The sequence below is a fragment of the Sprattus sprattus genome, assembly GCF_963457725.1.
Source record: "Sprattus sprattus genome assembly, chromosome: 1".
In the NCBI taxonomy this organism is placed as follows: Eukaryota; Metazoa; Chordata; class Actinopteri; order Clupeiformes; family Clupeidae; genus Sprattus; species Sprattus sprattus.
Genome location: NC_137920.1, coordinates 64435597 through 64507328, shown reverse-complemented (window position 1 = coordinate 64507328; position 71732 = coordinate 64435597). Strand labels below are relative to the sequence as shown.

General features: G+C 43.0%; 5 protein-coding genes across 5 annotated transcripts in view; 3 read left to right on the top strand and 2 right to left on the bottom strand.

Moving 5' to 3' along the window:
- Positions 1-19713: 19713 nt before the first annotated feature.
- Positions 19714-21279, bottom strand: fdx1b (ferredoxin 1b; the record flags this gene model as incomplete). Its single annotated transcript, XM_080857080.1, has 4 exons — positions 19714-19822; positions 19942-20071; positions 20497-20624; positions 21113-21279. The coding sequence occupies 4 exons, from the start codon at positions 21277-21279 to the stop codon at positions 19714-19716; spliced, it is 534 nt and encodes a 177-aa protein (XP_080713206.1).
- A 3540-nt stretch (positions 21280-24819) lies between these two features.
- Positions 24820-44168, bottom strand: msna (moesin a). The gene is made up of 14 exons (XM_080860371.1): positions 43927-44168; positions 36517-36600; positions 35429-35524; positions 34881-35003; positions 34204-34355; positions 33849-33932; positions 31241-31387; positions 30146-30242; positions 29863-30026; positions 29253-29383; positions 28926-29086; positions 27775-27867; positions 26632-26865; positions 24820-26294 (listed from the first exon to the last, which is right to left on the bottom strand). Exons 1-14 carry the CDS (start codon positions 43936-43938, stop codon positions 26130-26132), a joined length of 1743 nt encoding a protein of 580 aa, XP_080716497.1. The 5' UTR covers positions 43939-44168; the 3' UTR covers positions 24820-26129.
- Positions 44169-45259: 1091 nt separating this feature from the next.
- ddx46 (DEAD (Asp-Glu-Ala-Asp) box polypeptide 46) lies at positions 45260-62583 on the top strand. Its single transcript, XM_080854144.1, has 23 exons — positions 45260-45392; positions 46647-46829; positions 46964-47092; positions 47406-47487; positions 47583-47751; positions 48019-48272; positions 48396-48509; positions 55207-55372; positions 55623-55743; positions 55953-56128; positions 56482-56603; positions 56760-56838; positions 57658-57740; positions 57863-58027; positions 58305-58467; positions 59964-60157; positions 60312-60449; positions 60542-60691; positions 60815-61042; positions 61152-61370; positions 61537-61681; positions 61774-61847; positions 62129-62583. The coding sequence occupies exons 1-23, from the start codon at positions 45370-45372 to the stop codon at positions 62174-62176; spliced, it is 3225 nt and encodes a 1074-aa protein (XP_080710270.1). The 5' UTR covers positions 45260-45369; the 3' UTR covers positions 62177-62583.
- A 2090-nt stretch (positions 62584-64673) lies between these two features.
- Positions 64674-65288, top strand: LOC308379677 (UPF0461 protein C5orf24 homolog; the record flags this gene model as incomplete). The annotated part of the gene is made up of 1 exon (XM_080856917.1): positions 64674-65288. The coding sequence occupies one exon, from the start codon at positions 64674-64676 to the stop codon at positions 65286-65288; it is 615 nt and encodes a 204-aa protein (XP_080713043.1).
- A 4257-nt stretch (positions 65289-69545) lies between these two features.
- Positions 69546-71732, top strand: part of txndc15 (thioredoxin domain containing 15) — a 2469-nt gene continuing 282 nt past the window's right edge. Inside the window, exons 1-5 of the mRNA XM_080849896.1 lie at positions 69546-69749; positions 69931-70364; positions 70457-70620; positions 71306-71436; positions 71612-71732. The exon at positions 71612-71732 is cut by the window's right edge and continues 282 nt beyond it. Coding sequence (XP_080706022.1) covers positions 69668-69749; positions 69931-70364; positions 70457-70620; positions 71306-71436; positions 71612-71732 — 932 coding nt within the window. The 5' untranslated portion in view covers positions 69546-69667. The remainder of the gene's footprint in view (positions 69750-69930; positions 70365-70456; positions 70621-71305; positions 71437-71611) is intronic.

Sequence of the window (71732 nt, the reverse complement as noted above, 5' to 3'; positions counted from 1 at the left end):
AATGGTTTATTTCGCCATTGTTTCTCCGCAACAAAAAATATCTCCATTGTCAACGTGTTGGTTTGGAATTATAAGAATTTTGAATTAACGGTTATCATCAATGCGCTATAAAATATTTCATCGCGGAGTGATTTATTATTAGCTGTGAAAAGTCCCCGTTGGGTTGTTCTTGGATAATCTATGGCATGGAACGTCTCTCGTCCAATCAGAAACAGCTAAATAACGCAATAGAACCCAATTGTTTTATAAATAGAAATAATGCCTATCTCTGCTTACTTGTGTGTGCAGCAATGTTTGTGCTTCCTCTGAATGTATACTCACTCCGTCGTCCGCAGGGCCACACATACTTCAATCCGCATTGGGTTGTCAGTGAATAAGAACAATGTGTGTCTCTGTTAAAGTAACAGTATGCAACAATTATACTTCAGGATTAGGTTTAGGATAAGCAGTTTTACCTTAAAATAACAGCTTGAAAAAAATGGGGGCGCTACAATGACTTTAAATATGGAGAATCGCCTCCGTGCCATTGCCATACCAGCGTCCATAGGCTTATAACTGCTAAATGTAAGATTGCCTGACGCCGCCCGGCTTTCTACTGTCTGCCGGACTAGTTAGTAGCTTATTTCCCGTCTTGCTTTGTTTTGTGTTGCACTTGCTTGATGTTTGACTGTGTAAGGACAGTTGTTGAGTAACTAGTTTGTCATAATGTCAAAGTCAGCACATTTCAAGAGATTTCATTAGTTTAAGCCGCTAGCATATTGTTAGCGAATAGCAATTGATCCGGATTGATTCTTTAAGCTATTGCATGGCCTTCTTTCAGTTTTATGAATTGTTACGGTTGGTTCTTTTTCTTTCAATAATGTTACAGAAACCAGCCCCTTATTTGAAAGACCAGAAGCCTAATAAGTTTAAATGTGTGCTGTTGGTGTAGATTTATCTCAGAAGCAGAGGCGAAAGAGATCTCTCATAGACTGGGCACTGCGAAGAGGGGCCAGCAGCCAATCAAGTTGCCTGCAAGACTTCCCCTGCAGTGCTCTGTTTGGCCAGCCGCTGTCCTCTATCTGTCCCCATGGAGGTCCACCTCAGCCTGTCATGGTAGGATGGCCACTGGCTCTGGCATCCATTGGTTTTCCTCTTTGTATGATTTACAGTAAATGAAGTGTGTCATTATATCTGCTTTGTGAGCATACCTGTCTTTGTGTGTGTGTCTATCTGTGTGTGTGTGTGGGTGCGTGTGTGTGAGAGAGTGTTTGTGTGTGTGTGTGTGTGTGTGTGTGTGTGTGTGGGTTTATGCGTGTGCATGTTTATGTTTGGGTGCATGTGTGTGTATGTGTGTGTTTGTGTGTGTGTGTGTGTATGCCTGTGTGTGTGTGTGTGTGCGTGCACGTGTGTGTCTGTGTGTATGTTTGTGTGTGTGTGTGTGTATGCCTGTGTGTGTGTGTGTGTGTGTGTGTGTGTATGTGTGTGTTTGTGTGTATGCCTGTGTGTGTGTGTGTGTGTGTGTGTGTGTGTGTGTGTTTGTGTGTGTATGTGTGTGTATGTGTATGCCTGTGTGTGTGTGTGCGTGCACGTGTGTGTGTGTGTGTGTGTGTGTGTGTGTATGTATGTGTGTGTGTATGCCTGTGTGTGTGTGTGTGGGTGTATGCCTATGTGTGTGTGTGTGTGTGTGTGTGTGTGTGTGTGTGTGTGTGTGTGTGTGTGTGTGTGTGTGTGTGTGTGTGTGTATGTTTGTATGTGTGTGTGTGCAGGACATGCTCCATGTGCTGTACCAGGAGGGCCCAGCCACTCAGGGTATTTTCCGCCGCTCGGCCAACGCTAAGAGCTGCAGGGAGCTCAAAGAGAAGCTGAACGCTGGCATGGGATACTTGCCGGAGGGAGAGTCCCTGTTTGTCGTCGCAGCCGTCTTCACTGTAAGACCAACCGCAAACACGTACCGATTAACGTCCACCAATTACAGTGTTATTGTTCTTTTTAATGAGTCCATGAGTATTTTGTCTTAATTGGCAGGCTTGTTTTGGGGATTCTCGTCAGACAATTGGTAAGTGTGCTTGATTTGTTTGTGATAAGTACGTTGTGCACTGTAGGACTTCCTGCGGAGCTTACCAGGCAGCATTCTGGGCTCTCACCTCTACGAGCGGTGGATGGAGATGACAGATGCGGGGGAAGAGGAGGAGAGGAACGCAATCATTGCAAGGTGAAAGGGCTCATTATGCATTCAGTGAGGAGATGACAAACACACCATTAGACAGACAGTGCCATCTGTGTGCATCACTTTATGTACATCATGTACATTCTTTACGTGCACACTTTACCTTAAGCCTCATAGAAGCTAATTGTCGACTCTCTCTCACTGTCACACACACACCCACACACTCTCTATCTATCTATCTATCTATCTCTCCCTCTTTTCTCTCACTCTCATGTCCACCCACATGTGTCAATTGGCAGCTTGGTGGCTGAACTCCCTGAAGAGAACAGCACTCTGCTACGTTACCTATTCTGGGTGTTGTATCGAATCCACCAACACTCGGAGGAAAACCAGATGACTGCCTCCAACCTGGCTCTCTGTATTGCCCCCAACATGCTGACGCTGCCCTTACCTTCTAGCGCTGAAGAGGAGACGAAAGCCATGAAAAAGGTCCTTGCACACATTCATTACAGATGAAAGGTTATAACATAAATGATACTTAGATGCTTCTGTGACGTATACAGCTGTCACTTGGAAGTGGATGGGTTATTCCAGCATTCAGTTATTGTGCTATTGGGATGCTCATGCACAGAATATTAAAACATTCATCTCTGTGTTATGTTTATCAGTAAGGTCGGTGTCAGCCGTAATGTTCATCTTATTGTTCATATCAAAATGACTCAGTGGTCAAACTTTTCATTAAGTTCTACACACAATAGCAATGATTCACTTCTCTTGGTAAAATGACTGAAGTCACACAAAGCAGTTATTTTTGAAGAAACACATGTTTGATACAGAGGTGCAATTTGGCTCCACCTGTCTATTGCTCACAGCTCAGTTTTCGCTGGGATTACAGTCCGGAAACCTCGTTGCAAGATGGGTTGCTAGGCATCTCTGAGTGGCCTCTAATCATTGACCAGAGGGGGTGGCTTAGTGTGATGACGTTAAAGTGAAGCTTTTGAAATGCAGTTACAACAATGGCGTCAGTCTTAGAGCTAGACGGAGTGATACAAACAGTTGTAGCAACGCTAGAAAACATTGTAGAATTGAAGCTGAAGCAAGAAGAATATGTAACTGTATATGTCAAGGGCAAAGACATTGGAATGTACCGCCAACAGGGTTTGGGAATAGGCTAATACATCTTCTTGCACCGTTAGTGGTGTATAGCAGGAGGTGGAGGTATAGCATTCCCATGGTGGTCAATGCTGATTGGTTAAAGGCTGGTCCAGTGGTTTCTATACCCATTATGATTCAAAGACTGTAAACAATCTCCAGTAAAGCGTGACTTTTTTTTTTATTCACAAGGTGAATTTGGGTGTGGTTATACCAGGTTACCTGCTGCCTACATGTATTGGGAGCGATGGGGCTACACACTCACGCCCTCTCCACTCTGCCACGCAACAGACACTAAATATAATTAAAGTTATAGGAATATAGTAATCATACACTAAATTGAAGTGATAGCCTTCATGCAGACACTCGGTTGATTTTTCATTCAGTTGTATTAAGCTTCATATTTTATTTTTGAATCTTAAAAAAGGCTTGGGTTTCACAGCTGGTCACAGCCATGGCCACAGTGTCCAATCCGAGGGCTCTATTTCTTCCTGTTCCTCGCCAACTCTAGGCTAAGCTCTCAATCAATTGAAAGCAGGATCATCTCAAAAAAGCATCAACTTAAAAAATAGTTGTCAGCCTTGGTGGTACTCTTTTGTTTCTGCCTTTACAAAAAAGGGGAGACGCGATCCTGGGGATGACAAAAAGTCTTGAATGCTCTGCTGTGTTAGAAGACTGGCCACTGGTCGGGAGGGGGGGGGGGGGGGGGGGGGGGTACTGGCGGGTGCAGGAGCTCGAATGGATAGCGGGGGAGAAAAGTTTCCAATGCCGTTGGCAACTGCAGTGCACCATGTACACAAACAGGGCCGGTTGTCAACAACACTTAGAAACAGAAGAAACAATTCATCAACATGCCATGTGTACCTGCGTAGCCAAAGTTGTTAGTTACTTAGTTGTTATAACATCTCAGGGTTTTCAATAAGGGGGATTTATGTGTTGTTTAATTCACAGGGAGACAATGCATTGTTTGCTTAGCTTGAGTGCAAACACTGTATTTGCTGTCCAATTTCTCTTGCTCATCTGCCAGTCCCCCTCTCTCTTTCTCTCTCACTCTCTCCTCCACTCATCCATCAGGTTGCTGAGCTCATTCAGCTGCTCATTGAGAACACTCCCTCCATTTTTGGTGAGGATGAAGGAGGACTTCTGAGTCAGTTGAGGAATGGGAGAGATGAGAACGTGGCCTATGGTGAGAAGATCCACTAGTTTCTTAATGGTTCTGAACACAGTGTGCTCCTCTGTGAGTGAGAGAAACAAAAACACAACAAAATCTCTACACTCGCATTTTAGTTGCATGGTGCATGAGTCAAGGGTGGTCTATGACGTTGAGCTTGTGGGTGTGCGTGTGTTTACTGTGTAAGTGTCTGTGTGTGTGTAGGTGTGTTTGCGCTTGTGTGTACAGGTGTGTTTTGGGATGCTAATAATGACCTCCCATTGCTTCTCAGCAGACGAGGCAGAAAGGGTATCCATCCCCACCTCTCTACTGCCCCCTGACCTGTGCCACCTGCCTCTGGCCATGCTCACCCTCCGAGAGGATGGCGGGTTTGTTACTCAGTCTGGCTCCAGTGTTTCTGTCTGCTCCCTCCCCACTCGGCTAAGCCATCTGTACTCATCCCGGGACCGCTGTGCCTCCGAGCCCACCGTCTGCCCCGTGCCACCCCACAGTCCTGTTGCCCGCCAATCAAGCTGCGACGCCGCCGTGATTGACAGCTCTTCTGACCAATCGCAGAGCCCCGGTATGCAGGCATGTCGCCTCCAGGGCAAACACAAATCGCGGTGGGGGGACTGTAAGGCGGGGACAGGGAAGGGGCGCTATGCCCTGTGGAGGTCCCCTCAGATCGCCCCACGCTTCCGGCACACAGCCGGCCAACTGCCCAGCCTCTCTAGCCTGTCCTCCACGGCGACCTCTTCCCTCAGCTCACTGGACAGTGCCCTGTCACTCACAACGTCTGAGCCACTGTCCAGCCCCAATGACACCGTGACCCGCCCTTTCCTCTTCGGTGCCACCGCCAGGCTTAGGCCTCTAACGCCAGATGTGCCCAGAAAGTTCCCGCCAGACTGGAGCATGACCTTCCCTCACGAGGAAGAGGATGGTGAGGGTGAGGAAGAGGAACAGGAGGAGGAAGACGAGGAGGCAGAGGAAGCCAAGGGATTGAGCGAGCAAGGGAGAGGGAATGGAGCCGCAGATGAAGAAGAGGTGGAGGCCTCGGCCGAGAGGAGCAGCTCCCATTGGACAGGCCTGTCTGATGTGAGAATGACTGTCTGCACTGCGAGCCATCCAGAGGGGGACAGAGAGCAGGTGCAGTGGAAGAGTGACAGGTCCAGGGGTCCACGTGAGGTCACACACATCAAGCTGAGCAGCTCTGTTTCCATGGCGCCACCTGCGTGCTCCAACGTGCTCGAGGTGGAAAATGTGCAGAGGACTAAAATTACAATCTATGCCTCCTCCGGAACTGTGACTGTAAAAGAAGCTGTGGACCACCTGGCAACAGATCCGATCACAGTGTCATCCGCCAATCCCCAGAGCCACACAGTGCAAGTGCATATTCCGCAGTCCGTGTTTTACGGCCAGAGTGCTCCACTGGTGCTCCGCTCAGTCTCCACACGAGCGGTGAACACCCCCAGCACTGCTGACGGCATTGGCTCGGCACACGCCGGTCCCACGCACACCAGAATCACACTGTCGGGGGGCATCAACCTATCAAACGCCCGGCACGGACCTACGACTGCCAACTGTGCCCAGGGTACAATGACATCATCGAATGGTGCCAGCCAGGATGTAACTGAGAGTGGGAGTGTCAGTGCCTTTCCCGTGCACACAGACCCTCCGAACTCCGTCTCTCAGAGCTCGCCCAAGCCAAAAACTAGAGCCGCGGCAGGCATCCGCCACACCATCCGCATCAAGCTGCCCAATGTTGTGCGGAACACTGTCCGAGAGTACTTTAGCCACGGAGACAGAGGCAGTCCCAACACTAATGCCCAGTCTGCGGCTGTAGAGAAGGAGCTTGTTATTAACAGATTGCAATGGCAGAGTAGGGACACCCATTGCTCCCCATCTAAGGGCTGTCCAGGCTCTTCAGATAGAGAGGAATCTTTCATCTAGCCACTGTCACGTTACAGAATTGGAACATGCAATTATGACTGTTTTGGATGTATTTAGAAGGTCATAGATGACATACATTTTGTGGTTTTATTTTTTACAGTTTGTCCAATAAAATGCGATGAAAATTCCCTAACAACAGGAGAACCTTTACAATACGAGTGACCTTTTAAATGAGGGGTATGCCGTTGAATTCCTACACACTAAACAGCGGACTCTCCGTTATTTACATTTTATTACATAATCGCCTGCTCTCTCAAGCACACGAATATTGATGTACGAATATCAGGTTTTGCCTCAACCATTTTACAATGTGTTCTCATCTACTCCTACATCAGTTACTTGTCAGTAGGCATGGGCTCAAACAAACCTTTTAGCCTCTAGCATCCCCTGAGAGATAGTGGTATGGGGGGGATAAGATTCCTGCTGTTGATTTTTTGCCGGTAGAATTGAATGCAATCGGTTACTTTTTGATTCAATGTATTAATATGATTATCCTTGACAGTTTTGCACAATAAGGATGGTAGTGGTCCAGTTTGGTCCATGGTGTTTTCTCTATATTTTTGCTCTGATCTAGGTTCTGTGGTGTCCTTGTAGGGCTTTGTGTTACATTGCCATTTAATCAAGGACAGCTGGAGAGGCGTTAGCCTGCTACATTGCAGACCATGCAGGGAAATACAGTGCCCAGGGATACACTGTCCTTGGGCGCTATTGTTACGCTGTTAGCAGACTTTTTATGTAGAACCAATGAGAAACATAGGGTAGGTCAGAAAAAAGCCTGCAGGATTATCCGTTGTCTCTGACAATGGCTCCTACTTAAGCGGCATACGGTCACATCTGTTTATGTCCACAAGCTGAGATCACTTCTTTTAGAGTCTCATTGGTCACTCACAGTTTTTTATCCATTTCATTTTAACTACTCCAAATGCTACCAGGAGGACTTAAAGTAGGAATGAATATGAAAGAACTGGGCCTAACTGAACAAGCAATACACAATGAACAATTAAATGGAATTTTGAAATAAGAGCTGATAAGTAATTGGGTGAAGCTGTGGTTGATAGGGTGATGAACTGAATGAGAAACTGACTAAAGGGTGACCATAACATATGTGGCCATCTGACTATAAGAATAAACTTTTATTAGAAGAACAGGGACTTGCAGCCATTTCCTCCACATTGCTTCAATAGATTGGAAAAAATGTTATTACAGAATGTCACAAAGATGAATTCCCTAGGTTGCTGTTCATGTGTAGGTATCTCTAGGTATCTCTGCTGTACATAGGTATTGCATTAATAAAATGCCACAAATGACCGGCCCTTTGTAGTTCAATTGGTTTGGTATTGTGGGTATTAATAACTTTAAGACTATTGAAATAACCTGGAGACTTTAGAACAGTTTGAGGCACTTTGTCATATGAGGTGACAAATACTCCATACAAATAATACATTTACTAAACAAAAATGAATCGCAACTTACTTTTTAGCTTGTGGTCTCTCCCTTGTTCGTCGCTTTGGACAAAAGCGTCTACTTAATAACTAAATGTAAATGTAAATGTAAAATGGTAGGAATCTCCACTGTTTAGAAACAATGATAGCAGATAAGATTGTCGTAGGAGTTTTTCATTCTTTCGGATGATTATGTTTTGAATGATGATTTGTGTTAAAATGACTTCCAATACAATACAAGGCTATGTACATTTTAATAGAAAGCCTGCACTTTCAGCAATTAGCCAGGATTTGCCAGGAGTGTCTGCAAACAGCTTATATTTCTTAGTGGGTTACTGTTTGCTAAAGTAGTACAAAGCTCTTCCACCAATCTACCTTTCTTTGCCACACACTCTCCTGAGAAGAAGATGTTTTTATTTATGAACGTTGTGAATAAAATGTTTAAAAAAGTATAACATACAAATGGGTGAAAGTGTTCTGAACATTTTATATGTAGTTTTTTTTGCCCCACCGTTTGTTCCAGTCACAATAAATGTTTTTTTCTTCACTGGTTAAGCAGTTATGTTTTAAATGTTTTTCCTTTTTTTCCATCTTCAGCAAAACCATAGGTTGGGAGAGGGTTCTTTTAAAATATCAGTCAGAGCACTTGTTGATGGTCAGCCCATTAATTTTTTTGTCAGAAGAAATCAATACAACAGTCGGCGTAATTGCCGACAATTGATCAATGACAGCAGTTTTTTCTTCTTCTTATAATCAGCCCCAGTGGTTGCTCGGAGTGCCTGGTTCAATTTTTTCCCCCCCTGAGTAGCTAAGCTAATCATCATTGTGCGACACTCAGATATACATTGTTGCTCTAAAGAGCACTGGGCACAGTTCAACAGTGTCCCTGAGGTTTTAAATATTCTCTTTCAGTTTCCCATTACAAGCTAAGCAAGAAAGAGCTGAATGTACATTGTATGCATTTAGCATCTATGATTACAGTTCACAGAAGCCATCAAAAGCTCTCGTTTGGACGTGGACGGCTCATGACAGGTCCTTCATTACGTTTGAATGTGCTAAGAGGCTGTCATGGACATCCACCCAGATTGCAATGGCTCGGTTCTCCATAGATTGTCGCTCAGTCTGAATGAAATGTATGTTTGGAGAAATGCTATAGAATATATGTTATTTACTCTCTTTGAATGCCTGATCATGTTGAACAATGAGTAAAGCTTTTCTCCTCTATAATTCATAGCATTGACATCATATGTCCAGCCATTCTGAGTATCCCTTTTGTCTCGCCATTAAAGCTGCTGTCACTGAATTATAATAGTAATTTTCTCAGGTTTGAACATTTTCTTCACTGTCTTTAAATAAAATATTTAAGTGTACTCGTACCTCGACGACATGGTTTCTATTTTCACTGCTATGCTGACAACACCCAACTCTCTACCTCTCCTTCAAGACCATCACCTCAGTCACCCACTCCACTATCACCACCTGCCTCACTGTAATACAATCAAGGATGCAACAGAACTTCCTCAAACTCAAGTGCAATAAATCAGAAATACTCATCATCGGCCCAAACTCCCCCACTCGCTCAGCCCAGAACTTCTTTCTCACCATTGATGGCTCCATCCCCGCTCACCCCCTCCACCCAGGTCCGCACCCTCGAAATCATCCTCGCCCCGCCCTCGCAGTTTCTTTTTCTTAATAACTTTAAGTGGGTCTCTGTGATGAGTGTGTCCCTGAGTCGAATGGTTCCGGAAGATTATAAAGACAGCCGCAGAGGCCGAGTAAAACCGGTTTGGAACCAAAAGCAGACAAAGGCAACAAAGTCTCTTCAAAAGGGTATTTTAATAAACCTTTCAGCAGAATGAATATCTATAAACAAAAACAGAGGCAGTGGTAGGAGATCAAACCGAAAAAACAGCAAAGCTCAGAAGATACAGACACATGGGGATCTCAATGAGGCAAGGCAGGCAGCAAAAGACAGAAACAGAAAAACAGGCAAGCAGGTAGGCAGGCAGGCAGGCAGACAGGCAAGCTGATCCGGAGCAGATCGTGACAGATATCTACATTCAGTCAGACTGTAACAATCATTAAAAGGTTATGGGATCAACCAAGCCATCCCACTTCTGACACCATTTGTAGCAAAGGGAGAGAGCAGTCACCCCACCCCGCCTTCAACCCAGGTCTACAGGATACCAAACCTGCAATCTGGGCATAACACGAAACAGCCAGGCTTGATGGTATTGCAGTCAGAGCACATACTCATGTGTAGTCTCTTGCTTGTGTATTCTCTCTTTTTACCTTCCTCGCTTCCTCTGACAACATCTTCCTCGGTTTCTTCATTGCCTCTGCTATGATGTCCATACAGAGATTACTGCGCTAGCTTACTCTTATACCCAGCAGATGGGTGTAGTTATTTTTGCGTGAGGTGGAGGTTCCCCCAGTCGGGCAGCGTGCTCCCTCAACAGGCAGCGTGGTGTCCGGCAGTGGCGCTCCAGCTATAGCCACACCCGCTAACCCTTCCCCCTCCCCCACTTCTTCCCTCGCCCTACTGGCAACCACAGACCACGAGGCGGTGGAGCTGCCATCCAGCTTCGAGGGCATGCCTGCTCTCGAACTGGACTTCAGGCTGGAGACAGAGAGCCTGCTCGACTCCGACGAGCACTCTTCAGACGGTGAGGAGATGGACATGGGCGAACAGCCGCCATTACATCCTGGACCTTGGTCCAACAGCTGCACGAGGTGGCACTGAGGGCTGCGAGCCACCTCCTTCTCCCCCACCCTCCCCTCCTGTCATGCAGTCCTCTCTGCCAGACGGAGAGTTATATGGCGGGCCCCCCGCCACAGCTCTCAGTCCCATCCCCTTCTTCGCAGAGGTGCAAAGGGAGCTCACAGCAACATGGGCCAACCTTACTCAGGGCGTGCCCCAGTCCCCGGCTTTGCTGCCTACCTCCACCTCGACCAGGCTAAGGAGAGCGACTACCTCTCCTTCCCTCCGGTAGAAGACGCAGTGGCGGGCTACCTCTCACCCGCCGCTGCCACGACGGACCTCCCCCTCTGACTCACTCGCTGCACCTCAAAGGGCTCTGGGCAGTCATGGGTGTCATGGGGTCGTTGTTGGATGAGCTAGGTTGCGATGGGTTGGTCCTAACCCAGCAAACAGGGGACGTCGCCCGGACGTTAACAGGACATTTGCAACGTCCCCAATTGGTCCCCGCAACAACTTTCGCTAGCGGACGTTACCAGGACGTTGTTGATGTTCGTAGCAAGTCTACGTTTGATCCTTATGTAAGGTTCGCAATGAGCCGTAAATCAGACTTTTAGGGAGAGTTCAGACTGTCCTGCAGAATGTCAAGGGAACCATACACATTTACGTTTAGGGAACGTTTGGAGAGGACCATTAGTCAAGGGGACGTTATTTTGTTTGCTGGGAATTACCTAGTGGCTGGATTAAAGTAACACTATGCAACAATTGAGCTATGGTTTTATAGGCAACTAGTTTTGGTACCATCCTCAAATTCATTTTGATAGCATATGATCATGTAAAGGACAGATAAACTCCTGTGTCCACCCCACTAGCTATCCAGGATATGCCCTATGTTGTTCTGTGTACCGAGCTGCAAAAAAGGATGAAAAGCTTTCACATGACATTGGTAGCTATACTGTCAAAACACCGCAGTTAGTGTGTTGTTAAGCTTCTATTAGTGTCAGCTGGGCTGTTGGTGGTGGTTGCAAGGTTTTTGCATGCCTTTTAGGTAGTAAGCGTACTAGTTTTGGAACAGAACTCTGTATTGCTGCTTTAAATTGGCAGTCGATTTTGCTAGGTTAGTCCAATGGCTACCCAGCGGTTTAGGGAAGCAACCTGCTTGATACGACAGGTCAGATAATTGGCCTTTCTTCATGGTTCAAGTATGTTCAATCAGGTATGACAAGTGCAAAAAATATATATATTCCCACTTGGTGAGCAGCTACCAGACGCCATTGAAACACAAATTAATCTTTGTGTAAGCAGTTGTATTGCACCGCAAAGATGTAACGCAGTGTGGTCACATTCAATCATACCCTTGAATTTAGATTATGTGATTGGCTGAAAGTGTAAGATATGCTGCAGAGAAAGAAATGCATGAAAGAAATGCATTTGTGAATCAAGCCACAGCAGGGTCAAAAATCCACATGAATGTAGGGATGTTCACAAATGAGGAGTGGACTGTAAATGCACCTACTTTAGTCTATCAATAAATGTAACAGCATTTACATGTGTGAATTACGTGACATTTATTTGTGAATAGGAAATACATTTGTGAATCGCGTGACATTTATCTGTGCATGGTGTTATTTATTTATGTATCACAAAATTATGTGATCTTGCAAGGGTTTGTTGTGATTATTGTTTTTCTGGGGTTTATTTTTTTTTTGGGGGGGGGGGGGGGGGGGGGGGGTATTACAGTAAGAGAAGCTCATTGCAACTGCAAGATCGCAAAATCCTGGAGGGCCTGCTAAGTGATAAACTTCCTGGTCAAAAAAGATTCAGGAAAAAACATTTCAGGATAACACACTTCACCTTCCTCATTGGTGCAAAGTTAAAATATGTGTCATGCAGAGTCACATCTCAAATGTGAATGGTCATCATAATCATAGGTGGGGGGTGGAGGGGGGGGGGGGTACTGTCTCTAAGTTATCTTGCAAACTCTGATAAATAGCTGTCTAGCCTTTAAAGCTACTATGGTTGCCTGCTGCGAGTGAGGTGGAAATCACAAACCAACAATGTACTGGTAACTAAGGTAACCAGCTATCTAGTTTGAAAAACGAAATTCTCTTTGGGCCTCATTTATAAAACGTACTTACGCACATAATTGATCTTAGACTGCGCGTACGATCAAATCCACGTCAAAGTACAGATTTATAAAAAACGTCTTAGACGTAGAAAAGGACGTATCTCTATGGGCCTCATTTATAAAACGTACTTACGCACAGAATTGATCTTAGACTGTGCGTGCGATCAAATCCACGTCTAAGTACAGATTTATAAAAACCGTCTTAGACGTAGAAAAGGACGTATCTCTACGTCTGGTTTTAGGTCGTGTAAGTACATTTCCTTGTGGCAATACTGGAGTACTGCAGGAATTTAGAACTCAAAGCGCCGACACGCAGTTTCATTATCATCATCGTGCACCACCGTCACCATTAGGGCGAATGTTTCGCTCAATAAAATCAATTAAACTATTAGAACAATTCACACATGAATGAGATTCACGTCTAATAGGTATTCCGTTTTTATTTCACAAGTGTAAAACATTTCGCTCAATCTATAGCCTATAGAAAGTCTAATAGTGGCTTAGTTTTCATTAGGAGATATAGCTGCATTGGCGTTGTTAGAGGATATTGCCAACTGCGCAATAAGGAGAGAAAGGTTTTTTTCGTGATCGCGCACACTTTTTGACACAGGATGATGTATGGCTGATAAGCAGGTAGGCCTACAGCTTGTCGAGAGCGTTGTGCCCAAATAGCCTCTCGTCTACAGAGGCGCACCAGATGCAAACAGGCCATACACGTTCAGGTTTTGTCTGTTCTTGGATTCCTGGCTACAGGAACGTTCCGAAGAGAAATTGGAATTCATTTAGCAGAATTTTGCCCGATGTTCTTCGCAGTATTATCACTTTATATGCCCGTAATGTATTAGATTTCCATACAGTGCCCAGGAAAAGCAAAATGTGTAAGAGGATTTCCTGCGTAAAACAGGGTTGTATTTTCATCCAGATTGCGCACACTCAAACAGCCTAGGAAGACCACTTTAATACAGCACATGCCCGTGCGCGGTTGGTAGTGGAGCACAGCAAAGGCATGCCTAAGGGAAGGTGGCGATGGCCAGCGAGACTCCGATGCTGGAGCAGCAGTGCGACAGTTGCGGCCGCTGGTGCTTCGGAGACGTGCCTTCTACATGTCAAATACTTTGCTTTTGCCATTACGCCACCAGACAGGCTTTTCTAACGATGTTTTGGCCCGCATCTGCTGTTCCATCAGCAGAACGTCGATGTCAGCCTCACTTTAATTCTTCTGTTTACATGTTTCTTTCTTGTTTGCCACTGTCACAGAGAGTTTGTGCATTGAGGATGCGCTCTGTTTGTGCATTGATAATATGCTGATTAGATTAAATAGGGGCGTTTTGAGGGCGGAGATTCAGTTGCGCACAATTTCACGACCATTTGTGATTTATAACCGAAGGATTGGCGTACACGTGTTTTTTGTGTGTACGTCTGTTTACTGTGGATCTCACTTACGCTCATTTCAGGAAATGTCTTAGACAAAATGTAGGATGGTTTCTACGCAACGTTTTATAAATGAGGCCCTATGACTGGTTCTAGTTCGCGTAAGTACATTTCCTTGTGGCAATACTGGAGTACTGCAGGAATTCTGAACTCTCTGAGCGCCGACACGCAGTTTCATCATCATAGTCGTCACCATCACTGTGAAAGGCCAAATTAATGTTTCGCTCAATAAAATCAATTAAACTATTTGAATAATTTAAATAGCATCAGTCCAAACACGTGTAAAACATTTCGCTCTATATATAGCCTATTAAAAGTCTGTTAGGCTTTATTTTCAGTAGGATATATGGCTGCATTAGCGTTGCTAGATGATATTGCCAACCGCGGAAAGAAAGGGTCTTTCATGATCGCGCACACTTTTTGACACAGGATGATGTATAATACAGCTGATGCTGATAAACAGGTGCCGCTTGTAGAGCGGCTCTGTTAGAGCTTTGTGCCCAAATGGGCCCTCATCTCCAGAGACGCACCAGATGTAACCTGGCCATAATCTTTCAGGGTCAGGCAGGGCCGTTGCTAGGAATTCTGGGCCCCCTGAAAGAATATTGTTGTGGGGCCCCCCCCCCCAACTTGTCATCGCCAATTTTTTTTCTTAGACTACAGTATAAGTATTATAATTTGTTCTTAATTTGTCTGTTCCTCTATGTTCTTGGCAGTGCCTGACGCAATGCACCCCATTCATTTTTTTTTTTCAATTAACCACTCAACAAAGAGTCACTGCCTGGGTATTATTATGTCCCTGCTTAAGACTCATGTCAATAAGCTACCATAGCCGAATTTTTCTGTCCGAACCCGGCCCGGTCCGGCAGAATAGTAACCGAGCCCGGACTGAGTCCGACAGCCATTCAAATATGTTTTTTTCGAATCCGAACCAAGCCCGACGGAATCAATTTCTCAACTGTTCATAGTAGCTTCTAATGCCAGATTTACGTAGGCCCTACGTTGTTTATGAATAGCCTGGCTTTATTAAACTAGGGCATCAACAGTTAAATGCTCTTTCACACAAAAAAGCGCTGTTAAACGCACAATGGTGCACAATAAGGCCAATAAGCATATTTAAATTAAATGATTTACCTTGCAGGAACGTTTAGTAAAATGGTGCGGCTCCTTTAAGACGAGCACGTACAGGGAGGGAGAACGGTGACGCATAGTTTAGATGCAGCGACAAACATTTATGTGCTGTAAAAGTGTTAACCAGTATGTGAGTAACGTGAGTTTAATTAAAGCATAGCGTGTGTAATGTGTAGCTATTTCATTCCGTTTTGTAACTTGTCCTGCTGTCTGTAAGGGGAAGGAGGGTAAAGGAAAGGGAATTAACCCCGCAGTTAAAAACATGTAATCTACTTCGGCCATGGAGCATTTTACTCCCGTGCAATCCCCAACTACGGTCAGACAGACAGCAGGAAAGGTTAACAAATAGAATGAAATAGCTACACATTACACAAGCTATGCTTTAATAAAACTCACGTTTTATGATACACCAACGGAAGCAAAACAGACAAGTCTCTTACCAGATATTGGCGCACGCCGACGTTCGTTATGAAACTATCATCCAACCATCGAGAGTTGCATCAATCATATCTCATTAAAACTTCACACTTCTGACATTGGACATATCCAACAGCCTAATTAGAATCTGCATCGTCTATTAAGCAGAAATATCTCAATACAGTAGATTTCCCTTCGTTTAATATCATTTTTAACTCTCAGGATGACAGTTTCTCTTTCACGTGCGCGAGTGTTAATGTGCATATGGACCAAACCATATTTAAAAAAAAGAGGGCTATTGCTCGGGAAAAATAATATATTTTTTAAAATTTTGCTTGATTTTTTCGCTTTGTTTTAACTCTGATGCATTATTATGAACATAAGATATGTCTATACATAATAATTTAGTCATGGAAAGGGAAGCTTACATAATAGGCTACTGGGGTTTTTGTGGGCCCCCCCTGGGCTGTGGGCCCTTAGAATCGTCCTCACCTTTCCCCCCTTTACGACGGCCCTGGGGTCAGGTTTTGTCTGTTCTTGGGTTCCTGGCTACAGGAACGTTTCAACGAGAAATTGGAGACCAGTCGAGCAATCCCCTTCATCATTAAGCAGAATTTTGCCCGATGTTCTTTGCGGTACTTACCCCTCTATCTCCGCAATTTATAGGATTTCCAATACAGCACATGCCAGTGCGCGGTCGGTAGTGGAGCCATGGTTCTGCCGACTTAGATGCCACTTCTGGTGCTGCTCGTGCCGCAGGTGCGGCCGCTGGTGCTTCGGAGACGTGTCTACTACATGTCAAATACTACTATAATTCTTCTGTTTACATGTTTCTTTCTTGCTTGCCATTGTCACAGAGAGTTTGTGCATTGAGGATGCGCTCTGTTTGTGCATTGATAATATGCTAATTAGATTAAATAGGGGTGTTGTGAGGGCGGAGATTCAGTTGCGCACAATTCCACGACCATTTGTGATTTATAAACGAAGGATTGGCGTATACACGTGTTTTTTTGTGTGTACGTCCATTTTCTGTGGATCTCACTTACGCTCATTTCAGAAAATGTCTTGGTTTCTAGGATGGTTTCTACGCAACTTGAGGCCCAATGACTTCAGGGGGCTCACATCCAGCTTACAAAATCTTTCTGGTTGTAATTCAAGATTTGATTACTGAAAACAAGATAAACATTGTACTATTTAAAATAACATTGTATTATTAAAAATGTCCAATGTGTTTATTTATTTATTAAGCAAAATTAGGTGTTTTGCCTTTATTACTAGTTTTTACTTTCATCTTCCTTTGTATGCACAACTACTCCTGATTTCCCCAACAAGCCACTGACTGGTTAGGGCCATTTTTGTCAGACTTTGAGATGAGATTGAAATGAGGTTGAAATTAGGTCAATTAGGTTGAAATTAGGTCACAAATAACCTATATTGGAATACCAACAATGGCAAATCACAATGTCACAGTAAATCCTTTCATACTCCCACACATAATCTGTTCATGATGCTGTGGCAGATATACCTGATTTTGTGTGAGTGTGTGTGTGTGTGTGTGTGTGTGTGTGTGTGTGTGTGTGTGTGTGTGTGTGTGCGTGTGTGCGTGCGTGTGTGCGTGCATGCGTGCGTGCGTGCGTGCGTGCGTGTGTGAGAGCAGTGGCGGTTTTAGGCACGGGCGACCCGGGCAGCCGCCCGGGGCGGCACTTTTTCATGACACGTGAGGGGCGGCACGAGCACTTAAAAAATAGTAATAATAATCTGGGCCGCGAAGCGCTTTTCTATTTCTATATATCATATCACTGCGTGAGGAATTGGCAAATTGGCGCCCCCTGCAGCTGCAGGCGCACCTGCTCGCTAAAAAGGTGCAGCGCAATCCTGGGTGAAAGGGGGAAAGAGAGAGGGGGCGGCGGGCAGTTCAGCTCTGGGTCTCCCAATAAACATTATAATTAGTTACCCTATACTTTTTGTTTTTCTGAATTGTGTGAAATGGCTTATAAAAATAGGTAATACAGAACGATTATGTGGTCACCAAGGGCAAGGTTAATTGGTGGAAGGAGACCACTAACTGCATCAATTTATCCAACTGGTGAAGGTAATAGTGAACAGACTATAGATAGATAGTCAGATAGATACTTTATTCATCCCGAGGGAAATGTAATACATCTTTAACAGAGTAGTCTATTACATTATCGATAAAGCTATTGAAGGATGCTCGAGTGGACAAGGTAAAAATGTGTTTTATTTTCTCAAGTGTAGCTTAACCAATATTCCTATTACTGTAAGGCAACCAGCTAATGTTGAGCACCAACTGAGTTGTTTGCTAGCTAGCGTTAGCTAGCTGATTTGACCATAGGGTATGAACATGTTCATTCATCTGACACTAGGCTAATCCCGCTAGCCACAACTAACATAATGTAACAGCATACAGAGTACTAGTATAATCTTAATAATTAGCAGGTCGATAGCTCTGGTTAGACCACAGATTTCCTTTTGACACCACTAGACTAGCAAGCGTTAGCGAAATCCCATTAGCCACTATTAGGTAACTCAACTAACTATAATGCATGTTGAGTGCTTGCATAACATAACTTGCAAAGAGCTGGTGTTAGCTAACATTAATGCACATGATGTGTGCATTGCTTATCTAAAGTGTGTTATTTAAATGCTCTATTGAAAGAGTTGTGCAATTGAAAAGCATACAGAGTACTAGTATAATCTTAATAATTAGCAGGTCGATAGCTAGCTGGTTAGACCATAGATTTCCTTTTGACACCACTAGACTAGCAAGCGTTGCACTTGCACAACATAACTTGCAGATGGCTGGTTAGCTAACATTAATGTAAATTATGTGTGCAATAATTCTCTTAAGTGTGTTATTCAAATGTTCTATTGAAGGATTTGTGCAATTGATACATTTCATTTTTTCTTTCACTTATATTGTTATAATTGGAAAAAGTACGTTTTTTTTTTCGGGGGGGAGGGGCGCTCGGAGGGGATATCGCCCGGGGCGTAATTCCATGCAGAACCGCCACTGTGTGAGAGAGAGAGAGACAGAGAGAGTTTTTTTAAAAATAAAAAAATAAAAAAATGTTTAAATAATAAATATATAATTACGATTTATATATATATTATTATAACAAAATAAATGAAAGATAAAATTTGCACAATTGCACAAATCTTTTACAGAGAAGTTTAAATAACACACTTAAGGGAATCAATGGGAATAAACATGCCCTTACTGCCTACATGCTAAATATATGTCATTAAACGCTATATTAACTTATTTCAGGGAGGAACAATTACACTGCAAAAATGCTTTTCTAACCTAGTGTTATTACTCTTATATTGAGATGAAAAAATCTAGTTGGTCTTGTTTCTAGCTAAATTGTACTTACCTAGTGCTTTCTTGGTAAGGTTATTTTTGCCTATTTCAAGCAAATATTACTTATTTTAAGAAATCTTAACAAGCCAAATTTGCTTAACGCACTGGCAGCCAAATTTGCTTACCAAGAAAGCACTAGGTAAGTACAATTTAGCTAGAAACAAGACCAACTAGATTTTTTCATCTCAATATAAGAGTAATAACACTAGGTTAGAAAAGCATTTTTGCAGTGTAATTGTTCCTCCCTGAAATAAGTTAATATAGCGTTTAATGACATATATTTGGCTTACCGCCCAGATTATTATTTATTTATTTACTTGGTCGTGCAGCTCCCCACGTGACTTGAAAAAGTGCCGCCCCGGGCCACCGCCCGGGTGGCCTGTGCCTAAAACCGCCACTGCTTGCAGGAAACACGTAATACTAATAGGGAAACTGTAGGGTAGAAATCATGAATATAATGCTTGGGTACAGCAGGGTTCAGGGTGGAGCCAATGCAGTATATGTGTTACTTCCATTGGAATTAGCATTCTATCCATGCACACACATAGTAACATCCCCGTTTTTGACATTCAGATACATTTAATATATTCAAACTGTAAGCTCAAAATCAGTAATACCACGAACAAATTATGTGTGTGTATTTATTATCACACATGTACTGTATATGCATGAGCTTGTGGTTATTATTTGGTCCTCTTGGATAGTTCCCTTTGGTCTTTGACCTCCTGTGGCACACACACTGTCATGCCATCCATCCAGCTTTCCACTGTCACCTGGCAACCCAGACGTGATCTACCAATCAGAACTCAGAGTAAATAAAAGAGTGTCGTCACTTCACAGCACTGAATCCAACAGCATAATTTACACACACAAAAAAAAAAAATTGTAGTAATTATAGTTCAGAGGCTTACGTGTTGCTAACGCCATAAGCAAGATCCAGCATATCCACCTCTTCATCAACCACTGGGTCCAAACGGTTATATATGTTTTCCTCAAAGACCAAGTGACATGTAGAGCAGGCAAGCGTGCCTTCACATGCTCCTGAAACATGGGACGGGACATATTTTACTTTTCAAGCTAGCCTGAGCAGATGGACAGAGACTGGAGGATCTGGTGAGGGATAGAACATCTCCATTTGCCTGCATCTATATGTTTGGGAGTGAAATGTATTGGTACATGACATTATAGGAGAGGATCTGAGCAAATTGTTGTTCCATTGACATACAGCAGGAAGCTGAACACGATATAACCCACATTGAAAACCGGCCAAGTGGTATCTCTAATTAAATTGGCTTTCACATGCATTTTATCTTAATATAATACTACATCATATATTTTAAGTAATACTTTCCTTATCTATTTGCAGTTCATTTCCAGCTTTGTGTAAGTTATAATGTTTTTAACTGCATGCACCTGTATGTAAAGAACGCCTGGCCTCCAAGATATATAGAGTGATAATTACGCACCAAATCCACTGATGTCTAAGTTCTTGTTGATGACCACATCCAGCAAAGTCTCGCCCTCAGACACTGTCACACTGTTCTTAACCCCGTCCTGATTGACAAAGTGCACCAAGATCTTTGTGTTGGGTGAGCTTTGGGAGAAAAGAAAACATTAGCATAAAACATGTTTGAAAGGACAACAGGAGAGATATGGGAAATGTCACTGGCATTTCTTCTGCCTGATTCATCCCCCATTAGAGCCCAATAATTAGCAACGGACGCAAGGGTCCCATTGTGCGAGCCAGTGGTACTCTGAGCTGAGTGCTGCTGTGACGCCAGTGGTCTCTGCCAGAGCACAGCGCATCACTGGAAGCTCATTAGCTCTGGATGTTTTCGATTCTGGACACTTAATTTGTTTCCAACACAACATAGATGCTGTTCCGCTCATAAACCATGCCCAAACATTAACAAAGAATAACTGAGTCACAATAATTGTAACCATAACTGCCTTACGCAGAAGAATACACCACTTGTTTTGTGTTATTACTCCATGTCTCCATGCTATGTCTTGGTCATTAAAAACGCATCCTTTAAAAACCTCAATCTAATATCGAGAACATAGAGTTTCCAAGGAACTCACCAGTCATTTTGAGAGCCTGTGAAGAGTTGCGCCTGTCTACTGATCTGTCTGCGCTGCAGCACTTGGACCTGAGGTCTGTCAGGTCTTGCTTGAAAACCAGATAATGCACTCCACAGGCGAACACTCCGAACGGCGTGGAATGATTGCAGACACACATGCTTTGCCATGCTGAAGGGTTGTGTGAATGTGTGTTTTTAGCTATGTGCCTTAAAGGACACTTTGGCATTGACAAATACCAATTCAGAGCCTTGACACAAACTTACATGGACAAGGTACACACACACACACACACACACACACACACACACACACACACACACACACACACACACACACACACACACACACACACACACACACACACACACACACACACACACACACACACACACATCCTTGAAAAGTGTTTGACCTTCACTTTTGGATGGATAACAAACAGAAAACTATGTATGTAGATGTGCACACACACTGCATAAACAATCTATTCCTCATTCATTGGCTTAACATGCAGTGAAGTCATAGGGAAACGCTTTGAAAGACAATTACAGACAAATAGAAAGAGAGGAAGAGACAGAGAGACAGAGAGAGAAAGAGAGAGAGAGAGCGAGAGAGGCATACAGTACACCACCAAAACACAGATGACCTCTGTTCATCTATGTACAAATCTCTTTCTCTCTTTCTGTCTGTATTTGTTTTTCAATGCATTTGCTTACGTCATTGAATGTTCAGGCAAACAATGAATTAGATAAAAATCTATTTGGTTTCATTTAGCTATTAATAGTCATTCACAGCTCTCATGATTTATAATTTAATTTGCCCTTTACAATATATGGTGGGGACATTTTATTATGGATTGGATATAGATTATGGTCATAGTAGAGGCCCAGGTCGAAAGTAACATTTAAACATTTACAAACAGATCATAAGAGACTTAAAGCCCATATGTGGTGACAAACAACTCACATCAGTCCTCTATCAAATACATTTCCACTTAAAGATGCAAATATAGGCCTATAATATACCTAGGTTGACAAATATATAATCATACAGCTAAATGGAGTTGCATTATGCAATACAAAGTCTGAAAAATATATATATATTTATATATACAGTGCCCTCCGCAATTATTGGCACCCTTAGTGAATGTGACCAAAACAGGCTATGAAGAAATATTTGTTTGCTGTTTATCCTCTTGGTCTTTCACTCAAAATATTCTCAAAAATCGTTTCTTCTCAAGGACGTGATCCATCTTTCCTCCACCCAATTGTCTGGCAATCACACAGTGCACAATGTGTGGATCTGTTCCTCTGGAAACGTGACTCACATCAGGACCACCCTTTGACTTCAGTCAACAAGTGTTTGATTGGAGTCTTTGGAGGATAGGGGTGAAATGTACTTTGATGGATTTTCTTGAATATAGATAGGTTATAAGTAGGATGTAGAGAATAGCAGCTAGCAGCTAGCAGCTACTAGCTCCAGTATTAGCTCCAGCTCAAGTATAAGCTTCAGTTTTTAATTCACTTTCATAGCATCTAATCACATCCAATGGTGTAAAATGAAGCTGCCCAGAAACAAATGTATCAACCTATGTGTCTCCTAAAAACAATCCACCACAGGCTTCCCTTAACTCTTACACCTTATACTAACCCTGTTCAGTACACTAGCCGTGCATAAGCCTTCATTTCACCAGCCAATCCACTAAGGCCACCATCTCTCCTTGATGCCCGAAGATAACATTCTCCCCCCATCAACCCTGGTTTCTGGGTCTGCCCTAGCAGAGGTTACAATAGGCTAATTCTATTGAACAGCTATAGCAGATACTTCAGTTTGCAAGGAAACCATGATCAAACTACTGCCCACATCCCAAGGATCAATTCAAGGCCAAACATGAATGTATCATTCAAATACATTTGCACTTACTTGGAAATCAAAAACCTCTTGAGATTCCCTCTGTGACAATGGGGAATAAGGCTGAAACAATCTAGCAGATCTTAAAGTCTAGGATCTGCTTGATTGTTTCAGCCTTACCCCCCATTGTCACAGAGGGAATCTCAAGAGGTTTTTAATTTAAGGAATGCAGCATGTGGCAACTGGTTTAACTGTGCCCAGGCTATAGGGTGCCTAATAGCAGCCAATGCATAGGGGTTGCTGTGAAAACAAACAGTCCAGGTTGAGAAGCTGTGGTGTGAATGCTACCTTTTGACCCCCTGGCTAAACACTGAATGATTTATTCCAGAACATGGATATTCTCAGAATGAATTCTGCCTTACAACGTCAAAAAGAAGATTCCAGAAGAGAAAGCCATTGTCAGCATTTAAACTGAACCATAGTATTCTAGTGAAACTCAGACAGCACAGAACAGCTCATGACACTAAATCATTTTTCTTATTTTCAACATAGACTGATTTTCCAACCCATTTTTCGCTTTCCTGTCTAACTCTTCCATTAGGCTCTAGGCAGACAAAAACTATCATCCTGGAATTATCTCATTTTAGTTCTATTGACAAACAAAATATCATACCATGAAATCACCTGATGGATATTTGCAATTTAAAAAAGAACATGTAAGCAAATAAGTCAGGGAACAGATACTGCAGTAAACAGAAAGTTTCCTTTCAGTTGGCATGAAACAGAATTTTCTAGCAGATAAAGTATCATACAAGGCTTCATTGCAGCCTTGAGATGAGCATAGCCGTCCATCATGCCTCTTACTCCCCTCTGAGTTTAAGGCCATCTTGATAAGGCGGATGCTTGTCTCTCAGTCTAGCTCCAGTTCGAAGCTATCGTTACGTAGAGTCCAGGTGTAATTCCTTCTGCCCATTTTTTCTCAAGGACGGAGAAGGATGCAGAAGTATATTGAGGCCTTAAGAGGAGAAATGTGAGGAACATTTGACCGAGAGCTTTAAAATCATAGTCCTCCATTATGGCATGCCATTCTGAGTACATTGATTGAGATTGCATCTAGTTACAAGGTTATACTAAATCCCTTATATACTGGCCAAGAACACATACCTTTGTAAACTTTTGGAAATAATACATTTGTGAAATGAGTTATACTACAGCATAATGTATTACACAGATATTTTACGCAGGATAAATATTTAAAATATTCCAGTTAAAATGACCTATTAATGATCAAAAACAGCAGTTTCATGATCCAAGTGTCTGGATGAAATCATCTCATCAAATACAAGTCGTGGTATTTAGCCTCATCAACCTCCTACATGGACTGATATAGATACTTAATTAAAATGAAGACCTAATTAAATGAGTAGAGGCATCTTTGCACATTCTTCTTCAGAATTGAATACGATAGAGTAATTTTCATTCAGTTCTGCCTTATGGAGGGGTGCCATTTTGAAGCATCTCTTTTTGGGAGGATATTTAATCCTAGTCATGAAAGACAATAATCTAATCTAAAGTTATAACGGGAGAAGTTATTCCACTTAAAACTGGCAAGTACAAGCAAGTTAAAGAAGGATCTTGTGTTGCAAAGAAGTTTAGTTTGTTAGTTGAGGTTCTGGCTCTAAAGGAGCAAGTAGTCTACTTAATGCTTAATTCATGAAAGCATTCATAACAGCAAGCCACCATGGTCTAGCATCTCTCACACATTTGTCCTCAAGACTCCTCATCACTTTGATGGTGTAAGAACCACCCCCATTTTGTGTAGCAAAGATTAAAAAATAAAAAAACATATCTCAACATCAAACATTTTAAACTAAAATTTTTATTGACAATTGAAATAAAGACTTATCAAGCAGCCACCATTTATGTTTTGCTGAGGACAAGGCACTGTCTGGTGATGAATTCAGAAAGTCTGGATCCACCCATCTTATTTTTCAAAAGGAGCTAAAATGATCTTACAGTGAAGAGTTATCCGTCTGAAACATTGCAACGACAATTCATCTCATATAGTCCAATAAGAATGAAATAAATTTGGACAGGCCTTTAATCAAATGAGGCAAAAGGCCACACATCAAAGATATTTTGCAACATAAAAAAAAGAAAAAACTCCTACTTATGGTACTTTAACCCCTACTTAGCCAGGCTATGTGCCACAGCAAATATGCTTTTTGAGAAATATCGCCCACAAACTATAGGTAGAGAATTGTGCAAATCCATTTCTGAGCATAAATTCAGGTGGATCTCACATGATAATACTGCAGGGGCACTCAAAAAATAGTATAATACCACACAAAACGGTTCTTCATCTTTGAAAGCTTTAAAAATACATTACAACTAGAAAAATGAATCAAAATACAGTTTGATGATTGCTTTGTTTTCCGGTATATGATTTCTTTTCAGAAACCTCACATCTACAGACCTGCTTGCAGCGGATGACTTGTAGAGTAAATCAAGAGTGGTGGCAAGATGCTCAGTTGAGTGCTTTACTGCCCTTTAATTTCAAAGTCTGCGTGCAAATTTACAGACCAAATTGGTCAGAAAATGGTTCTCTGATCAAGTGACATGCCTGTGCATATTCAACAAGCAATCAATCACATGTCTACATGTTTTTTGGCATTTGAATGAGACTTGGCACTTGAAATTCACAAAAAGTTTTTTTTTTTTTTTTTAAGATGTCCATCTGGTAGCGTATTCCAGACCCTGAACTGAACAGAAAAAAATAATCAGGTTTGGAATCATTCCCTCTTGCAGGGGAATGAAAGCTTAAAAGCACCCCTTTTCCCTTCTGCACATCGCACCTCCGAACCGTTTGCAAGAATATAACATTATGGAGAAAAAAAACACTGAAAAAAATAGCAAGCTAAGTTGTCTCCCTTATCTTAAAAGCAGTGTTCAACATTCTTAAAATAAAATAAAAAATCAAATCACATTCACTTCTTCTCAATACACGAATCATTTCTTTTCTTTGAATGGTGTTTGTATGTGTTGTGCTTTGAAATGCAGTCCTAAATGTAAGGGAGCTGAGTTGAGGGGGTAAAATTGCAGTCCGCAGTTGAGTGGGGTCAGGGTGAGTAAATAGGCAAGTGTGCCCCCTGTAGGCCACCGAAGGCGATCACATGCATTCAAACTCGTCGATGCGCTGCTTGGTGTTGCCGGAGCGGATCTGCCTCAGGGTCTTGTACTTGTCGCGCCCCGCTTTGACGTTCTCTGCGTGGATCATGTCGTTCGCCGTCTTCTTGGTCTCGTCGCGGGCGTTAGCCAACTCTGAGCTCAGGGCCTGTGGGGGAAGAAAATACCAGTTAATGAGTGTCTTCGCATGTCTGAACATGTACTTGTGCAACTGCACAAGCAAGAATGCATTGTGTATGTGTGTGTTGGTGAGGTCTGTCGTTCAAGCATCAGCATTTAAATAAATGTGAAATGAAAATATGATATGCATTCTTGGGTTGATTTAATTTAAACCATATGTGAAGGTACAAAATGTGTGACTTTTGTGAGTCTGTTAAATGTGAACTGTTCATGATATGCATGCACTGTATGTATGGTGTGTGTGTGTGTGTGTGTGTGTGTATGTGTGTGTGTGTGTGTGTGTGTGTGTCTGTGCACTCCCTCACCAGAAGGTGCTTCTGCATTTTCTCGTTCTTCTCGGCCTCGGTCATGCGCTCCTCCTCGCTGCGGTCCATGTACAGGGCGGCGTCGCTGAACTCAGCGCTGGCCTCGTTGTTCTCCTCGTCGTTGTTCTCGTCGTGCTCGTCCTCCGGCTGCACCGTCTCCTGCACGTGAGCCGTCATCACCTGATTCCGCAGCTCCTCTTTGGTCTTCTCAAGGTCCTCCTGTACCATGGTGGCCTACAGAGGACACAGTGAAGCAGAAGAATAGGGGCTCAACGACAAGCAGGAAAGTGCATAGTGGCTGCAGACATGAAAACGCCTAACCTCGCTTTCTTCATCTGATAAGTGTTGGAGACAGGGTGCTTCCTCTGGATGTTCTTAGTATCACAACCTTCCAAAACTGTGAGTACAACCAGCGGGGTGTGAATTCAGCGAGCCCAGTGCCTTGGCAGGAGTAATTAAAAAAAAAAGAAGAACCCAAAAAAAACAAAAGGCCTTGTCTATTCTAGAAACTTTGACATCTCCCATGGCAAAGCACTCACCTCAGTAGGGCTATTCTTTTTTTTAGGGAGGGGGCAGGTGGGGGTGAGCCGCTGATCAGCTACATTTCAAACCAGTGAGTGGTACTCACTAAGGGTCAGGTTGGTGTGTACTGTGTATGTGTGTGTGGGGGGGCTCTGGTGCTGCCTTGTGCCTGGCATCACACTCCATCGTCTAGTGTTAGACTAATGGAAGTTGGGGAGACCTTGCCAATGTAGACAAAATTTGCTTCGCTCTGTGCACAGACACACACAGTCTGTCAGCCAGAGTCCTGCTGATACACCTTGATGCCCCAGCAGTATGTTTGGATGCCTGCTTCATCAAGGGCAACAGAGAAAGCCACAGAATGAGATGACTAATAAGAATTTCCAATAAATGAGCACAAACACCTACGAAAAGTGTACACACTACCCAGACCCACACATTCGAAAACGTCCCTTCCAGTAAAGCACACCGCTATATGGTGTTTTCTTTACAATATCCATCGATTACAGCCCTTAGGGGTACATGTAATGAAGTCTAAAAATATTCAAATAGGTTTCCAAATCACAGGAGGTGACTTGCTGTAAAAACAGTACAGAAATTAAACAATATGTGTGCTCCCACCTTCGTTTGCCATTCTGTTGCCTCGTCCTCCTTCTTCTGCTTGGCGTCCTCCAGCAAGGAGATCTTAGAGGTGAGCTCTGCCAGCTCAGTAGCCTAAAGACACACACACACACACACACACACACACACACACACACACACACACACATACAGGCACGCACAGACACACAAACACACACAATTAAATATCTCAGACAAAGCACACTTAATGTTACTATTTCAGCAGTAAAACATTGCATTTTCAAAAACTGTCCTGCTTAGGTAGTGGCTCTGTGTGTATGTGTGTGCGCACGCATGTATGTGTATGTATGCCTTTACTTCCACACAGCTAACTCATAATTAGTCCATAGCTATCTCTGGAGTCTCAAGTTATATGGTGTATTTTGTTTCAACAATAGTCCAGCAACTCAAAGCGCTAACCAGACTTTGTGAGATAAGAGTACATGTGTCCTTTTTTGTTTCACTTCAAGCCCTGTGAACGCAGAGAATGACTTTTTCTGGTCTGGTCACCCTTCCAGCTTCGTACATTCTTTACCTTTTAGGGACCTATGATGACAACCAATATAACTGTCAAGACAGATTTTAAGAACCCAACTTTAAAGGCCTTTCTGATGCCATGAACAAGGCGACGACTTGCATTTTAATTTCTTTTAAAATGAAGGCTGTCATGTCATTTGCAATAACACATGGCTATGCTGATTTTGTTCAACATCCCAAAAAATAAAGCTAGGAATTTTGAAACGTTACATATAGTTGATGTTTTAAGTCTGACTATATCTTATAGCCGTAATTCAGTCTTTACAATAAAGAAGATTAGACTCCACTGTAATAACTAGACCTTGTTTGTTTATTTCTTCAGTGACAACTGTATGCATGTGTGTGTGTGTGTGTGTGGTGTGTGTGTATATGTGTTCTGCATGCGTGTGTAGGTGGCTTTGTGTGTATATGTGATCTCTGCATGTGTGTGTGTGTGTGTGTGTGTGTGTGTCTGTGTCTGTGTAGGTGGCTTTGTGTGTATATGTTCTGTGTGTGTTTGTGTTCTCTGCATGTGTTAGTGTGTGTGACTGTGTGTGACTGTGTGTGTGTGTGTGTGTGTGTGTGTGTGTGTGTGTGTGTGTGTGTGTGTGTTTGTGTCTCGCATGGAGGCTCACCAGGTGTTCCTGGTTCTTCATCTGGTTCTCTGCCTGCTGCAGCAGCGTTGTTCTGGCCTCCTCGGCTGTCCTCTTGTCCTTCTCCAGGCGCTCGGCCTCCTCCTGGGCGCGCTTACGTTCATGCTCCAGCTCCAGGGCCCGCTTGGTCTGCTCCTCAAGCTCTGCAGGGTAGAGGCACACACACATACACACACACACACAAACAGAGAGAGAGAGACAGAGAGAAAGAGAGAGAGAGAGTATTCATTTATCCAAAGTTGTCTTCAAGTGTACAGCTGTACTGTGTAGAACTAATCCAACAGAGAATGTATGCCTGTCCTCTCGTACCTTGCTGAGCTTTCTTTGTCTGCTCTTCAATCTGTTTCAGTCGATCCATCAGCTCCTCCTTCTCCTTTTCAATCTTTTCCTTTTCCTTTTCAGCCTGCTCTCTCTTCTTCTTCTCATTCTCCAATAATGCCCTGAGGTGGGGTGGGGTTAAAAGGACATGGATGAGTCCTCTAATCCAGGTTAATAGCTCTCCATAAACATCATACACACCAGAGACACCTCTGGTCATTCTATGGCAAGGCCATTAAGCCACATCAATGGCAAGGCCATTAAGCCACATTAATTGACACATCCATGTTGCCACACTTACGGCTACCCATGCTAGAAGACTATGATACACACACACACACACACACACCAGACACACCTCTGGTCATTCTACTGGCGAGGCGGCCATGACTAAGCCACATTAATACACACATCCATGTTGCCACGCCTACACAAACTCTGAGGGTTATGGTTATCCATGCTAAAAAAGGTATGCTACACACACACACACACACACACACACACACACACACACACACACACACACACACACACACACACACACACACACACACAACACAAACACACGCGCGCGCACGCACACACACACACACACACACACCTTTCCATTTTCTTGTGATTCTTCTCCTCCCTGGCCTGAGCCTTCATCTGCTGCACCTCAATGGTGTCGGGTTTGCGCCTGCGCATGTACAGCTCATGGTTGCCCATACACAGAGCCAGGATGCGCTTGTTGATGCGCAGACGTGGCGCATAGAAAACAAAGTCCTGCACACAGACAGGAAGGCCAGAATGAAGTATGTACCGATACATACTGTGACAAATTATCAGCAGCCGATGACAGAATGTAAACAGACAGACTGCTGTCATCTTGGGACTGCACATACCGGCGCTTTCTTGTCAATGGGTTTGATGACAAACTTCTTGTCGTTGAAGGAAATGTTCCTGATCTCACTCCATGGGAATCCGATTTTGGGCGTCATCCTGCAGAGGGAAACACAAACACAAGAGGGTCAAGCACTTCCTCTGCTGTACGTGACTGCACTGTGAAACCATGGAGACCACTGGAGAGAGTGAAAAGGAATAATGGGAAAGAATGGCTCAACTGTTTCAAATCAACATCAGAGATTTGCGGTTCACTTTTACTGTGATAAAATGGCGTATTCCAAACATGTTTTAAGTGTTATTTAGGGCAGGGGTTTTCAACCGGTGGTATTGCAGGGGGTCCGCGATTTAAAAAAAATAAAACATTACAAAAAATTGCTTTGATATTTCAACACATTTCCAGATTACTCTTGAAAATGTCTGAAAAAAGAAAAATATGTCTAAAATAATATAAAGGTGATTCACGCTGACAGAATGTAGCCTTGCACCTATCCAGTCTATGGTAGCCTGTGCTAAGTTCTGGATAAGTTGTCAGACCGAATTTCCAGAGCTTGCTGCAAAAGCAATGAGGTGTATTTTGCAAACTTTCAAACTACCTGTGTGAGAGCATTTTTTTTTAAAGAATAAGTACAGGGCAAGAGAATGATATGACACTGTCGCTGTCTACCATTTCGCCACGAGTAGACAGGCTGTGTGGACTTCACCTTGCCCAGATATTACACTGACACGTCTCCCCTCTCCCCACACATGCACGAACAAACGCACACAGGCGAGCGCGCAGGCACATCAGTGGGCCGCGGATTACTTTCTAGTCAGAATGGTGGTCCCTGGGACAAAACCAGTTGAAAACCCCTGATTTAGGGGGGTACTGTTCCACCTGCCCCCAAACTATTAGAGCTTCTGGTGAAGGAGAAGCAAATAAATACAAATATTAAATGCATAAATAATAAATAAATAATAAATTAAACCCTTTTTAGGGTTTACATAGTGTTTTCCATGAACACAGAAAAAGTCCTGGAAGAATGTTCAGCCATACAGTCAAACTTAGAAGGGGCTTTAAGAAAAAAAGGGTGTGGTAGAGTGCTAAATAGGCTCACTTGTCATTCTGCTCATAAATGTTCAGGCCCAGGGCGTCCACACCCAGCCACAGCTCGGAGCCCTTCTTGTTCTTGATGCTGAAGTAGTTCACGCCGTACATCTCCAGATCCTGGGCGATCTTCAGATACTCCATCATGGCATCCTCTCTGAGCGACACAGATGCAGAGCGTACCTCACCACAAAATATTAAACTCAAAGAACTCCCATAACCTGGAAGCCCACCATCCCCCCACCCCACCCCAGTTCCAGATGGCTGAAGTCACTGCTTGGCCTGGGCCGTTGGTAGGGGAAAATAGGGTTGAGGGTGCCAGAGTCAAAACACTCACAGGAAAAATAACAGGGCTTTATCAAGTGGCTTGGTACACTAGCTCGGCCTGTTCCGCCCGTGCCTATGAAGGGTGTTATATCACTGTGCATTGACAAAAGACACCAGGCAAGATAGCACAGGGGAGAACGGAAATGATGTGGTGCGAGCCTGGACAACTGGGTGAGAATAAGTGTGATCTGAGGAAGAAACAACATCACAGCGTGTGCGTGTGCGTGTGTGTGTGTATGTGTGTGAACCCCCCCCCTTCTCTTGTTTGCCTAGTGCTTGAGTACTTTGCTCTACAGTGCGAGTATTTCACTCGCATATGCGCCTAAAAATAGGTACGTGCGAACTTGAAAAATTATTTACGAGCACAGTGTGCGAGTGACAGACAGTTGTCAATACAGCGCCAAAAAGTGAAGCATTCCATTGATTTCACATGGAAACAAGTGACAGGGTTGCGACTGATGTGAACATATCAAGATGACGCGCTTAACTTCCTGCAAATGAGAGCGACGATTCGCAACCAATGGGCCAGAGCCATATAAAAAGAGAGTACCGTAAATCCTCAAATAGTGGCTGGGGCTTGTATTTACTTAGGCTGCACAGCGCACCGGCCTTTATTTGGGGCAGGACTTTATTTCTTACTTATCTTCTGTTATAGAATTGAATTATTTAAATAATGGGCATAATTGCAGTAGGCTATGGAATTCATTGCATATGCGTTCAACACTTCCTGCACATCGCGTAACGCTTTAGGTCGGGGTGTCAACGTAAAAAATAAACATCGGAGTTATGGTCTCCACTGTCAGTCACGGAGGAAAAGATTTCCAAAGCCTTGAATTAAATCATTTTTCTAGACACTATTATGCTTATCGCGGACTGAAAACATTTATTCAACGAGCTGGTTTGATATCCAGCCTAATTTTCTTTCTACCTCCACCTGCTAGTCGTAGCCTATCGCATTCCTCTCGGGTCAATGTCAAACTTCTTTGCTGCTTTTTCTCCCGAATGTTCTTCAGCAATCAGCATACACCATCTCTTTGAATTTAATATAAAAGTTACGTAAGTCTACAACTGCTTTATGATCCCTTCTGGAAAAAGTAACCTAGCCAACTAAAACGTTACAGATAAACAACAGTAGGCTATACGATACGTGCATTTAGGCTAAACATTCGCCTAGTAGTCCTACGTGGGGAAATTTCTTTTTTTTTTTATTGCAAACAGCCCATGAGATTAGCCAACAATATTATATAATATAAATATTAAACATGAGGAGAACATGTATTCTCATATATTTGAATGATAATTCTGTTAATCAAGTATTGCCTTAAATTATTATTTACATTGATTTAATTGGAATTCAGCTGTAGGCATGAGATCTGTATCTTGGAGACTAATTGCATCCACAATTTGGTACTGCAAGCTAGACTACTATGCAGTAGACACAACACAGGAGGTCCCTGGGCCTGAGAAGGGAAGGGAAGGAGTTTAATGTGGCTATAATATGGAATTTTAAATGTGCCTAAAACTAGACAAAATTGTAATGAGTTTTCGAAAACTAGACTGAAACTAAGAAGGATAACTATGACTAAATGTGACTAAAACTAATATGCATTTTTGTCTTAAGACTGAATCTAAAATATATGCCAAAATGAACACGGAGATAGGGGACCCCATCATCTGCAATTAATTGTTGCTAGCTCTAATCAGATGTACTAACTAGGCTTATAAGAGAAGACTAACTTTGTATGCCAACGAACACCAATAACTAGAACTAATTTGACAGACTATAAACCAATGTGATACACGTGCTCTCTAGCTATACAGTAAAAGTGTTGCTTACGTTAGATACTGAATAATTTGATCAATTTACCAGCTAAATTGCTTTGGAATAACTGAACATGAATGGGGTTAAAAGTTGGAAAATACAATGTTTGGAACTATAGGTCGCAAATGAGTATGACATGCTTTGCTTCCGTGTAAAAAAACCCTGCTGTGCTCCTAAATTTCTTTGTGTGCTCCTACATTTTTTCATTTAGGAGCACATGTGCTCCTTGGGAAAAACCTTAGCGTAGAGCCCTGTTTGAGTACGTTTGGATTTTTTGATTTATGTTGTTTTGTTTTATATACATGTTTGGGGACAATGAAGAGAATCCCCAAGTAAAATGAATAAGTGTTTATTTCTATAAGAAAGCCTGCACCATTTTTTCCTGACTTCCCCACCGACTCCAGTCAGCCCACATCTCATAAACGCGCATGTGTGTGTCTGTGTGTCTCTGTGTGTGTGTGTGTTTTACCTGAGCATGCCCTTGTGTTCTTCATGCCAGACCTGAATCCTCTCCTCCCACTGTTCCTTGTTCAATTTGTGTTGCTCCAGAACCCTGCAAAAATCATATCATATCATTCCCTTACTGTTTTTACATGCAAACTATTTACACACCTGGCATTACATTAGGAACCAAATATACCTGACTTGCATCATGTTAAATAACCCGAATGTGATGAAGTGTGCGAATGATATGTGGTAGCATGTAAGATACAGTAGTATGCCTAGGTGTTTCATATAACAGTAAAAAGTCCATTTATACATTCCTGCATGCTGACTGTCAATTATTAATCCCAAATAAATGTCTGCAGTCTGAGCACACACACCTCTGTGGGAGCAACTTGTCCCCAGACAGATATCCTGTACAGTGAGCGTCTTTGTTGTAGTCGGCATATTTGGCCTGCACGGCGTAGGAGGCCAGCAGCACAGCTGTTTCTGGTGGGCAATAGATGTCATCATTCAGGATGGCCTCTTTGACCTGGGGGACGGTGCACAGTCTTATCAGCGCCACACAAACTCAACCCCGACTGTTTCGCTACAGCGACCACAACCTTTACACGACCTCTGCCAACTCCACCCCGACAGCACACCCCACCACACCCAGGAAACAAAAGACAGCTACCTGCTAGCCACATACCCAAAATACACAGCTCCCTATAACCAAACACACCCAAAACAAAATGGCACTAAAGTAAGTATTGGAATATCTTTTCAATTTGTCTAAGTAGAAAACTTTGGTTACAAAACAACCAGATCTTGCAAGATTTTGAAAAATCCACGCTACACACTACAAACTAAACACGTATAGCATATTAATTGTCCATGCTGACATTGACAGCACTCTATACAGCGCTTTGGTTACAACATTGATACATCTTATATATATATAATATAATCTTATATATATAATAACATAATTATGATAATAATAATAAGAATCTTATATATAATCTTATAACTATAATTATAAATACTATATAATAACACAGCAGCTAAAACACACCTGCAAAAAGAAAAGTCTTTGGGTGGCCTCCTGGATTAGTTCTTCAGAGACATCCTCAGGGAAAAACTTGGCCCGAAATTTGAACAGCAACGGGCTCTCCTTCCGCACGTCCTGGGCCGTGACCTAGGGGTTCGGGGTTACGTGACAAAACAGCGTTAGCAATGTTGAATCTTCACATAGCCCTCAGCCTTGATGCCTGTCACATCTGTCTTCCAAAGTCAAAGAGTAATGTGAAGCCTGCATTAGCCCTCTCAGAGATGATTGCTTGTTTTGAGTATGTGACCACTGGTGAGGAGCCACCCAGATTTAATGAAATCAACCCCCTGCTCAAATGAAGGAGTACAGTAACTCCTAATAAGACAGTTTACACATGCGCTTTGATGTGAAACTGGAATTTCAACAATATGGCAGTAAAACATGCTGTGGTGAAACCTAACAAAGATGACATTTTTATCCGAGAGGTTTCCCAGATTTATTAAACTCCAAAGGGACTGTGACAACCATGACTCATGGGCGTGTTTGACTGTTTCAGTAAAACGCTTCCTCACCTTCTTGTTAAGCTTCAGCCAGGTTGAAAAGCCCTTGGTGTCCTGATACTGCAGCCCAAAAAACCACACCTCACGCAGACCAATGGTCTTCACCACCTAAAACAGACATAAACCACAGACACAGACATTAAACAAACATATAAGCATATACAACCCTTAAGTAACATACAAAAGTTGTATACAGGCAAGTGCAATATTTAAGGAGCAGCACTAGTTGCAGTTGGGTTGCGTTTTTTGTCGATTATTATTAGAATAATGGCGTGATCAAATTGTCATTTTAGCGATCTTAGCCTTATCATTAAAACTGATGCTCAAGCCCTTTCCTCAATGTACCTTTAATCAAGTATCGCTTCAAATTCAATCTGACAGCAGGGATGATCTAATTAGTGTGATTTTCCTCCCAGCAGTGGTTCAGGTTTGCGAAGTGCTTTGCTGCTCCCTTCCTCCATCATTTCTTTACCAACCCTACTCATAAGTGAAGAATCTATCAGCCACGTCACTACAGGGGGTGAGGTGGCCACCAGGCACATATTCAAGTCCATTTACCTTTCGGTCTGGTGCTACTTTACAAAATTATGTTATATTTCTGTCATTGGGTCTAGTTTTAAAAGAGGTAAGGGCTGAATAACTAACTTTTACATTTTGAATTACGCCATTCTAGCTATTACACCATTAAAGCATTCTTCAGAGTAGGAGAAAAAGAGAGAAAAAGTTAAGAGCATGATATTCCCTCTTCTGACATAGGAGACTTGATTAGCTAAGTGGTCATTTAATGGGGAGTAGGGAAATAGCCAGTTTCTCCAGCATATGAAACTGTGAGCATGGCTTCAGAGCTGAATCCTGGTAAACCCTAGACATACCAAACACATGAATACACACAACAATGATAATCACAGTGGCAGCCTAATTACTCCTCATGTCATTCTCGCTTTTTAGTGCAGGCATGTGAACACACCCCCACACACACATATCCACACACACACACACACACACACACACACACAAATCCCCAGTGATAATGACCACCTAGTTGCAGGAGAGAATGACTCTCATAAGTGAATCTGTGTAAAAATAGAATTAAAAGATACCTGATCAAAGAGCTGTTTGCCTGTGGTGTTTGGCTGAATGGCAAACTCTAGCTCCGCATCCATTGTGGTCACACGCACGCTGATCTGTAAGAGAAGAACAAGAGGATACATGAGAGATTTAAACAGCAAACAAGCACCACAAAAAAAAAGCTTTTTTTATGATTTTATAACTTTTCGTTAAAAACTGAGAAAGCTTGCTGTATATTAGAGATTGTTGGCTTGACAAAGGTCATCAAGCTAGTTCATGTTTTTAGCTGTGTTGGTAGCTAACAAACCTTGTTTACAGCTGGCTAAATATGTTGGCCATGTCCGAAGGGAGATACCCTCGTTGTGAAAGATGTAAAAGAGGAGAAAACAGATGTAAAAGAATGCAGTTCTGATCTTTTTAGTTCAAGCTAATTTAGGCTTGTTGCTGGGATTGAGTTGCCATAGAGATTAAGCCTGCTGTTGAGGCTGTTGTCCCTACTGCAGCATTGTTCGCCCCCACAGGTGCTGTGACTGTTTACCCTTTGAAATTTTACCTAAATTACTTTTGTCACCTTGGCTACAAATTCAGCTTACCATACCCCCTATGCACTATTATATATCTGTGCGTCAAATGGATGTTCATCCATTTTGCAGTGCAAATGTCAATCCCCTAGTGGTAACAAACACACAGGGTTAAATGGATTTAAATGGAAAGCGTAAAAGGAGTGGGAGGTTTGGACAGACTGGTACACTCAGCCACGAGGGAAGGATGATTGATTATGCTGTGGAACTTTGGTTAAGAGATAAAACAATTGAAGGAAACACAACAAAATCCTGGACAGAGGGACCATACTAGCACTATGCTAGTGTCTGCTTTAGGGAGAAGGTAGGGAAAGATAGATTGATTTGCGGGGGGGAGGTCAACAAATAAGGAACCAAAATCTTTTCTGGAGAACATGCCACTACAAACAATTGCACTGCTGTTAACTCTGAAAGACTGAAGAAAAATCAATCCATGACTGTTGTAGCTATACTTCAGAGTTCCTGTGATTTCTCTCTCTCCCCCTCACTCTGTCTCTCTCTCTCTCTCTTACTACAGGAAGTTGCCACATCCTTTCGACCTCGTCAGACTGCCTCTTTTGAGCTGACATCCTGTAAGCCATGCATCTCTCATTCTATCAGAGCAGACAAGAAGCCATTTTAGAGCAGCCTATAGTTTTAACACAACTCTTACTTACTCCTGCACTGCATGGAGCGTTTCTGGCATTTAATCACTAATTCTGCCTAATCATCGAAGAACTTGTGTGTGTATATTTATATGTGTGCATATACAATTTAAGTCCTCAATCTAATTATGAGAGTATTTTTGTATGCATATTGTATATTTGCCTTTTATTGTACTTGAGCATGCTGCACTCTCCATTTTGTATGTCTGATGTGTGTGCTTGTGTTTGTTTGTGTGTGTGTGTGTGTGTGTGTGTGTGTGTGTGTGTGTGTGTGTGTGTGTGTGTGTGTGTGTGTGTGTGTGTGTGTGTGTGTGTGTGTGTGTGTGTGTGCGTGCGTGTATGTGTGTGTGTGTGTTTGTGTGTGTGAGGAGGGGGCAGTAAATAGCTGAGCCGGGCAGAGGCCACCCCCTCCTGTTGGAACCACAATGCAGTGCTTTATTCACCAGCTGTGATGCTGATTAGCGCCCGCGTTCTTTCCCCTTTGTGTAAGCAGGGCCTCTCTGTCGCGCTCTCTCTCTCTCTTTCTCTCCTTCTCTCCCTGTTTCCCTATTTCTCTTTCTCCTCCTCCACCCCCTTCTCTTTGTCATCATTCCTAAGACCCAGTCAGATTTTAAATTATTTCTAAGCCACATATAGATAACGGCACAACAAATGTGTTTTTTCATTTTCGAATCTCACTTGGCCTGACCAATTTTACTTGTCACCATTCACCTGTAGTTACAATGTAAGTCAGTGTATGTTTGTGTGTGTGTGTGTGTGTGAGAGAGAGAGAGAGAGAGAGAGAGAGAGAGAGAGTTTAATTAAATGTATGTCACGGCTATGCTGCCACCAAATTAGCTACTTATACAATATCAAATATCCTGACATGTATAAAGACCAGAGGCTGGAGACTAGAATCCATGCCTAATAAAGTTATCTGCATTTGAACAAATTGACACAGTTTACTTGACACATCAGCAAGGATCTACACTAAAGCTTCATAATGTGTAACAGACTTTCTGGGATCCACTCCAGTGCAGTAAGTGATTCATAATGGGCTTTGGCCATCCTGACTAACGCTATTTCGACAGGGTTGCATCAGATTTTTGGACGGACAGCACTATTACTCATTTCCCTAGAAAAGATCACTTGTCCGTGGTGAGCCAGCCAGTGAGCAGTTTTTTTCCATTTCTGTTAAGCCCTGATACTTTTTCCACAACACCCATTTCTCTCATTCCTCATCTCCAAAGCCCTTTTCATCATTGAAACCTGTAACATTGTATCTGCTTCATTTGGCCTTCTGGCAACCCGTCAGAGAGCGGGTTAAAAAAGTGACTCTTCGGGGTAAAAATAGTTCATGGCGGCATGAAAAAGGAACCAAGAATGCACAGTTCTGTCGAGCAAGGGTGTGTCCCTCAAGCGCTGAACGCCGCGTGTTTTGCCATTTCTATTTTAAGAACAATTGCTCAGCCCTCGACTGCAGTTCCAGGGCCTCAGAGGATGACGGGGGCTGTTTCCATTTCGAATCCTTAAACACTAAACCTCACCTTTCCTCCTCAAGCCCGGCCGTCATCACCTCTTAAACCGAATTGGTAAAATATGTAAAAATGTATCGTTATTGTAAAACTCTTGAATCTGTGGGTGTGCCCAGTGGATGTCTACCACGTATAGCCTACAAGATATCTTGATAAACATGATAGTGTGACTTTTCACCGTGTCATCTGTGTACTCTAGTGCGTAAGCACCAGAGGGTCCACCCTGTCCGTAAGACTGCTTCAGAAGGGAACAGAAGCACATACTTCACACAGTGGTTAACACAGAAGGCACACGCATTCTATGTCATGTATTTTGTAGCCATATACTTCAAAGGATGTTTTCATTTGCTGAATGAATCACTTTGCTGACATTTGTCTTCCAGCCCCAGCACTGTTCATTTCTGTTAAATGAGACTTTTCCTAAGGATGTTACTAACTAGTTACATCATATCAGCTCATACAAATGTTGGATGCAGAACAGACTTGCTTGTCATCTATCACATTCTCAAAAGCGGTGACAGCATCAAACTCGGACTGGAAACCGGCAAACGGTTGATACCTTGCCTTCAAACCACAATTCAACTGAGAGATCATCAAGTATACCATGACCCAAATTACATTTCCTGTCATACATTTTGGTCTTTCCGGGTCTGACTCTCAGTCTCTCTCAAAAGCACACACACAGACAAATATGATTTGTTAGCCTGAGAATTGCAGTACCCTACTGCTACCTCATGTACTTCATAAACAAAAGCACTTCAATTAAATGGGCACATGGAAAATAATCCAAACAATGATTTCTACAAAATGGCCCTTCTTCACTCCACCAGCACCATGTCTGTCTTCTCTGAGTGGCTATTAATTAGATGGGTACCACAGAAAAAAGAGTCTAAGGGCCGTATCTATACCTGGGCCTGTTCTTCCCAGGCACGACCCCTCCACCACCCTCAAAATAGCCCTCTCCACATCTTAAGTGCTTGGTCCAATCAGCCGCTTAAAATATTCCCTGCTTTCCCACAGAGCACAGGCTATATCATTAGGGGTGTCGGGACAAACTCTTCAAGCAGGGAACGAGAGAGGGAAAGAGAAATTCAGAGCATATTTGATAGCTTTAATGAAGCCTTCTGAAGAATGCCATGGGTTTTGTTATAAATACATTACTCTTTTAGCAAGGTCTGATTGGGTTCGTGGGCGAAAATGTGAGATTTGTATGCTTTTTTTAGTTTTCTTTTTCATTTCAAAGTCTGAAAAGCTGTTTTTCTATCACTGTGTTGGACACTGTAGCAGCCACACAAATTCCATTTCCCCCAGAAATCAGGATTAGTGAAAATCACTTGACTATGACCCTAAACATTCAGGCACTTAAAGAAAGAAACGGACAGAAAGTCCATCTACAGACCTTATTTTGTTCGGAAAAATATATTGTTAAATTCGATTTGCAGGCATTCTTTTCACAGTCTTATTTTTATTAGGCATGTATTTTACATGACTAAGGCTAACGCAGTTTTTTTTTAGGTCTGTGATGATAACGTTCTTAGGCTTCGCAGAAATGCACATTCCTCAATTCCATATTATATTATAATTGTGTAAACCAATCCTTTAGGTGCATGCATATGCACAAAAACATACAGCTACGCTTTATACTTTCTCGATGTGGTGACGGACATTTCAACATCAGCAGTTAAAATCTCAGTAGTAGCTGACACAGCAGATGAATATGGGAGTGAAAGTAGACACTAGACACCAAAAGAAATAAAGCAAGTTCACAAATGCTAACATGCAATGCTAACATACACATTTAAAACCATACATCTATGCATGCATTGTTTTTCAACTCCATTCCACATAGATAGAGGGAGAGAGATAAACAGAGAAAGAGAGAGAGAGAGAGAGAGAGAGAGAGAGAGAGAGAGAGAGAGAGAGAGAGAGAGAGAGCGGAGGACTCACAGCTTCTCAGTCTACAGGTGGGAAGATGCATTTTAAGTTGATGAGGCAGTTGTCCTCCATTTAGCAACAAAACTTGTTACTAACAGTGGATTGCTTTCTCCCTCACTCCTGGTACCACCTCTGGCTGGAGTTTATTACAAACAGCTAAAGTCTGAAGTGTCTGAGCCGCTGGTGGCTTTACCTCCCTTAATCCTTACACCCCCCCCACGCTCACAAACATTACTTTCCCTTGCATGCTCTTTTTCATGTTCGCAATCTAAGCATTACCTGTTGACTCAACAGGTATTTGTGGGTGCTTATTCTCACAAAGAAAGACATCAACATCATCCCGATGACAAGAATTTTTTTCCCTCTAACGTTCCAAAAAGATATATTTGTCATGGCTTAACACAAACAATTCGATGCTTACGATTTATTTTACCACAGGCTATCAAGCTGCTAATTTACCAGCTGCTGAACTCTAAATGGATGTTTAAGGCCTAGAGGCCTATGCTTAAGGGAGTTATTTGATGACTGTGGTAAACGAGAGAAAGTGAGGTGTGTGTGTGTGTGTGTGTGAGGGGGGGGGGGGGGGTCTTTTGATTTGGCTCCCAGCGTGGGAGAGAGAAGGCTGACAGGGCTAACAGAATGGGAGTATGCAAAGGACGTTGGTAAAAGGAAGGGGCGCCGGCAGTCTCTCTGAGACTCTGCAACTCCAAATAAGGCTTTAAGAGGCAGCGTCAGCCGAGCAGAGAGCCAGGAAATGGCGCCTGGGAGGAACTGACGTCAGCTCAGAAATCTTGAGTCACTAAATTAAAGATTCTTGAGAAATGGCGGCAACCAACTAAATGGGAGCTGAGCCAAGTGCTTTGCTTAAGCCCTATGTGTGACCCCATACATGACAGCTACAATACCACTTACTGTCTGGTGTCTTTTAAGATGCTTTCAGTGCCAACATATAAGTGTTCCTAAACATCTGCTTGTAAAATTAGAATGTTTAATAGGTGCGGTTACTTTTAACCAGCTACGTTGTTCCAGGGTCTATGGGCTCCACACACTCAGCCTGTCTTTCTTTCTCTCTCTTTAAAAAGCACAGTGTTGTAAATACAAAGTTACTCAATAGAAATGTATTTATCCGGATAAGTAAAATAGTTGACAGGCAGAGAAGTTTTTGCTATTTGGCAAAATTTCAGGGTATACTGCACTTTTGTTATTTTGGGGGTTTTCAAGTGTTCGTGTGTGTGAGAGAGAAAGGGGGGAGGTAAAAAGAGTTAGTGTGTGTTTCATAAAGAGAGTACTGTCTGATAAATGTTCAACTTATGCACAGAAAAAATTACATGTATTTTACTACTACGTCACTCAGGGCCTGTATTGTCAATACACGTATTTAACGCTATTTAAGCATACTTTATTTTATTGCCAGTAGGTTTCATTTGCTCAAATGTGTCACATCTCATGAAAATCATTTGGTGTCCATCAGTTGCAGTTCAAAACTATTGGTGTGCTGTTTTGTGACATGAGGCACATTCACAAAGGGCAAAAATCATAAATAGCTTTTCAGAGTGACATAAAAACTTGGCTCCCGGTGACCTTGGATCAAGACCAAATTGGTTAGACTAGTTCAGGCCTCATTTCCTGTACCTGATTTACAAATCCTGCATGTGCATACAAAACACACTAACCAGCAGCCTAGTCGGAATAAGGAAGAAATAAGCTATCCTCTTGTCAACATAAGGGGATGGAACATAAAAGATGGAAAAGAGATTTCTTAGGCTTGGGCCTGCTCTGCCATTACAAGCCACTGAAAATGGGCTGACTTGCCCTGTTTAAACAAAAAATAAACAGGCCTCCTAAACAACTGATGAGCTGATGCTCTACTAGTCCTATCAGAATTCATATGCAACATATTAATTAAAGTGGACAGGGCAGATATCACCGTTCGAGAGATTGTGTGTTGGCTGTGCTCCTGTGCGCGCTCACGCGAGAGTACCCAGTTTCACACTGCTAATTCAGCTATCACAGTTGTAAAATTGCCCGGTGCTGCACAATAAATTCCTTCCGGTGTATCACTTGTAGTAAGCAAGTGGAAATCTAGAAGTTAAGCCTAATTCATTAAGCACATTTAAATCTCGTTATGCCAGATTAGTAAACGATGAAAGACAGGCTTGCTCTGATGAAAGCCAGATTGTCCGCCATTCGCAACGCAAGAACAGACTGTAGCCGCCTTGACTCATCTCGTTCAACTTTACTATAGTGAGCCAATCACATTTGAGATAGGGGAGTTCTCATAGCCGCATAGCTTGTCACTGAGTAACGGTTTTAGGCTCACAAAACAAGCATTCTACTTTCCCAGATTATGATAGCCCTAAGGATACATTGCTAAAACGGAAACAAGAAAAGGCCTGCATTGTTACCCGCAACTCTGGCAGAGAGAAAGGCAGCATTAAAAAAAACGAATTAAATACGGATTTAACAACAACATAGCCCCTGTTATAAATATGCAATTAGTATTACAACAAAAATAAGAAAATGTACTAGGTTCTGTCAAATGACACGTAGTCAGAATGTGTTTCATAGTAGCCTATGGAAATTCTGGTTTGCCAGGCCTATTTCAGAACTTTAATCAAAGTTCGAAGGACGGTCTGCCTCGCGCATCAAAAATATACGGGCTCCCGGCTTAACCACATCAATACGACGATTTTAGAGATAAACAATAAAACTCAGGTTTAACTGACAAAACCATCATACTGCTTTCCAGATTTTTTTTTTATACTTACGGTCTTCGGCATTTTGTCAGTCTTTTCTGGTTCTGCTCACTGATGTCAGCAACTGAGGAGATACAATGGAGTCAACAAAAATAGAAACTTTTTCCCATCGGATGACTAGAAGCAGAAAAAGTCGACTATCACCACCTAAAAGTGGGAACTGAAACCCTTCCCAGAACAAACTAGCCCAAAATTTCGTTTTTTTGCTATGCTTTGTTTAACGCTGAAGTGGTAACGTTAGCCCAGAGCTTGATTTCCTGCTAACGGAACTGAGTTTGAAAACCACACCCAGACCGCTGGAGACATAGTAGAGCGGGTATCCCGCAGACTCCGCCTGTATTGTCAATGGCCCGTTATGCCTTTGTCAAACTCAGACAGAACGTGAGCGGCCCGTCACGAATTCCTCTGGATGGAGACGTGCAGAGGGGATATCCCACAGAATTCCAGACCTGACGTAATAGCCAATTCTGAGAAATGCAATTAAATACTCAACATATGTAGCCTAATCCAAAAAGCCAATAAAGTAGCTCAACTTAAATGTAACATCACACACCAAAAACAGACCTGAATAAATTAAATACAAATGATCCAGACACATTATCCAGTGGATAGGATTTCATTACAGTAAACATAAATCATTAAACAAAACATAAAAAGCGCAAGTAGCAAGTGATGTGATGTATGTGTGTTGAGATGGCTCAAAATGTCTCTAAATAGCCTGATTCACTGTTAGGTCTTAGAGAGCAGGCTACATCTATTAAATTGGCCAACTTATTGTGGTCAAGTACATGCTTATGTTTTATTTTATTTGTATGAGAAGTGTTATATATAGACTAAACAAAGGCCACAAAGCAAAACTGTATTTGTTGTAAACAAAATGCCAAATAATGATGCTCAAATTCAAAACTGATAGTACCAGTAGTATCCTGGCCACTAGATGAAAGCTTTGGGGAAAGAAAACTCGAAATGAGAAGGTGGGCGACCCACGTGTGACATGCCCTCTCCAGCAAAGAGGACCATGAGCAACTGGCCTCTGGCAGGATTTCAGAACCAGCATGTAAGATCTTTAAATTGCTTAAATAAGTTTTAGGCTTGTCTACTGTAGGGAGCACTTTTTAGCATGTTCTAAATTATGCAGTTTGTGGAGTAAGCCTCAGAGCTGGGGTGAACTTACACTTTCACATCAAACTAAAAAGTCCTCATCTCCATAATTGTATTCAAACAGACCCTCAAATCCATAGGCCTATGCTCAAATCGCTCACTCAAATTTACAAATATTTCTTCCACGCCACTAGAGGCATAGTAAGTGGCGTGTGGTGAGCGTATGATGAGCGAGCGAACTGGTGTATTTTCAGTCGCTTGTCGATGACGTAGTTCTATAGCGATCAGAGCGGTACAAACGTTGCTGGTTGCATAATAATAAGAGTAAGACAGGATACAAATATATGTGATTTGATGAAGATGGGTAGAGAGTCAAGGTAAGCATTGCTGCAGTGGTTTCATTGACAAACACCTAATTTAAAGGACATATTTAGTCGCTTACAGTCATGCGACGTATTTCTATTTTAAGCTATGCTAGCAAGCTAGTTTTTTTTGCCTTATTTTGCTAGTTAGCAGCCCTATGTTATCAAATTGCCAGATAGCTGACAATAGAACTTTGTAAAACTTTGCAACACGACACTATTCTCTTGCTAAAGTTAGCTACCTGCGGTAAATAGATGCAAAAAGGTGACAATTAAAAACAAAAAATAGTATTGGCTAGCTGTTTAGCTAACGTTAGTCTGGACCGCTATGAAGTTAGCCACGAGGACGCATTGTTGACTGCAACTGTGAAATCGAGACTGACGTTAAGCGTTTTCACCATTTGTTTGTTCATCACTAGTTTGTTAGGTTTATTACAAGCCACGTTACGTGTTGTTTGGCTTTAATCTTGAGTAGTAAACATGTTTAATTCACATTGGCCTTGGTGGGTTTGGTCATACTTAGAAAACGAGTGACGTTAACTGCTATAGGCTAGGTGCACGAAATACTTAGTGTGGGCTGTTTGTTTCCTGTTTAGCCAGGTGTGTTTGAACCTGCCACTATTCTGAATGTGATTAGTGTCTACAAGTCCTTCTTTATCGTAATGCTGATTCACTAGGTGCAACACCTAACCAGGTCCGTGTAGACGCTAATTACATTCAGAATAGCGGCAGGTTCAAATACACCTGGCTAAACAGGAAACAAACTGCCCACACTGAGTATTTCGTGCACCTAGCCTATAGGCTAGGTGCACGAAATACTTAGTGTGGGCTGTTTGTTTCCTGTTTAGCCAGGTGTGTTTGAACCTGCCACTATTCTGAATGTAATTAGTGTCTACAAGTCCTTTTATCGTAATGCTGATTCACTAGGTGCAACACCTAACCAGGTCCGTGTAGACGCTAATTACATTCAGAATAGCGGCAGGTTCAAATACACCTGGCTAAACAGGAAACAAACTGCCCACACTGAGTATTTCGTGCACCTAGCCTATTGCTTTTCCTACATTGGTTTGGTTTATTCATTTTACTGATGTGTATTGGTGCGAGCAATACCAGCTCCTCACATTTGTGGTGACTTGAATTCAGAAATATGTTCCATCTTGCTAGGCGTTGGGCTGATACCTAGTAGGTTAATATTAAGCAAACAGATGTTTACGACCAGTCTCAAACCCCATCACATTTTCTCTTGCTTCGCACTGGACACAATTTTAGGCATTACAGGAAACGCTCGACATCAAGAGGTAGGTCGGGAAGCCGATCGAACAGCCGTTCGCCCGACAAACGGTCAAAGAAAGATGAGGGAGCTGTCTCTAGAAACCGAGACCGCACCAGGAGAGAGCGGTCGCGCAGCAGAGATCGCCGCCGATCACGGTCAAGAGACAGGAAACGCCCTCGGTAAGACATGTACACGCCCAGATTGGTTAAGAATGATTGTCATTATTTCCCATTGTACTCCAGTGGTCGTACATCAGAGTTAAAACTCAGTTATTCCCTTTATTCATAACACCGGGGCTGTGCTGTCATTTCAGGCGGTCGAGGAGTCGGGAGAGGCGTAGATCACGGAGCAAGGATCGGAGGAGGTCCAGAAGTCGGAGCAGGAGTCGAGGTCGGCGGTCACGATCAACAAGTCCCAGCAAAGCCAGGAAGACTGATGACAGGTATTGTGTACAACACTATGCATTTACTATACCAATACTATGCTGTGAGGAAATCACGTGCAAAACCAATCCTCATTATACTGCCCGCACAATTGGATTGAGTTTCAGATGCTGTCTTTGTTGGTGCTACACAAGTTTTAAATAATGTGGATTTTGGCCAGATGTCTGTCCGGTATTCTCTTTTACAGCATCTGCTACTTGTTCCTAATCCATTAGTATAGGTTAGGTGTATGTTGTATGCCCTGAATCAAACTGAAAATATGATAGGGGAGCTGTGTGTAAAAATTGAAAGTCTTTTCATTCATTCTTTTAGCAAGGAGAAATCGAGCAATGGAGATTCAACAAGTGAAAAGAAAAAAGTGAAGGAAGAAAAGGAGGAAGAAAAGATTGAAGATGTAAGTCACATATCTGAAGATCACAAAGTTAAACGGGTTGTAACACTAATATACAGCAGGACCAGAGTTGACTTACCTGATATTTAATCTTGCAGCAAGACTTTGATCACAACACACTGGAGGAAGAAATGAGGAAAAGGAAAGAACGTGTGGAGAAATGGCGTGAGGAGCAGAGGAAAAAAGCCATGGCGAATATTGGAGAGATCAAGAAAGAACTAGAGGAGATGAAGCAGGGCAAAAAGTGGAGCCTGGAGGATGATGAGGGTAAGTGATTGGAAAAAGGAGAGAATCAACAGATTCACACTGCAGTGAATAATAATGTTTACTCCTTGCCCTTAACTTTGTTCAGGTATTACTGATCACAAAAGTGTGGTTCCAATGAGTTGTTCTGGGCAGAACCGTGAAGTTTATGTTACCAGGTTTGGAGCACAACCGATGAACTGTGTCCTTCAGCCCTTGCAGAATTGTAGTAGTTTATCGGTTGGGGGTGCCATTGACTGAGTGCGTGACTGGAACTTTTGTTTTGAGCAGATGATGACGAAGAGGGCCCAGCACCAGAAGAGGAAGATGAGGAGGAGGAGGAGATGGCGCCTCCGGAGGTGAAGGTGAAGGAGGAGGAGGAGGAGGAAGAAGAGAAGCCACAAGAGGCAGAGGAGGAAGAGAAGATCACTGCCATGGAAGAGGAGCCAGGCGAGGAAGTAGACACTCTTGATGCCTACATGGAGGAGGTAAAAGAGGAGGTGAAGAAGTTCAACATGGGCAACATGAGGGGCAAGAACGACATGGTGAGTGGGTTTATAACACTAGTCTGTTTATGGACTTAAGAGTAGGTCCTGGTAAGATGATGAGTTTTTTTTTTGTCGAATAACAACTGTTCTTGCATTTTTTCCCCACTTGTCCACTTGCAGAAGGGTGGTATTATGACGGGTTCCAAAGTGATCAATGTTGTAAAGACGAAGAAAATGCCTCACACAAACAAGAAGAAAGGGGAGCTGATGGAGAATGACCAGGATGCGATGGAGGTATGCATCTTAACCCTGGTATCTGTATGTGTGCCATCAAAGTGTCACAAAGCTATTGATGGATGTCCCACAGTGTGGAAAAGGCGGTATTGCACCCCCAATTCACACACGGGACGGGACGCCACAACCAAGGTTCGAAGGGTAAGAAGCAAGACGCAGCTCAGCAGTTGAAGTGAGAAAATAGTGCCGGTTTATTTTACAAGTGCGAAGTGCAAAAATAATAACAAAAGAATAGTAAAGAAAATACTTTGGCAAAACAGAAATCAAACCGGCCCTTCATAGGCAATACCAAACTCACTTTCTGTTCAGATAAGTAAACACAGCCTCACAGCAAGCTGACAGGTCACACACTGGCAACCCCGAATCTCTCTACCCAGTCTCCCCACTAGCTTTAAATAAGCCAACCAATCAACTACTAATTGGGAGAACTCACCAGGATGGGTAAATCAATACATACAATATTTCACTGAACAACAATTACAAAAGCCATAGAAACACATATAGCATAATAATATCACATCATATATTCATACACATTCTCATTCACTAATAGTCTTCAAATACATCACATCAGGAATAATAATCATACACGGAAGTATTCACGGCAACTCAGCACCCCTCTCCATTAGCAAATCCCAATTACCCTGTCACAGGACAGAATAAGGACCTTGCTCCAATGTGGCTCGCGTTTCCACACGGACCAGTTTGCGGACGGACTTAGGAGACCTGCAGTTGACTCGTGAGTTGTGCTGGTGTGTTTGAATAACTAACGAAAGTATTGTGAAAGGAATGGGATCTGTAACTGAATCAGTGGGTACCTCACTGTTCGCTATGGTGTTAAGTAAATAAATGAAGTTTATTGAACTGACGTGTGTTGTGGTTGTTTGTAAAGTTAGCTTACCGGAACGTGCTGTAACTCAGCTTTGAAACGCTGCCACGGCTACCGCTACAATGTGTTGTATTATGGGAAATGTAGTGTGGTCATCAGTTTAGTGGTCATCAGTTTACGTGTGACGATGTGTGTGCAAACTCAGGGCTAGACGGTAGCTACTGGGAAAACGAGACCCTCGCTTTTCACATTTCCTCCCCCCTCTAAAGGCTCGTCACTAGGGTGACGAGACAGGAAGTCTGCTACTGGGTTCAGTTTCCCCGCCCTGTACTTGACCTGAAACTTGTATGGCTGCAGGGACAAAAACCATCGTGTAATGCGTGCATTAGAGTCTTTCATTTTGCCCAACCATTGCAATGCCTTATGATCGGTCTCAAGTAAAAAGTCTCTTCCCAACAGATAATATTTAAAAGTCTCTAGAGCCCATTTCATCGCCAGGCACTCAAGCTCCACCACAGAGTACCTGGTTTCACGAGGGAAGAGCTTACGGCTAATGTAAGCCACCGGCTTCTGTTCTTCGGCCTCCCCTTGGAGAAGAACGGCCCCAAGTCCCACTCCAGATGCATCGGTCTGCACCGTGAACTGGCTCTCAAAGTCCGGACTCTGCAACACTGGTTCACAGAGCAATGCTGCTTTCAGGTCCTGGAACGCCCCCTCATGCACCTCCTCCCACCTGACCCTTGTGGACCCCGACTTCCGGGTCAGATCAGTGAGAGGTGCAGCGCGGGTAGCAAAGTTTGGGATGAATCTCCGGTACCATCCAGCGAGCCCCAAAAAAGACCGGACGTCCTTCTTGGTCTGGGGTCGCGGACAGTCCCGGACAGCCCCCAACTTATCCTTTTGAGGCTTAATCACCCCGCCACCGATGATGTGCCCGAGGTAACTAACCTCCGACTGAGCCAAGGCACATTTCTTTGGCTGGATTGTCAGCCCAGCTTCGTGGATGCGACGCAGCACCTCTCCCAGATGCTGCATGTGCTGCCCCCAGGTGGCGCTATAGACGACCACATCGTCCAGATAGGCCGCTGCAAAGGTGTCGGTGCCCTCCAGCACACGGTCCATCAGCCTCTGGAAGCATGCAGGCGCCCCCTGCAGGCCAAAAGGCATGACCGTGAACTGGTAGAGACCTTGAGGGGTACGAAAGGCAGTGTAAGGCTTAACTCCATCAGCCAAGGGAACCTGCCAATACCCCTTGCAGAGGTCGAGGGTGGTGATGAATTGCGCCTTTCCAAGCCGTTCTATGAGGTCCTCCAACCTCGGCATTGGATAGGCGTCGAAGTTGGACTGAGCGTTCAGCTGCCTGAAGTCAACGCAGAAACGGAGGGTTCCATCTTTCTTTGGAACGAGAACCACGGGGCTACTCCAGCCACTGTTGGACCGCTCGATGACCCCCAGCTGCTTCATCGACTCCAACTCCTCCTGGAGTGCAGGCAACAACCGCTCTGGGATACGGTACATCCGCTGTCTCACCGGCTTGGCGTCTTTGAGTTGGAAGTCATACTCCACCACTGATGTCCGCCCTGGCTGCTCCGAAAACAACCCCTCTGGGATGATAGCTCGAAGCTCCTGCGCCTGTTGAGTAGTCAGGTGTGAGAAGTCAGGCTCCGTGGTGGGGACCTGCGCAGGGAAGTACTGCTCAGGAACGTCCTCATCCTCCCCCACAGCTCGCACCATCAGCTGGTGGCTGAGTGGAAACTCCCGTTCGTGCCACTCCTTGAGGAGATTGATGTGGAAGACCTGCCTGGTCTTGCGCCTCCCTGGCATCTCCAGCTCATAGGTCACTGGCCCCAGCTGACGAGTAATCCGATATGGCCCCTGCCAGCGGGCCAGAAGCTTGTTCTCTGTCGTCGGCAACAGCAAGAGAACCTGCTGTCCTGGCTCGAAGCTCCTCTGCCGCGCTGACTGGTCGTACCACCGGACTTGGGTCTGCTGGGCCTGCCGCATGTTGTCTTCCACCAGGCTAGCCATCTCCTGCAGTTTGTCCCGCATCTTCAAGACGTAGGTGAGTATGCCGTCATTCTCAGTGGGTCTAGGATTGCCCCAGGCCTCCCGCAGCAAATCCAGAGGGCCCCTGACTTGACGCCCGTACAACAGTTCAAAGGGCGAGAACCCTGTGGACGCCTGCGGCACCTCCCTGTAGGCAAAAAGCAGATACGGCAGCCACTGGTCCCAGTCCTGGCCATTATCAGCAACAAACTTCCTGATCATGCTCTTTAAGGTTCTGTTATATCTCTCTACCAGCCCGTCCGTCTGAGGGTGGTAGGGGGTGGTCCTGATCCCTCTTATCCCCAGCAAACTATAAACTTGTTTCATGGTTTTGGACAAGAATGCAGTTCCCTGGTCTGTGAGGATCTCATGTGGTATGCCTACCCTAGATATCAGTTGCAACAAAGCCCGTGCAATAGCACTAGCTGTAATCTTGCGCAAGGGGAATGCCTCTGGGTATCTGGTAGCGTAATCGCATATCACGAGAATGAATCTGTGACCTGCCTGTGTTCTCTCCAATGGCCCAACTATGTCCATCGCTATCCTATGGAAAGGGACACCAATGATGGGAAGTGGATGTAGTGGTGAAGGCTTAACTTTGTAGCTACTGGTAAGCTGACAGGTGGAACACGACTTGCAGTACCTCTGAACCTCACTGTATAACCCTGGCCAGTGAAAACGTGCAGCTATCCTCTCAAGAGTCTTCACATTGCCAAGATGCCCTGCCCAAGGGATATCATGGCCTAATGCCAACACCTTCTCTCTCAGAGACTTTGGGACAACCAACTGCTCACTGCTGCCCCCTTCAGGTTGATGGTACAGTAGGCCCTCCCGGACAAAGTAGTGCTCCCCTGATAACGCTGCCGCTACACCAGTCTTCTCCCCATCTATCTCAGTGACTTTACTAAACACCTCTTTTAAAGAGTCATCTTCTCTCTGTAGTACACTAACATTACTGGGAATCTCCCACAAAGCTCCCTGTGAGACATCAGGAACTGGCACCTGGTCTCCAAGCTTCTTCACTGTGCCTTGCAGTTTCTCTCTCCTTCTCTGTCTGCGGCTCTTCTGCACCTTTGAATGCTCAGGTAAGCTAATGTCCTCCTGACTGAAAGGCATCATCTCTAGCAGTGACTTGTTACCTTCAGCTTTAGCCTTGGCTTGAGATCGCGTTGCTACCATGCTGACTGGCTTGGTAGTTTGCACTAACTCAGGTAGTATAAGTACGTCCTGGCCCAACACTACTGGCTGGCTCAACCCTTCAACCACACCTGCATTTAGCCAAAAGGTCCGCCCTCTAACCTCCAGGCATATCACTGACAGAGGATAGACATGCTCGTCCCCATTTACACAACACACCCTTATACGCTTACCCCCCAGCTTCTCTGACTTGTCTATCAGATGGGGCTGAACTAAGGTCTGTGTGCTGCCGGTATCTAGGAGAGCAAAAGTAGGTTTGCCGTTGACATACACTGGGACAGTCTGCACTTTGCTGACACACTCGTCGGATGTCCTACCAGGTCTAGGTATGCTACACATACTCATCTCTTTAGCCTTTTTGATGGGACACTCCCTGCTGATGTGCCCTGGATGATTACAGTAGTAACATATAACATGTTTGCTCTGTGTGGCTGTGGGTGCTGAGGCCTGTCTAGGCTGTGAGGTATATGGTGGTCTAGGCTGTGACGTAGAGGTAGGGTGAGTCTGTGTGTTTGGTGCCCTACTCTGTCCAGACCCCCTAGGACCAGCTCCCCCACCGAAACCCCCAGACTTACCCCCAGCTGGTGGTCTGTTGAAGCTCTGGTACCGGAATGTCTTCGCCCCCGGGCGTGCAGCAAGGAACGCCTCCACCAGCTCAGCAGCCTGCTGGCCAGTCGTCGGGTTATGCTCCTTCACCCACACAGGGTTTGCAGATACTGCTCCAAGATGAGGAGCTCTCCAACCATTTCAACAGTCTTGCCGTCTGGCTTAATCCACTTCTGATAGAAGTCCTTCAGACGGTTGTACAGCTCTTTCGGAGTCTCTCCTGGCCGGATGTCTGGATCACGAAAGCGCTGCCTGTAGATCTCCTCGCTGATCTCATATTTTGAGAGAATGGCATCCCTCACCTTGCTGTAGTCCATGGCCTCCAGGATATCCATTGCCACGTATGCAGAGTCGGGCCCGTCCGGTCAGGTAGGGTACCAGGTACACAGCCCATTCAGCTCTTGGCCACCGATAGGCCTCTGCCAGCCTCTCGAAGGTGGTGAGATACTGCTCGATGTCATCTCCCTCCTCCAGCCTTGGCACGGCTGCTCTGGTCCAGGCTGCTGGAGACGGCGCTGCTCGGCCTGGTGGTTCTGCTGGTCGAGGTCCTGGTTCTGGAGGTGCTACTGGTAGTGGTGGTGCCACTGGAAGTCGATCGCCATCACCGCCTGGTCGACGTCCCTCACCGCCACGCCGTCGCTCTTCCTCTAGTTCATCGCGGACATTGTTCAGCTGCACCTGCACGCTACGCCATCTTTGCTCCTGCTTGTGGGCCTCACGCTCTTGGCCCTTGAGAGTCTTCTGTAAGAGACTGTGGAGTGATGCCAGGTTCAAGGTACCCAGGTCGTCTGCTGCCCCATCAGCAAGTGCTGGATCACGTCCCCTGGCTCCCTCATCGTCTTCATCTTTATCTTCATTTTGCTCTGGCGGCGGCTTACGCTTGGTTAGATGTCGGATAGACATCCTCTGACGGATCAGCTCCCGTCTTCCAGAGTTCTTTCTTCTCTCGGAGCGCGCCACGATCCCACCACTGCCACCAACTGTGGAAAAGGCGGTATTGCACCCCCAATTCACACACGGGACGGGACGCCACAACCAAGGTTCGAAGGGTAAGAAGCAAGACGCAGCTCAGCAGTTGAAGTGAGAAAATAGTGCCGGTTTATTTTACAAGTGCGAAGTGCAAAAATAATAACAAAAGAATAGTAAAGAAAATACTTTGGCAAAACAGAAATCAAACCGGCCCTTCATAGGCAATACCAAACTCACTTTCTGTTCAGATAAGTAAACACAGCCTCACAGCAAGCTGACAGGTCACACACTGGCAACCCCGAATCTCTCTACCCAGTCTCCCCACTAGCTTTAAATAAGCCAACCAATCAACTACTAATTGGGAGAACTCACCAGGATGGGTAAATCAATACATACAATATTTCACTGAACAACAATTACAAAAGCCATAGAAACACATATAGCATAATAATATCACATCATATATTCATACACATTCTCATTCACTAATAGTCTTCAAATACATCACATCAGTAATAATAATCATACACGGAAGTATTCACGGCAACTCAGCACCCCTCTCCATTAGCAAATCCCAATTACCCTGTCACAGGACAGAATAAGGACCTTGCTCCAATGTGGCTCGCGTTTCCACACGGACCAGTTTGCGGACGGACTTAGGAGACCTGCAGTTGACTCGTGAGTTGTGCTGGTGTGTTTGAATAACTAACGAAAGTATTGTGAAAGGAATGGAATCTGTAACTGAATCAGTGGGTACCTCACTGTTCGCTATGGTGTTAAGTAAATAAATGAAGTTTATTGAACTGACGTGTGTTGTGGTTGTTTGTAAAGTTAGCTTACCGGAACGTGCTGTAACTCAGCTTTGAAACGCTGCCACGGCTACCGCTACAATGTGTTGTATTATGGGAAATGTAGTGTGGTCATCAGTTTACGTGTGACGATGTGTGTGCAAACTCAGGGCTAGACGGTAGCTACTGGGAAAACGAGACCCTCGCTTTTCACACACAGATTGAAGTGTTTATGTCTGAGTCCATTTGTTTGTGCTCACAGTACTCCTCAGAGGAAGAGGAAGTCGATCTGCAGACAGCTCTGACTGGCTTTCAGACCAAACAGCGGAAAGTGCTAGAACCTGTGGATCACAAGAAGATCGAGTATGAGCCATACCGCAAGAATTTCTATGTGGAAGTTCCAGAATTGGCCAAAATGACACCCGAAGGTATGTTGTGTCGTCTTATGTTGGCCTTCTGTTGTTCGGAATCTACTGTTATTGGCAGACATTGATATACATGTCCTTGAAAAGTGAAGTAAATATTGTGACCGGCAATAACTGACTGACTGGCAATGAACTTCAACATGTAAACATTTGTCATAGTTCATAAATGTATTAGTTTCCTTGTTTTGTGAAATGAGTTTGACTGTAGTTTTGAGATACTATAAAATCTTACGTTATTTTTTTTATTCCACAGAGGTGAACGTCTACCGTCTGGAGCTGGAGGGAATCGCAGTGAAAGGGAAAGGCTGCCCGAAGCCTATCAAGTCATGGGTGCAGTGTGGGACCTCAATGAAGGTGTTAAATGCGCTAAAGAGGTAAGTCATTTGTATTTACCATTGAACTGACTGGAATCCATGCCATAAGCATAGAGTTAATGACTGCATGAGTGTGTTCAGGCCGACTATCCGGACATTTGCATGATTTACAGTGATTGTTTTAAGTAAACTAAAAATGATTGTTATTCGTTTTAGAACCTTCTGTTACGTAAAAGATCTTGCCTAATGAGTTGTTATCTTTTGCACAGGCACAGCTACGAGAAGCCCACCCCCATTCAGACTCAGGCCATCCCAGCCATCATGGCGGGTCGAGACATGATTGGCATTGCTAAAACTGGCAGTGGCAAAACCATTGCTTTCCTCTTACCCATGTTTCGCCACATCATGGACCAGAGGCCCTTAGATGAGGCAGAGGGGCCCATTGGTAAGCCTGACTACCAATATTTTCAGTATGCTTTTTTTATGATGATCTGCGTAACATGGTACCATTATGTAATTTTATTGTTGTGTGTAAAACGCTGTAATGCGGGTGTCAGAAGTGATATGACTAATAGAGACTGTGCGATGCTCAACGTGTTCTTTCAGTAGAGTTGCAGTGAAATTCAACATGATGTTGTCAGATAACACCACCATGATCATGAAACTGCAAATGCAATTGGAGAACTCTTTGTTGATTTTAACAATTTGTTGATTGTGGTGAAGCCAGATAAAGCATCCTAGGTAATGTATTCATAGTCAAGTTTCATAACAATGACTATGTCCCATCATCTTTCACAGCTGTGATCATGACGCCAACACGAGAGCTAGCTCTGCAGATCACCAAAGAGTGTAAGAAGTTCTCCAAACCCCTGAACCTGAGAGTGGTGTGTGTGTACGGAGGCACCGGCATCAGTGAGCAGGTAAGCTTTTACTTGATTCACCTTAGCATGATGACAGAGAAGGGCACATCAACAGGAATCAGATGTTGATGAAATGTAAATGAAACCAAGATGCTTGAGCATGTTTGAAGCTGTGCGCTCAGACTCTGATAATTTGGTCTGTTCTGCTTGAGACAGATTGCTGAGCTTAAGAGAGGAGCGGAGATCATCGTCTGTACTCCAGGGAGGATGATTGACATGCTGGGTGCCAACAGTGGTAAGCAATTCTGCGAGGATTCGCTCTCACACTTTAGAGTTTGTGTGGGTGTATAGTTTGTTGCGCATCGTATAAATAAGTAGTGAAGTTAATCAGTGTACTCTGACTGGGTTGTTTGTTTGGTATTTGTTTAAAAAGTCTGACAAAAACTTTTTAAAGATCCTTTTGGCGTCAACTAGTCTGTGTGACAGAATCTTCTTGCACTGATGTTAAACTTTTACGCGTTGAACCACGTCCTTTTTACTAAACTTTCCGCATTATTTGACTACTTTGGAAACGTGACCTGTAGCCTTACGAAGTGCCTGAAGGATATGACGACCAGAGGTAGGTGGAGACACTTCTGAAGGGTCATCCTTAAGCCTGCTAGTCCACTCATTGAAACACGGGGAAAGATGAATGAAATGTTTAATGTGTTTAGAAAGGGGAAACTGATGCCGCATGATAGAGCACATATTCTATCTTCCACACATGCGAGGTAATCTCTGATATGTTTCCTTCGTAGGTGAAAAGGCGGTCAGATAATGGTTCATGAGGGCACGTCTCTTTAATGTGTGATGTGGCTGTTTTCTCACTTTTACAGGTTCTTCGTGCCCCTGAGATGGTACGCAAATAATAAACAAGCCAAAAGGAAACAAATTATGTCTGCTTTTCTAAATTTTGCCTCAGTTTGTGAGAACTGATTTCCCAGTGCTATGTATGTCACTTTGTATGTGCCCTAGGTGTTAAATGAACAATTTTGACTTTGTAGTGCTGTGCTGACCATGAGTGGCCTTTTCATGTGTGGTAAACTGGGTTGTGTGTATGTGTGTTTACGTGTAGGCCGAGTCACTAACCTGCGCAGAGTCACATACGTGGTGGTTGATGAAGCTGACCGAATGTTCGACATGGGTTTTGAGCCACAGGTAAAAGCCTTCTCGCAGTTTGTGGATTGTAATCACAAAGACCATTTCTTACATTAAAGTCTAATATAACATGCGTTACCTCATGACAAAACTCTAAAAGTGTGAGTATTTGTGCTTTGTAGGTGATGCGAATTGTGGATAATATCCGACCTGATCGGCAGACAGTAATGTTCTCGGCCACTTTCCCCCGCGCCATGGAAGCTTTGGCCAGGCGAATCCTATCCAAGCCCATTGAGGTGCAGGTGGGAGGCAGGAGTGTGGTGTGCTCCGAAGTAGAGCAGCATGTGGTAAGGAAGGCTTTGGCCATACTCAAAAAGATCAAGGGAAGCCAATTAAGAATGCCCTAAAACATAGTATGCAGGGGCAAAAGTACTGGTTGAAGCCTGATAAATAACCGTCTACATGGCATGACCTTCTACAATACATAACTGTATACACATAACTTGTAAGCTTTTAATAGTCCCAGTTTATGTTAATTTCACTGGACTGATTTAGAAAATATTCTTGTTTCATGTTTTCATTTTTCTAGAACCTGTGTATAAATCTGTGCATTTGTGTTGACAGATTGTGATGGAGGAGGACAGCAAGTTTCTGAAGTTGTTAGAGATTCTGGGCCACTACCAGGAGAAGGGTTCAGTTATCATCTTTGTGGACAAGCAGGAGCATGCAGACCACCTCCTCAAAGACTTGATGAAGGCCTCTTATCCCTGCATGTCCCTACATGGAGGTACAGTATACACACACACACACACACACACACACACACACACACACACACACACACACACGCTTCAGACTTAAGGCAGAAATACACTTCTGCATCCTTCTCCGTCCTTGAAAAAAATGGCTGTGGGTGCTGAAAGTAATTTACCGCCAGACCATTATAGGATCCGCACCATTATTCAATACTGTTTTAGCATTAGATGGTGGACCGGGATGAAAGTGTGACCTGAACCTACGTGAATTTTTTTTATTGTCGTCAGCGTATTTATTGCAGTGCGACCAAGGAAAAAGACTTTTAGTGGAGCATGAAAGTGTAGTGGGCGAAAGTCCTCGTTTGAAAGCCACTGTCTTGGCCTACACAGTATGCAGAAGTTGGTTTATTGACACGCCTTATAAGGACGCAATAACGCTTTAAAACGACGTTTTACATTATTCAAAGGTGAAAGATTAAAAGCAAGAGAATCGCCAGGTGTAGGCTACCTTCTCATTATGTGTGTGTGTTGTCAGTGTTTGTAATACAATGGTGTTGGCTGTAAGTTACCTCCACTTCGCGTTTTTTACAATAAAATAAATCCCATATAGGATAACAGCCTTCTTCCTATGTGCGGGAGTTTGTTTATGCCTGGGTGTGACAACGCGATTACAGGCGGAACATTGGTATAATGGAAGGAGTTTAAAAATAAACTGTCATCTGGAGAGTTTAAAACAATACAAAACGAGGGGAAATCTACTGTATGGACATATTTCTATTAAAATCTGGTGTCGTATATAACGTGGGTTGTATTTAGGCATAGCAGATGCCTAGCATGTGTCGGCAATTTAATTCCATTCTTGCAATGTGAATAATTTAATTTCAATATGCTTATCTCGCCCTTTCCCGTGCTTGTGCGTTTAAAGGTGCTTGTTTTGTGTGAGCGAGTTCATTTTTCTGTTGATGCTGGAGTTAAATAAAGGCAGGCTATTCATATAAAACGTACGTAGATGAGTCAGTAGTATGAGAGACATTGACTCAGTGGGGCTCAGGTAGTTTGGACAAAATACTTTAATAGCGGTCAGCTGATGATGTCATTGGGAGATAATGTCGTTAGTGGACCAATCACAGCCAAGGGGTATCCGACTCGGATAGGCGTTATCACCTGGGGGAAGGTGTTGCCAAGGCGTGCCCAAGTCTCCCTCTACGACCAAATTGCAGAAGTGTAAATCACGCTTTAATGTCTCTACATTTGTTGCTGTTCACACCACAGAATCCTGTCATCGTCAGAGGTGTTAGCAAATTGCCCAAACGCTTGGAATCCTCCAATAAAAGCACAGTCACATTTGGGGGTGTTCTTAATGTACAATACCAAACAATCTCTGTGAGATTAATGTGGAGATTAAGAATATTAAATGTTTCATGTTGTATGAATTTTCTCTGGCACACAGGACACACCCTAAATATTTGGCACATGAAGATGTTCCGCATTTCCCAGCCAACACTGATGTACTTTGTTCTCTCCACAGGCATCGATCAGTACGATAGAGACAGTATCATTAACGACTTCAAAAACGGCGCCTGTCGCCTCATGGTGGCCACGTCTGTGGCAGCTCGAGGACTGGACGTCAAGCAGCTGATCTTGGTAGTCAACTACAACTGCCCAAACCACTATGAGGACTATGTCCACAGAGTTGGACGTACTGGGCGTGCAGGAAACAAAGTAAGTGGTGCAGAGAAAGCTCTTGTCACTTGCATACAACAATCAGACGTTCTGTCGCTTTCCTCTGAGACACATCAGCAGGGTTCTTGTAAATTTTTTTGGATTGTCAGTCGAGTTGACCTCTGATCGGGTTGTCTTGTGTGCTGTGTTCCAGGGCTTCGCATACACATTTATCACATTTGACCAATCCCGCTACGCTGGAGATATCCTCAAAGCGCTGGAACTTTCCGGTTCGCCCGTTCCCGATGAGCTGGAAAAGCTGTGGGCCAGCTTTAAAGACCAGCAGAAGCTCGTAAGAGTTCATGTTTTTCACTGCATACACCACCCCCCTTCTGTGGGTTTGTTTTTCTGTTAACAAACGAGTGCTGTTTTGCCATTGTGCAGGAGGGGAAGGCCATCAAGAGCAGCAGTGGCTTCTCTGGAAAGGGCTTCAAGTTCGATGAGACTGAGCACGCCCTGGCCAACGAGCGCAAGAAGCTCCAGAAAGCAGCTCTGGGTCTGCAGGACTCTGACGATGAGGATGGTGCGCAGGATGTGAGTGTTTCTACTTTGGGAAACCAGCTCCGATAAAGTACGGAGAAACAAATCGTTTGAAGCTAACTTATATTTGTGCGAAAGGCCATTAATGTCCAAGCCTGTGTTTGGTGATCATTGCAGATCGACGAGCAGATCGAGAGCATGTTTAACTCAAAGAAGCGGGTGAAGGACCTCTCTGCCCCTGGAGGCGGCGGCTCATCTGCAGCCAGTAACGCAGCGGTGGCTGCCAGCATGAGCAGCCTGACTGGCCTAGCCATGCCCTCTGCAGGAAACATCCAGAAACTGGAGATTGCCAAGAAGCTGGCTCTGAAGATCAATGCCCAGAAGAACCTTGGAGCAGAGGCTCAGGTAAGTGGGTTTTCACTTCAACATGTGCATTTATTTAGTCCTGTGCTTGTTAATTTTACTCTTCCCTTTCCATTCTCACACAAAATATCTTGTATGTCCTGGCATCCAGGATGTGATGCAACAGGCTACCAATGCCATCTTGAGGGGAGGCACCATCATGGCCCCCTCAGTCTCGGCAAAGACAATCGCAGAACAGCTGGCTGAGAAGATCAACGCGAAACTCAACTACACCCCTGTGGAAAAACTGGAGGAGGAGAGGCAGGCGGCGGCCGAGGCAGAGAGCATCACAAGATACGAAGAGGAGCTTGAGATCAACGACTTCCCTCAGGTAGGAACAATCCATAAAAGGGGCCTTAGGCGAGGAGCTTAAATGCCACCTACTCTTGAACGGATGCTTACCTAGGGAATTGCTTTATCTCTGAAAACTGCAACTCTTACATTTGAATAGTAATGTTTTAGCCCTTATGTGTTGATTTTATCTCTTCTACATCTAGACGGCAAGGTGGAAGGTAACGTCCAAAGAGGCTCTGCAGAGGATTGGCGAGTATTCGGAGGCAGCCATAACCATTAGAGGGACATACTTCCCTCCAGGAAAGGAGCCCAAAGAGGGAGAGCGAAAGATCTACCTGGCCATTGAGAGTGAGTTCACCAGAGTATTCTTATGACCAAAGCCTTTGAGGGCTCTGGATATTTGATGACTTTTAATAACGTCTGTGTTCTTTGCCTGACAGGTGCTAGTGAACTGGCTGTGCAGAAAGCTAAAGCTGAGATTACAAGGCTGATAAAAGAAGAGCTTATCCGACTGGTAAGGATTTTATCTGGCGTTATGCTGCTGAGGTCTAAAATGAAATGAAATGAGACAATGTTTCAGCATGAGCATTATTATTACCATACTAACACATACTATTGCTATATACTCAGGATATGTAATATAATGTGTATGTTAAACTTAAATTTATGGAGGGATTTAACTGATGGCACTGCTGAAACATTTGTGCATAGTTGTGTTAACAAATATTTTGAATTCAGACTTTTATGTTTGTTTTATAAATTGGAAACTGAATTATTATTTTTGTCTTCTTCCAGCAAAACTCCTACCAGCCTACCAGCAAAGCAAGATACAAGGTTCTCTAAAGGGAGAGAGTTTCTGGGAGATGATGGGAACAATCCTGTGTCTCTACGGCAATTTTATTTAGTGTACATTTTTACTATTAGGGTCACACCTTCCCTGTATCTCTGGTCGTCTGTATTTTATTGAACATTAAAATTGATCTGATTTCAGTGTTTCTGCTCCAATTATGGATCTGAATCAGGGTTGTGATTTAGAAAGCAAAATAATTTCAAGACCATCACAGATCAAAGAAAAACACCAACCTGTCTGTGGGTTGTTTCTGTCTGTGTTATTCGGTTCCCTATGTATATGGAATTTTCATGTCAGTTTTTTTTTCTTCTCCTGGCTTGACATTTAGGACAGGTTTTACATGCCCGACTTAATTCTTGACCACCGACCATAAGTAGAACATAATAAATTGTGAACTGTGCTTTCAAACTTGCGTGAATGTTTTTTTAACACTTTTGCAACGATCATAAACTGGGCATACAATTGGCATTAAGGCAACGTCTACTTTTTGAGCAAACTATATCTCACTGCCTTGGTTTCTAATACTAGAGTTTTCCATCTCTGGAAATGGAATAGCGGAAAATAATACTTCACGGTTTTTTCCTGAATGTGTTCCGCATTGCTTAAATATTTATGGCATGGAACACCGCAGCCCTTCATTAATCATATGTTATCCATGCACAGAGCCTGAACCAACACAGCAATCTTCTCTTTCATTTTCGTCTCACTAATACAGATCCCGATGTATTACTTGTGGGTCAACATGCGTTGCTGTACTATGCGGACATTACCTATTTCTTACAGTATTCAGATTTCTTGTGAAATCGTAGATCTGAATTCAAACTAGTGTTTTATTCCCCTACGGAAGAATGCGCATGCTCGGTCATTCCCCTACATTATTAATTTTTAATGGAGGTAGCTTCCATTCTCATCCAGACCTGTCTCGAACAAGGAACCGAAACGTCAAAGTAAATTCATTTATTGCATTTTGGTTGACTGTGTATCCTGCAACAAAATCTGGAAGTTCGTTGTGGAACTATTACCAGGAAAATGAAGCGTTGGTAGGATTTGAAGGATGGAAGATGTATCGCGCTTGCCTTTAACCCTTTGCATCCCATGATTCTTAGACAATCGAGGTACAGTAAATGTGTTACATTTTCACTGAAAATGTTGCTTATCCGTTATTGACAATTGTCTTAATGTTACAGTGTATACGTTTGCTTGTAGATGTTTAACAATGTGGTTGTTTTTATGTGGAGTTTTTGAGCACTAGCCTTGGAGACCCTTTTACGCTTAACACAATAGGCGGTTCTGGTTTTAGGATAAACCACAGACCGATTAAATCAAATGTGCTTTTAAAATCATCCTCCGTTACAATGTAGCGGTGAATGCGGGCAGACCATGCTAATGGTTATCTCGATGTATTTCTCTGCATGATGTCGTTTAGCCTCCGCAGGACACCATGTACACAGCTAGTATGATTTACATTTGACAGTAATGTATACGTCGAGTTTGTTAAATGGCATTAGTCCTCCTTGAACATGTGTTGAATCCGACAACGAGTTCTGGAAACTATGCATAAGAGTATTACAGGTGATTCATCAGGAGGCCTTCTTTGCTGGATGTTGTACTTTCATTAGCCTACCCGTGTTTCAGACAAGTCCACCCAGGATTAGCCGAGGGGCCGACCTAGCGATTGCAATGTATTGCGCCCATGTTGATCCGTGCCAACTTTCAAAGAAATCCAGCCAGTTTTAACTGAACTTACTGAATATCCAAATACAATGATGTATACTTAATGTTCTCGGTGTGTGTTTCATAAAAAAAAAAAGATGGGTTCGTGGTGGAAACTGGCAACAAACTCGAAGTGGTCCACATTCTGCTAAAGTTAACCTTTCTACAAAAAAAACCTGTATCACCACATCTGTTTCACACAAATACCCTTGCCTGTAATCAAAGGTGCTCCTCAAGTCAGTCCATTCTTAAACACTTGTCTCTACATATGAACAGTTACACATTTTCAACTTAATTTCATCAATCAGTTCTACTTACATTTTTACTTGAACAGTGATCATGTTTTTGAAATGTATTCTCTTAATTCTCGCTGGGTTCATACAATGTTCATGTTAGACGCATGCCCGTTGTTTTAATTATGCTAACGGTTCCTTCTTTCATATAACATGACTACCAAGTTAGATGTAAGAGTGTGTGACCCCCCCCCCCCCCAAAAAAAGTTAGCTGTAAGAGTGTGTGACCCCCCCCCGACTACTGTAACCCCACACTTTTGGAACCACTGCCGTGGCCCATTAAGGCAAGAAAAATATGTACAATGTACAAATTGTATTAATTGTTTGTAATCCAAAATAAAATATCTAATACCCTAAGAGATCAAAAGGGAATACATCTGGGGTCAGATTAGATTTTAGGCAAACTTTCAAATGAATGGAATGAACCACATCTGCACTAAGACAAACGTGACAACCATGGCCTGTTTGTGTTTTTCAGTTGAAGATGATGCGCCGACTCCCCAACACCAGCAGTGATTACTGCATGAGTGGCAGGCCGTCTTGCTTAGCTGAAGACAGCTGCCACCTCGCCACTCACTTCGACCTGTGTTCCACGCAGGCCAGCAAGTACTACCCCTCCATCCCCCCACCTGGACAGATGTCTCTGTCCCCACTGTCCTCCTGTCAGAACACACTGAAACCTTTGCCCTGTCAGCGGCCCTGCCAGGACCACCATGGTGATGTTCACCCCCCAACAATGGGAATCAAGAACAATGACAAGCCCGAGGACGCAAAGAAAAAAAAGACGCCGGGCAGGTCAGGCAAAAGGGGCCGTCCGGCTGGAACTACCAAGGCTGCCGGGTACAGAACCAGCACCGGAAGGCCACTGGGCACCACGAAAGCAGCAGGCTTCAAAACGAGTCCCGGGAGGCCCATAGGCACAACCAGAGCAGCTGGTTACAAGGTGAGCCCAGGTCGCCCTCCTGGCAGCATCAAGAACCTCTCTCGCCTCACCAAACTGGGCTACGGAACCTGCAGCAGCGCCGCGTTCCCATACAGCGCCATGCACAAGAGAGGTGTGTGTGAACCAGTGGCCAAAGAGAAAGAAACAAATGAGTAAAAAAAAAAAACTACACACATACACATATTTTGATGTGGTGCTTGTGATTTAAAAGACTAAAAGGTGCATGTTTTGTTGTCTAATATAGGGTGCGTGTTTATACTTTTGTCAGGACTTGTGAGTGTATGTGTGTGAAACAGAATCATTGTTTGGTATCAAACTATTTTTTCTTGATATTGAAGTGTTTAACTTTTCACTTGCTACTTGTTTTGTTGCGTTGTCATTAATTTGCCCTCTGTTTTGCTTCCACATAAAAATGTGCTCTGCTGTTGTTAAATAGACACTGCTACTCTGGGGTATAATGTAAACTTTTGGCAAGATTTATGTTGGGGCAAATTTTACTGACCTCCGCATAAAAGCTCATATTTTTATTTCTGTGTGGAAAACCTACTACCAATCTAAAGACCATATAATTTGTTAATACATTATTCTCAGATGTGTATTTTAAAAGAAATTAAATCAAAATGGTAAAATGGGTAACACAAAATTAATTTGGTGGCAGTATCCTTGAAAGAACCCTAGGTTTTGAGACATTGTACAGAGACAGCCATAATAAGGTGGTTAGGTAGGCTAAAGGCTCAAATGTATACTGCAAACTACAACACCATACTTCAGGACTATGCGAATGTGTATTTGGCCTATACCCATATTAATTTGTTACTTCAAGCTATTTGAGAAAATGTGTTGATGGATAACTCAAACTAAGCTTTCTGTGATGATGATGTGTTTATGAATCCTCTGTAACAGTAAAGAAAAGAAAACGTACAGTATCCAGGTAGGTGAGCCCATAATTAGTAGCCTTAATTTCTCAGATAATATTGCTGAACCAATTTTTGCTCCAGTTATAGTCAACCACATTTCCTATACAGTAGTGTTGGTGTCCTAGCTTTAAAAAAGAAAGGAGGTGCCTTTGTGACTAGGACCCACTTTTTATTAGCCTACACAAATTAACACAGGCTTTGAAAGCTATGTTTGACCAAGATTAATTCCTGCAACTTTGGCAGCCAAGCTGGCACTTTCTTTGTCCATGCTGTTGGCCAATATAGGCCTACCAGATGACATTCAAACCCAGTCTCATCATGAAGTCATAACAAATGAATGTAAAATTCTAGAATGTGGCAATGCTGTTGGTATACAACTCACTGAGATGCTACAGTGTGAGAATGTATTAGAATTGATTTTACTCTTTAGAGGTACGGCCCATGATTCTGGTGAAAGGTTGTTGATATTTGAGCTCAACAGCCTATCAAATGACACCCCTCCCTTCCGTGCTACTTGGCTGGAATAGTTTATGGCCTGGTCCGAGCCACTACATTTCCCATTTACAGAGCCAGGACTGTGTATGAACACCACAGTTTTTTTTTAAGCAAACAGACTGTGAGGAGCAATTTGGCAAAAAGTGTATTTGAGAGGAATCGATGACCGAACCTTTAACAAAAGGGGGCTGTATATAGTGTCTGAGTGAAGTCAGGGATATGATAATGAGACATCTTCAGATACAGCCTGTCACCACAACTAAAGACAGATGTTGTTTGGTCCCTGGCCTATTGGACTCCTCAGAGAGTCGAGGGCAGCGTATATTGTGTTTGGATAAGTATAGTGTTTAGATGGAAAGCTTTCAGGGTTGCTCTTTTGTTTTCTGTGGCAGCCCAGGCTTAAGCAGACACACCTTTTGCCACTTTATGTGTGTGATTCTGTCCACACCTTCTTCACTTTCACTTTCTTCTTCACTTATCTCAAACATAGAGAGATTTTCGGAGTGTTTAACGTAGGTCTGCATTAAGAAATATATGCTATATCTGGCACCAAAATGGAAGTTACTGCTTGAACACGTGTTTCAAAACAGAATCGATGATGACACATTTAGGTGTAAATGTTTCTTGCTTCTCTACTTTGTTTTGACATTGGAACTGTTTGTTCAAATCAGAAATGAAAAGCATTACATCTAAATACATTTGTATGAAGCTATTTTGTTGTATGAGTTTTAGGTGTCCATGTTTCCATTTTTCAGAACCAAATATATAAAGCATCAGAGACCTATTCATATCAAAACTATACATTTTAAAGCAGACAATCAATTTGTTGTTTTGTTATCTTACAAAACATTTGACAACATCAAACATACATTATAGATGTAGCCAATCTATTATAAGTTAAAAGCTCTTTTTCTGATCACTATCTACCGGTCCTGGCCACTATCTACTTGTACCGCCTGACTACTAAGATAATTTCTCATAATTATGATAGTATATTGAAATTTATGAGATCTCTAAATTACAAGATATCTTGAAATTATCTTTAAAAAGAATTGTCATGGAGTTACGTGATTTTTAAAAACAAGATAGCATGAGTCATAGTAAAGCTGTAAGTAATTTTGACTTCATGCATCATCCTTTTGCTTTATTATCTCATTATGTTGTGATAGTGCCACTATTTGGAGATCATGTTGTTACAGAACATAGTAAAAGATCTCATAATTCGAAAACAGAAAAACATTGACTCATAACTAGATCTTGCCTAAATATTGAGGGGAAAATATTTACGTCTTTCTCCGTGGCAGAAATGGGTTTCACTTGTAATATTATTGAATAATTGACTAAATGCAGGTGCAGATTGGACCTTACTTTCTGCAAAAAAATATTTTATCTTTCACTTTGTGTATTCATTGTCTTTGGAGGAGGGCCTATACTTAGTGCATTACACCTACTGTGGTTTCTAAGTATTTTCATTCATAAGGCTTACTGCATTGCAGTCCAGCCTTTGGTTCCCAGTTTAGAGTGCAATACCTTAGTTTCTTACAACTCCTGCCACTATATAGACATCATGACTTTTTTAAGTTATTTAATGTATCTACCCTTTACCAAAGAACTAAATGTATCTGCCTCCAGCAATGAGCTTGCTGAACTCACAAAAACTATCATTTAAATGTATTATGTGCCAGCTCTTTGTGGACAAGAGCTTACTTACCTCAACAAAATCAACAGATACAGACTTAAAAATGTGTTGTTTAAAACTATGTTTGTCAATAATATTTGTCAATGATGATCATAGAGATAAATCTCAACAAAATGGCTTTCATTTCATCTACATGAATGATTTTGTGTAATTTAGGGAAAAGCTTCAATCAAGAATCACTACATCTATTATTATGATTTTTGTGACTTATACGACTCACTCTTTTAATACCTTTATGTGTCACTGTTTAATGTACAGTGTGTTTATACACCCAGAGTGTTCTGCCTTTCAAAGATGTGGTGTTGCTTCTGTATGATATTGTGTGATTTGTCTTTCACATATTACAGTGTTGATTTGAAGATTAGCTCTTTATGTATATTATTCATGTCTGATTATATACATTATCCACATGTCTTTTGAATTGAAAATTGACAATTTTCACTTGAACTTCATTTTCACTTTTAGTGTTGTCAATTTAGCGGTCAAACTGTGAGCCCTATGTCTGCCACAAACATCAACCAAAACCAAGGTTTATATTCAGCCATTTATCCATAATACTAATCGATTTTGATTTGTATTTAGACAACTGACCAATAAACAAATGAGTGACATAGTGTGTAACTTGAAGTCACAACCACCAACAAACAAATTACTGATGTTTGCAGTTGTGAGCTGTGTCATTTTGCACCTAAAAGGCTAATGATAATTATGTTATCTGGGGAAAAGTTTTCTTGTTTGACCATAGCTTATGTGCATGTTAGACGAGTGTTTGAGAATCTGTGTAATAAACCTTAAATAAATATGGTTGACTGGTCTTTTCTATATAATTTCATCACAATTGCCATTTTTGTTAAAGATTTTGTAAGCGCACACAGAGAACTGACAGCAAGAGGACTGTGAGGAACAATTAGCTGGCAATTTGTCAAAAAGTTTATAGGATTAGAATCACTTGTCAGTGCACGCACTGTGCACAGACTGCTATTGCATGTATTCTGTTCTGTCAGGGGAGAGGATAACAAAAGGTTTAGCTTTAAGGGATATTATTGATATTGTTAGATTTGTGTTAGATTATAGGTGGAAAACAAAGATGGCGTTTCGCTGTCATTTTTGAAAGGAAATGGCGATTTTTATTTGGTTGCCATTTAAACTCTAAAGGTTAATAGTGTTTACATAATTTGCTTTGACTGCTTAGGTCTGGGAGATCACGTGCACTTCTCATCGGTTGTGCGCGCATAAAGTAAAGGTCTTGTCTTATTGGCTAGTTGAGATGAACTCTGAACCGGAAAAGATTTTTCACCGGTGCTCAGAGGCAATGGTTGGAGTTCTGTTTATCTAGGGACATTGGACTATCCCTTCGTCGATTAATGTAAAACGTTACTATTAAACATGCTTTTACCATCTTGTCAGCTTTTAAAATAACTACCATGGGAGGTGCACTGGAGCCGGTGGAATTGATATGCATTTTATCCTTTTCTCTTTTTGTTATTTCATTTACAGCAAGCCCAGGTAGGTACGATAGCTCGACACATAGCCTAGATAACGTTAGCTAGCTAACGTGTAGTTACTTTAGGCAGTTAAATGATGATGTTAATTAGATTTCATCGTTGATATAGTTTAACCCTAATTCACGTGAATAGCTGCATTTCTTCTGCGATCATTAACGTTAAGTTACGCCTTTTTCTCAAAGATGAAGTCCCTGAGTTCAAGATTTCAGAGGATACTTACCTGGATGCAAAGCAGACTCCAGAGTATGGGGTAGAAGAAACACAGGCTGCTTCGAAAAGGCAGTTCAAGACAGCTGAAATTGCAGATGCGGTGATGGGAACTGAGCTACCAGCCAATTCAGCTGTACTCGAATCACTCATCCCGAGCCCTGGAGATCCCATGGAAGGATTCACGGGTCATTGTGGTGAGGAGACGTGCGTTCATGAGACTCCGGAGGACACAAGCGATTTGGACATCAGGGAGAATGAGGAGCCTCTCATTTTAGAAATGATCCACACTTCAGCCACCGAAGACCAGAACTCCACAGAAACGGCGAAAACATACAAAGTAAACTGCGATAAAAGAAACATCACCGGAATGGTCAATTTCACAATTCAGGTCCTCAACGCGTCACAGGTATTATAACCGCTACTGTAGCCTCCATTCGTTTAAGAATGACCCGGCTGGTCAGGCTGTTGACATGCATATTGCGATTTGTGTTTCCATAGGACTTGATGGATTTTCTTAACGTCAATGGCACAGAATGCTCCCTGGTTCTGTTTTACACTACTTGGTGCCAGTTTTCTGCCAGCCTTGCCCCTCACTTCAATGCGTTACCCCGTGTCTTTCCCACAATGCACTTCTTGGCTTTGGATGCCTCTCAGCATGGCAGGTCAGTCCCGATCTTATGTGGCTTTCAGAATAATTTTGCATATTTCTGAATTTCATCGATAATGAGTAATATAAATGCACTTTTACTCTATTAATTCACAACTGACAATTCAATTCAGTTTTCTTTATAGTGCTCTAAATGGCATTGATAACTTGGAAAAAGAACAATCAACTCAATCAATGCAGTTCAATTCAGTCAAATGTTTGAAAAACGTATCCTATTCAAACACCTCTGAAGTCAATTATCTTTTTTTAAATTATGTATATATTTGCAGGCTTAAACGTACTGTTGATTGAGTTATTCTAATCCAATACACTTTTTTGGGAAATTCAGCTAATTGCTCCTCACAGGCCTCTTGCTCTCTGCTCAGTGTGCACACTCAACAATCCAGGGTTCATACACAATCCTAGAACTGTAAATTAATAACAAACATAGAGGTTTGGACAGAGCCATAAACAATTCCGGCCAATCAACACGTTGCTTCAGTAGCACGGAAGGGTGGGTGTGATCTGATTAGCTGTTGATCTCAGATTTCAACAACCTTTTGCCAGAAATGTGGACTTTACCTTTAATCTCAGATGTTGTGTTTAACAATTATCAAATATCTTTTTTCTAAGGAACGCTTAAAAGCAATTTGTATGCAAAGTGAACATGGACATTTACTGTGTTCTTTGACCTTTTTCAGCCTTTCCACGCGATTTGGTACAGTTGCAGTCCCCAACATACTTCTGTTTCAAGGAGTGAAACCAATGGCCAGGTTTAATCACACAGACAGAATCCTGGAAACGCTGACATCATTCATAGTCAATCAAACAGGTGAGTGTATGAAAACATTTATGATTTGAAACTAACAGCAAATCTTAAAGTAAAACCAGAGGAGGGTAGTAACGTGTTACGTTAACTCTATGTTCACAACTTCCCACCTCTGAGTAATACCCTGTATTTTTGCAGTCCATCAGTAAGTTATGTGGATGACACCTTTTTCCTGCAGGGTTTGAAGCAGCTTCGGATCAAACTGTGACAGAGGAGGACAACTTCGGTCCCCTTCCCAGTGTGCCTGTGAAGAGTATAGATTGGCTCCTTGTGTTCTCCGTCCTGTTCATAATTGGATT

Excerpts from the sequence above, each read along its gene's own strand:
- msna (XM_080860371.1), bottom strand. Across the intron at positions 29,384-29,862 it reads AATCACAAGAAAATGGAAAG|GGCATTATTGGAGAATGAGA; the intron begins GTGTGTGTGTGT and ends ACCCCACCTCAG. Across the intron at positions 27,868-28,925 it reads TGAAGAACCAGGAACACCTG|GCTACTGAGCTGGCAGAGCT; the intron begins GTGAGCCTCCAT and ends GTGTGTCTTTAG.
- ddx46 (XM_080854144.1), top strand. The coding sequence starts at position 45,370 with ATGAAGATGGGTAGAGAGTCAAG. Across the intron at positions 48,510-55,206 it reads ATGACCAGGATGCGATGGAG|TACTCCTCAGAGGAAGAGGA; the intron begins GTATGCATCTTA and ends TTGTGCTCACAG. Across the intron at positions 61,848-62,128 it reads AAGAAGAGCTTATCCGACTG|CAAAACTCCTACCAGCCTAC; the intron begins GTAAGGATTTTA and ends GTCTTCTTCCAG.